The sequence below is a fragment of the Periplaneta americana genome, chromosome 12 (assembly GCF_040183065.1).
Source record: "Periplaneta americana isolate PAMFEO1 chromosome 12, P.americana_PAMFEO1_priV1, whole genome shotgun sequence".
Taxonomy (NCBI): Eukaryota; Metazoa; Arthropoda; class Insecta; order Blattodea; family Blattidae; genus Periplaneta; species Periplaneta americana.
In genome coordinates this window covers 1-60,805 of record NC_091128.1, presented here as the reverse complement: position 1 = coordinate 60,805, position 60,805 = coordinate 1, and the positions used below count along the sequence as shown (strand labels likewise).

At 37.1% G+C, this 60,805-nt stretch overlaps 2 protein-coding genes across 2 annotated transcripts; both read right to left on the bottom strand.

Annotated features, from left to right (window-relative positions):
* Positions 1 to 25,964: 25,964 nt before the first annotated feature.
* Positions 25,965 to 42,199, bottom strand: LOC138709999 (LIRP-like). Its single transcript, XM_069840677.1, has 3 exons — positions 42,064 to 42,199; positions 33,071 to 33,260; positions 25,965 to 26,377 (listed from the first exon to the last, which is right to left on the bottom strand). Exons 2-3 carry the CDS (start codon positions 33,258 to 33,260, stop codon positions 26,208 to 26,210), a joined length of 360 nt encoding a protein of 119 aa, XP_069696778.1. The 5' UTR covers positions 42,064 to 42,199; the 3' UTR covers positions 25,965 to 26,207.
* Positions 42,200 to 55,761: 13,562 nt separating this feature from the next.
* LOC138709998 (LIRP-like) lies at positions 55,762 to 58,795 on the bottom strand. Its single transcript, XM_069840676.1, has 2 exons — positions 58,592 to 58,795; positions 55,762 to 55,996 (listed from the first exon to the last, which is right to left on the bottom strand). The coding sequence occupies exons 1-2, from the start codon at positions 58,788 to 58,790 to the stop codon at positions 55,806 to 55,808; spliced, it is 390 nt and encodes a 129-aa protein (XP_069696777.1). The 5' UTR covers positions 58,791 to 58,795; the 3' UTR covers positions 55,762 to 55,805.
* Positions 58,796 to 60,805: the final 2,010 nt, after the last annotated feature.

Below are 60,805 nucleotides of genomic sequence, written 5' to 3'. Positions count from 1 at the left end.
GTCGTGAAAGGGGGTAGCAAACGACGTTGATCCAGAGGTATAGCCAAGTTAATATTAAAAATGTTAGTAAAAATAAAATGATGTCCCTTTAGATCACTGGGAAGTGATGGCACGAACCTGAGACCCCAGATGCCTGCCTCACTCGTGTTCCATATGTAGCGAGTGGGACTCGGCGAGGTTTCGAATCCCGCTTCGTATAATTATGTAGTTGGGATTTTTCCAAGGTTCTCCCCACATTTAGGCGAATGTCAAGTAATGCCATGGCGAATTATCAGACTCCTCGCAGTATATACCCTCTGCCTATCACGAATTTGTTGGAACCTAAATATTCGCGCATCGGAAGGAAGCAAGTATCTGGGCTCCGTAACCACTGAACACGGTTTCGCTTTCTAGGTTGTAAATTAACAACACTGGTGTCTGCCGCATTCCTTGTACACAATCGAAGAGCGACCAGTTACGTAACAACAGCTTCACGCGGAAAGTCAATTGGGTGACGTCATGAACTCATGCTGGTCTTGTCATATTGTCAGTCTCGCCGAAGTTTTATCTTTATGCAGAATTTAGAGCGGACTTGCATCAGTCCCGGTTAAGGCTGGTTCACAATAAACCGGGAACGAGAACCAGAATGAAAACGAGAAGCAGAGGACGTGAATACGAAAATTTTTTATTCACAATAAACCGAGAAAGTAGACGACTATGCATATCGATATGTATGTCAATAACTATATGTAAAGTCGATATTACGCATTCTGATGTTATTTGTGTATAATTGACCAATGGCGTTCTCTCATGAGTACAAGGCAGCCAACATAAACACAAGTTAACCAACTTCGAAATTTCAACTGAAACATTTCATTAGGTACGGTACTATAAATATGCCCATGCATCTTTATTATCACAACCTATTTTAAGTCTACCATAACGTTAAATAATTATAGAAGAAACATTTGTAATAGAACAAAAATGAACACAACAGTAGTTATTGAACTGAAGCATGAATATGTAGTGTGTAATACAACAAATACAGTAATAAAATATGATTCGCTTCCGATCGGTGTTCAAAGATGCAGCTATTGAAAGTCACGTATTCTCCTTCATTTTCTCATCTTTATACGAGGCGCGCCGCTTATCGTAAACGTGAGGATTTCAATATTAGAATCTCATCAAATAAAACTTGCTCCATGATGCACAGCACAGAACAAAATAATGCATAGGTTATGTCACGGTCTTCTTGCTACAAAATATACGACGACAAAATAGCTTTTAGATGGCAATAGAATGAATCTAGTGGGCTGTGATCGGATACGTGAACGCCAAAGTTGAAACTTGGGCAACTCTCCGTTCCCGATTCCGGGCTCCGGCAAGCTTTTCGTTAATTGTGAATGCTCACATTTAAATGTATACATTTTAACAATTTTACCGTTTTCGTTTTCGTTCCGATTCTCGTTTCCGGTTTATTGTGAACCAGCCTTTATAGACAATGATCAGCAGTGTTTATTTAACGACGCTTTCTACTCTAGGGGTTTCTCTGCGTCTAAATTCACCGTGGGAGATAAATGACCATCAGCCATCCATCATGGACAGAATTCTTTACGTGACGCAAGTCTCTCCTTCTCGAAGCAGTGACGCATAGGATTTCACTTCCCTCTGTCGGGTTTTAATCTGATCTACAGCTAGACTGCACGAGTGACTGGCTGGGAGGTCACAAAATATGCATTATTCTTAATGTACGCGGACCAGAACAATAATCTAACATTTTTATGTAGGCTGCGACATTAAAATTTAAAAACAACCGATCTTGGTAGTTGTATTGGCTCAGAATAAAAGACATGTACATGACGAAGCCATTTGAGGACACTAATTATGACTAATTGAAGATGAAGTGCACAAAACGAAGAAAAAATTAATGGGGTGAATTGTGACTGACGCGAAGACGTTGATATTCTCTCTTTTTTCCGCCTTTGTTTTCGTTTGCCTTGAAAATTCCTTTCTTCAACAATTTACGTTTTTCGCCAATCTTATGTACGAGCTATTCCATCTCAAATCGATCGAAATATAGAGAAAATTGACCTTACAATTTCTAAATACAATAGAATTTTTTTTGTACGTAGAGAACTGTGATACAATGCTTTGTGCAAAGTTTGAGGCATCTGAACTTCATAGTGTTTAAATTAAAAATATTTAAATTTATCGTATTTTCATAAAATTAGCAAATTTAAACTGTTGTAGCTCCGAAACTCTTTCACCCAATGATAAAAATCATGGTTTATTTTGATGCTGAGAAATTAAAGTTTATATTCACATATAAACCGATTTTCTTACTTTTTATGGAAAAGGAGAAATTTAGATTTTTCCCCATTAAGACGACTTTGGCTAGGAAAAAATATTTTTAAAATATATAGTTAGTTGAAAGTACAAATAAACACATATTTTTTACTGATGGTATGTTGATAAGAAAATATTGAAAATATCAAATAAAGAAAATACGCGCGAGAACTAACCAGCTGACTGTGAGACGGGAGCTTAGCCGAGACAAGCAAGGCCAGGAGACAAACACATGATGTGTCGTCTAGCAGTCATGGCTGTGCTAGCTTTATCACAGGTTTTCATAAACACAGGAGTAAAATGACGCCCAACGCTCGCTTATCTTCAGCTCTCGGCCAGTGCGTGCGGTACTGCGCCGTTCAAGTCTAGGCGTGTGAAAATAATTTATTTAATACCCTCGAAACTTATTGCCGAGCCACTAAGCAAACAATGCCGAATTCCTCTTAATAATGCAAGGTTTTTTTCTCTATATTTTTTTTTTTTTACATTTTTACAAATGGCCAAAAAGCCTAAAAGCAAGTAAAATCAGATTATCTGTCACTCTGTGTACAATAAAAATAAGGATTACTTCTTAACATAACCTACCAAATGTCAGCTTCAAAATAAGCTCTCGTTCAATGTTCTGCAGTAAATGGTTCCAGAGTTCTGAGCGCTGAAAGAGGCTTGTTTTTATAAAATATGCTAAATTTGTCGCTCAATAATACGAAAACCGTTTGACTTTCGATAGTATATTTTTGAAAATGCACTCCCCTCAGCACCTTGTACAAGTAGGGAAAAAATTAGAGCATAAAAAATGCGAGGTTTTTTACTGATCGATTTCATATGGAATAGCCCGTACATTCTTTGTATCGAGCAAAAACTACCACGGAATCAGGATTTCCGAATGCAAATCTGGTAAATCTGAATGAGACGCAACCACAAACAGTCTGAACTGTTGAGAATACAGATTCCCGGACTGAGGTGCTGCGCGCTTAACATGGAAAATAAAAATTAATTAGATAATAAAAATGCAAAATTTTACCTGAAAGGGCACAACTCGACTTGTTATGGAAATTATAATTTTGTTCTTCGAAATCAACGAGAGTACCTAGATCAAACAACAAAGTTAGCAACAATAACTCTTTTATTGGGCAGTAGATGGCGTTGATCTGAAGCTAATATAGAATGAAAACGACTGTGTTGGTACAGCTGTGTAGAACAGAGGCTGAAGATAGATACCTAAAAGTAATGAATAGGACAAAAGGAAACGAGAGAAAAGCTAGCAATGGTCATGAATAATAATTGTAGGTATATGGGAATGTAGGTCCACATAATTTGTATACTGCAGCAGCCAGACCATAGGACCACTACCGTAAAATCATTATGTCTTTTTCTACAGACCTGAATTCGAGGTATTTTAGAAGTAATGTTGCTAATGAAAGTAGTGGGCAAGGTCACTGTCTTTCTGAGGCGGAAATTTTTGATTCTGTTTATATTTTCATATATTTTTATTCTTTTAATATTTAGAAAGAGTGTTTTAAAATTTTAAGCCATTATTATTATATGTCAACTCTTGTTATGTTATTATTTAAAGGTGTTTGAGAATAAGGTGCTTAGGAAAATATTTGGGGCTAAGAGGGATGAAGTTACAGGAGAATGGAGAAAGTTACACAACACAGAACTGCACGTATTGTATTCTTCACCTGACATAATTAGGAACATTAAATCCAGACGTTTGAGATGGGCAGGGCATGTAGCACATATGGGCGAATCCAGAAATGCATATAGAGTGTTAGTTGGGAGGCTGGAGGGAAAAAGACCTTTGGGGAGGCCGAGACGTACATGGGAAGTTAATATTAAAATGGATTTGAGGGAGGTGGGATATGATGACAGAGACTGGATTAATCTTGCTCAGGATAGGGACCAATGGCGGGCTTATGTGAGGGCGGCAATGAACCTCCGGGTTCCTTAAAAGCCAGTAAGTAAGTAAGTAAGTATATGTTACTATTTTGTTCTTTCAATGTTTGTTAAATTTCACTGCTTGTGTACTTTGTGACCTGATAGAGTGTAAGAGAAGGTCCTATGGCCTTAACTCTGCCAGTATAAATAAGTAAATAAATAAACAAATGAGTAAACAAATAAATAAATAAATAAATAAATAAATAAATAAATAAATAAATAAATAAATAAATAAATAAATAAATAAATAAATAAATAAAATGTTCTAATGGATTAAATTGCCCATTTCTCTATACATAATAACTGTGTAAATGCATTTAAATTTATAAATTTATTTCTTACAAATCAATACAAGAAGGAAGAGAACAATGATCATCGTAGGTACGCGGAGCCCATGTTGACAGTTTTCCAGTTCTCAGTATTGAACGTTTCAAAGTACAATTTCGGGAGACGATATCTATATGGCAATTAAAATGTCTGAGTAGGCCTAGTACATACAGAGGTGTGATAATTATTAGAATAATCTTAATTTTAAAGGTTTTTTAATAGTTCCTTCATAAATATTCATTGAATTGATGAATATTGGTATATAATATTACTATACTGATGTAGGATATATTTACTACTAACAATGCCGGAAAGCATTGTTGTACATTGGTATTTTTCTTATTTTACAATTGTTATGGGAATTCAGAAATTATTATATTATGTTGGCGGAATTGGAAACATCAAAAATTAATTAAGAAATGCTTTAAACAAATTGTTCTTTGCGTTTACATTGTTGTGAAGGTTCAAATGAACGTATACATCTGTTTCGTGCATATAATTTTTTATGTTTCCAATTCCGCCAACATAATATAATAATTTCTGAATTCCCATAACAATTATAAAATAAGAAAAATACCAATGTACAACAATGCTTTCCGGCATTGTTAGTAGTAAATATATCCTTCAACAGTATAGTAATATATACCAATATTCATCAATTCAATTAATATTTGTGAAGGAACTATTAAAAAACCTTTAAAATTAATATTATTCTAATAATTTTCACACCTCATGCAACATCGAATCGCCTCTGCAAAACTAATTCTCTTTTGTTACATGTTTCAAGTTTGAATATTTCTATAGGAGCCTAATGCGCATTTGTGCGTCAAGTCTTGATGCGATGCCTTGCGCCAAGTTGGCCACATGACTGTCATCGTAGTAGCTATTAAAGTGGGCGGCCTGTGGGTGTAATGGACACGTGCTGAGACGCTACTCCATGAAACGTGATATAGACGACACTTGGAGAATTGATTATATTATAGGTGCCACGTAAATATCGATCCGATCCACTGAACTGTAATACCGTAATTTATGTTTGTAGTAAGTTATTTAACGACGCTATATCAACTGCTAGATTATATAAGCCTCTTGATTATCCCTCGGAACTGTTATTCTCTGAATTTAAAGTATTTGATATCATAAAATTTACAATAATGTCTTATTGGATTTCGTACACAAAGACCGAAATGTATTTAATTTGTATTCACATAAATACAAAACTTGACAGAACCTGAACATACCACTGTAGCTTATAATCATAGTAGTAACTTCGGTCCAAGGTTTTATAACAAAATATAAACCATTTGTTATCTCGTAAAACCTTTCTGCGTGTCAGAGAAGCGTCCCTCCCTCCCTACGCTCCTACTTGTAGCAAGCGAGCTCACTTACCCCACCATAAGGTTTAGCCTATATTGTGCTCCAACCACGAGAAAGTTTCCGCCGGATGAGACGAAGGGGGGTAATGCTGTGAATGAATGTTGATGTCATAAGATGTCATAAGGTCACACACGTGGGTACTCTTATCTCTATTGGCTAGCTCTCACAGCACAAACCATAACATTGATACAGACATATTGATACTACCCTAGTTACAAAATTAGATCACAGTTAATTTCCTGGTCTTTTAATCTCTTCATACAGGAAATAAAATATGCAGGAGAGCGCATGGTTTTTAAACTGGCGTTATAACGATAATATTATTTATCTACTTCGTTCCAATAGATGAGGCAATAGTAAGCACATTCCTTTCACGGTTGATCTCCTGGTTGGAGAACAGTATATGCTACGGCGTACACAAGCATTTGGTTTCACGAGATAACGAATGACCTGTAACATGCAATTTGCTAATGTTCTTTACTTGAAAAAATCAATTAAAATTATTGTTTAGAGAGAAAATGGAGAAAATATAAAATTTTGTGTTTTTCCTTTTCTCTTTTATTTTTGATTCCGGTGATTAATAAAATATGTTATGTTAAAATTTTGTGTAATGCTACCTGAGCACGATGTGTACTCTGCTAGAGATGTTTTTGTTATAAAAGAATGTGTATCTTTTTTCTAGCAATAAATTTATTATTAGAGGAGAAGGTGTAAATATGGGCTACCCCGCTTTTGACTATATATCATACTTAGCGAAAAAGCTCCAAAAGTACATCTCGTGTCCATCAGTCTCTGTGCACAAAGAGACAAACCAGTTGCCTTTGTGGTGTGGATGTGGTGTGTTCTTTGTATTTTTCAACAATTTCAAAGTTTTTGCAGGTATGTAGTTTCAATTTTATTGAATGAAATATATATCGGTGTTAAAAAATGGCGCTTGATGTGTTGCACTGATTAAGAATAGCTCCATCACATGGCATAAGAGTAATATTTATTTAGAACAACAATTGCCATACATAATCTTAGAAACCTTCATGAGTCGATGCTGCTAATATGGGCTACCGCTGTGTGTCAAATATGGGATAGGTAGCCCATATTATCAGCACATTAACACGTCCCGTATTTTCACTATTGTGATTTGCGTTATTTGTTACAGAATATTGCCGCTGATGTGACACCAGGTTTCCTACTTATGTTTCTTAGTTTTTTTTTTTTCAAATTCATTTTAAAATTTTTGTGGTAGCCCATATTTAGACCCTATTACTTATAGAGGATCAGTTCGTCTTTCCTTCAAAAAGTAATTATTTGCAAATATCTATTGCAACTATTGACCTTTAAGACTGGAAAAATTGTATACGAATAATTACTCTGTATGTCAATAAAGGTTTCCAAGCAATATATCACATCATTTTCGATTATTATGATGAAAACAAAATGGTAGCCCATATTTTCACCTTCTCCTCTGTTATTATTATTTATTATTATTATTATTATTATTATTATTATTATTATTATTATTAATTAATTAATTGATTTATTTTGATGGAATTTGTGTTGGCGAGTTGGTATTTGGCAATATAGGTCTTAAGATTTACCATGTGATTATCTGACATTTGCCTTACAATTAGTGAACATCTTTGAAAACCCCAACTAAGTAATTACCCCAATGGGAATGGAACCCAGGTCCGAGCGCAGTTCCGGAACAGACAAGCACATCTGAGCCTGTCCGGTGGCGTGTAACAATTTTGATGTTAATAAAAAAGTAGTAATTATGTAGACGATGAGATCAAAGAATGCAAAATAAAAAAAAACTTCAATAAAACTATGACTTCATTTTAACACAAGTGAGTTCCAACAACATGGAATGTTTCCTTGAAGTTGCATGCTAGCCTGGAAAAGTAATATCTGTGTTTCGTTTGTTTTACAGCGTGCAAAAGAATAATTCGTGATTATGATGGTATGTTTGTTTTATTAGCAGTCACTGCGCCAATGCACTGGCTGCACGCAAGTACTGTACACTACTCGGAGCGCACGTCCATGTCTGATCCGGCTACGCTTTATAGGGTTACGTAGAAGAATACGAACTCCCGTTTGGACCCGACCTGCTCTGAGCAGCTTTGTACATCGAATTGCGGTCATATGAAGTGCGATTGCTGCATGTAATACCTGGCTATTTGAGCCAGTGCAGTACGGGCATTTACAAATGTGAATTAAACTTAACTTCTTTCGTTGTTAAAATAGTCTGCAATTTTCTTGAATTGAGTAAACTAAAGTGAATTTCAGCTCCATTGTTTTATTTAACGACGCTCGCAACTGCAGAGGTTATATCAGCGTCGCCGGATGTGCCGGAATTTTGTCCCGCAAGAGTTCTTTTACATGCCAGTAAGTACACTTAAATGCCATCGACCTGGCCCGGAATCGAACCCGCAACCTTGGCCATAGGAGGCCAGCGCTATATCAACTCGCCAACCAGGTCGACAGCTCCATTGTCACGTCGATTGTTGCAGAGCAGCTCCATTGTCTATCACGTCGATTGTTGCAGAGCAGCTCCATTGTCTATCACGTCGATTGTTGCAGAGCAGCTCCATTGTCTATCACGTCGATTGTTGCAGAGCAGCTCCATTGTCTATCACGTCGATTGTTGCAGAGCAGCTCCATTGTCTACCACGTCGATTGTTGCAGAGCAGCTCCATTGTCTACCACGTCGATTGTTGCAGAGCAGCTCCATTGTCTACCACGTCGATTGTTGCAGAGCAGCTCCATTGTCTACCACGTCGATTGTTGCAGAGCAGCTCCATTGTCTGTCACGTCGGTTGCTGCAGAGCAGCTCCATTGTCTTTCAGTTAGTTGATTCCAAACATTCCATTGCTTTAGATCTCGGATTTTTAGGCTTGTTTAAAGTAGACATGCATTATTTAATGCACCTAGTTTTAGACAATATCAGAGTGTTTCGTGTCGCATACATTGAGGGATTTTTACATAAAATTGTTGCAACCTATCCTATTCAAACCTAAAAATCCAAGGTTTACAGTTATCAGGTCGATTTATGTTAACTGCACGTCGTTTACCTTTAACACTGAATGATTCCACTGCCTATTATGCTAGATTCTGTCTCCACTGCCTGTGACGCAACCACTGGCGTGGTCTAAGTGTAGCGAGCGACGCTGTGCACTGTTGGCTGAAAACCTACTGGAAGTGATTACTTCGTTGGATATTTTTCCCAGCTGCAAGGTAAATTATTGAGCCTCATGGAGAAACGCCGGACTCTTCTCACAAAATACGAATTGCATCTCGCTATTACCAATTCGATCGACGATAGCTAACTGCATAACTGATAAAGCGTTGTTAAATAACCGATTAAAACCCATTACATCATTTCCTTCTCAGTGTCTCCATTTCCATTGTCGTTTTATTTCGCAGCCTATCACGTCAGTTAAATCTGAGGAAAAACATCGAACCTTTGTGGTTTGTAAACTATTCTGATTGAAATGTGGCGCCTAAACATTTAGTGAAACACACTGGTGAAGATTATTATTGTTTTCGTAGGAAATTTTCCTTTGGAAACCAAAAGGATCACGGATATTGTTGATAACTTCATTTCCACACTGACAGAGACTAGCACCTTCTACCTGCCTAGCAATATAGTGTGGGCAGACGGTAACTAGGTTTTATTAAATGGCTGTAGAATTTTTAATATCGATAGAATCATAATGAAAATAGTCTGTAAATATAGGGTTTTCATTTCAAAACTTCTCAGTCTAAATAACAAATTATTTACATTGAATTCAATTCAAACAAAAAACACGTCAATTTAGATATTGAGGGGGAAGTATGAAACCAAGCTTAATTGCATTTTAGATTTCACTCCCACTCCTCAGCCTCTTTGAAATTTCACATGGCACACCTATATTTTTACACTTAAATATGAAAGAACTGGCTAACTAAATGGAGAATACAAGCGAGTGAAAACAAATCAGTTCATGTTACTTTCGGAACCAGAACTGAAAACTGTCCTCCTGTAACTCTGTACAGTACAACAAAGAACTTCCTGAAGCAGACGATGTTAAATATTTAGGTATGCATTTAGATCGCCGCTTAACATGGCGTAAACATATTGAAACTAAACGTAAAGAATTAAATTTTAAAACATAAAAAATCTGTTGGTTATTGGGACCTAAATCAAAACTGTCATTAGAAAATAAACTTCTTGTTTATAAAGTCATACTAAAACCAATCTGGACATACGGCATCCAACTGTGGGGAACTGCTACTAGCAACTCAAACATTGAAATACTGCAGAGGTATCAGTCCAAAACTTTATGTTCCATTGTCTCTGCACCATGGTATGTCCGTAATGATGTCATTCATCGTGACCTCAACATTTCAACTGTGAAGGAAGAAATCTCTAAATAGTAAAAAATACCTGCACCGATTAAATCAACATCCGAATCATCATGCATTAAATTTGCTGGATAACAGTCAAACAATAAGAAGACTTAAAAGGACCAATGCTCTTGACCTTCCATTCATTTTTACTACAGCTATTTGAAACATTGTTATTTTTCTTTTGGAGTGTTGTCATGCGATAACATCTCCACTCATGTCATATTCTTTTATAATATTTACTTATTGTCTCTTGTAGACAGATTGTAAATGTGGCATGTGTTAAATAATAAAAAAAATATGAAAGAGCATTCAATTGTTTATACACCTCATTCAATTGTTTTCGCGTCTTTTGTTTTCCATCGTCGCCTGGCAACCTGTATTTTTGTTATTATCAGTTGATTGTAGGATGAAAAGACAGCTTATTTCGTGTAATTTCCTAAATTTAATCAACAAGGATAATTTAATACACAAACACAACTATTACAAGAAATGCTCAATAAGTTTTTATAGCTTTATTCTCTTCAGCGCTAATCAACAATAATAACAATACAGGTTGCGAGGCGACAAAAAGAATTGGCAGAATCGGTTAAGCATGCAGCAAGAACTGCGGTCCGTCCACGTCTCGGTCTGAGGAGAAGTGGCGATTGTGCGGGAAATGTTAGTCGTAGCCCCAGCGGACTCCAGAAGACTGTGGATTCCACTCCAGGCCGCTTGAGGAAATTGGTCGACGCCACAGTGCCTATGTTCAATTTAATAATGTACGCGTTTTAAATGTAGATGTTCAATATCCAGTTACTTCCCGTCACTCTTTATATTAAATTCCTTATTTCTTGAATTACACTGTTCTACAAAAAAAAAAAAAAAATTAAATTCATTTTTCTGGGTATAGCATATATGGAAATTTACCTCCTGAATTCAAATCTGTAATTAGTTTCTCTGTGTCACGCATAGTTTTCAAGTTATATGCAATTTCATTTTTTAAATATTTTTCGTTTCCACATTATGTATCTATGTAGGTAAAACATGTAAATGTTAATATTTTAGTCACTTACAAAATTATTTACAAACATTTTATGCACTATAAAACAAAAAATATATACAAACCTTAATATAATAATTATATTATATGGAAAACTTATTTAAGATTAGAAAATATGAACAAAATACACTTTTTCTTAAGAATTTAAAAGTCTTATTTTTTTCTCTTGTGTTCAATTTTGCAGTCTCTAATAATGTTCCAGCAGTAGTCAGCAAGCATCGCAGGCATCCATTTCCCTTCATACCGCTTTTCCATGGACATTATATCTTTATGAAACCTTTCACCATGTTCGTCGGAGACATCACTGCAGCTCTCAGGAAAATAATGTATATTTGAATCTAAGAAATGCACTTTTAAAGACATGTGACATCCTAGATTCCTATATGCATTTATCATTTGTTGAACCATTTGTTCGAAGTCGTTAGCTCTTTTTCTTCCCAGAAAATTTTTTCATTACATTCTTGAAACAAGACCATGCTCTCCTTTCTTTTGGTGCAAGGCATTGTTCAAAATCTGAGTTCTTATGAAGTTCTCTAATTTTGGGACCCACAAACACGCCCTCTTTTATTTTTGCTGCAGAAAGACGAGGAAACATTTTTTGAAAGGTACATAAACCCTCTTCCAGATGTGTTAATGGCTTTAACAAATTGTTTAATAAGGCCTAGCTTGATGTGAAGAGGGGGCAGCAGAACATCTTCACTGGCTACCAATTTCTCATTCAATATATTTTTTCTCCAACTTTCCACTTACGTTCAGGCCAAATCTTTCTTTTATAATGGGAATTTCTATCGCGACTATCCTACTCACACAGAAAACATCCATATTTGGTGTAGCCTTGTTGCATACTTAATATCATGGCAACTATTTTCAAATCACCACATATTTTCCACTTGTGCTCATTATATTTGATTGATCTTAGCATATTTTTTAAAAATATCATATGACTCCTTAGTCATACTTGCATAGGCAACTGGGACAGAAGGCATTATGTTCTCATTGTGAAGGAGAACTCCCTTTAGACTGTATTTGGAGGCATCTATAAAAAAGTCTCCACTCCTGTGGCTCGTATTTGAAGTTCAAAGTATTCATTAGGTCACAAACATCATTTCAGAATGTCATCATGAGTTGAATTGTGCATATGCAGAAACAATATTTCGTGTAAACAAACAATACTCACTTCCTCTAACAAGAATTCCAGGTTAAACTCAAGTTAGTTAAATGAGACGTATATTCTCGTATAACTAAAAAACTGTGCCTGATAGCGAATTTCTGTTTTCAGATTTGAATTTGCCATATGAAAATCCTTTGGAAACACATATTTTCATATAAGAAAAATGACCCTTGTAGAACAGTGTTATTTCCCCTGGCTTCTTCTTTGCATCCGTGTGGGTAGGCCTATACATTTATTTGTAAACTTTTATTTTATGCTGTCCAAATAGTTTCTGCAATTCAAACAAAGAACAGAATTCGGTAATTACTTGTGTCAGCTTCAAGTAGACTGCCATGCGGGGTTGTCACCCTTGAACTGAGCGTTATCTCGCAGTCTGTGTATAATTATGAGATTTACCCTGCCCTTGACAACCCACTCAATGCCGTCATGTGAGCCCAGACGAAATTGCCTTCATCGCAAAGTGTCAGTTTTCATGCGTAATGTAGACAGACTTGAAACAGTTCCAATACGGACAAGGAGCTGAATAAACATATCTGCGCTCATGTGCTAATGGGCGGGGAGGAGAGGAGAGGAGAGGCAGACGAGGGGCAGAACTCGTGCAGTCTATTGATACAGCGTGGAAACTAATTCTGCTTCTGCAATAGGCTGTTTATGCAATACATGGAATAGAGGGGGTACTATGGCCAACACTGCTACCTGTTACGATACATTGCGCTAACTCTCAAGCTAGGCGCATTCCCATACCCACACCGGCTGACTGCACTAAGGTTCGCTGCGTACCCAGGCAACCCCCCTCGTCCCTAAGGGCCGTATTCATAAACTAGACTTTGGATGAAGACTTCTCAAAGTCGACTTTCGTAGTAAAGTTAAAAGTCCTATTCATAGACAATCCTTCTGAGACTTTGACTTTGACTTTAGTAAGTCGAGATTTGACGATCTTGTTCTAATGTTGGCAATCACAATCACTGCCTTCTAAACGAATTAAATTAATGAATAGGTGAAGTAGAGTAGGCATTGCCACAATCAAAGCCATCTTTTGAGTCACAAATCAATTAAACACTTGAACATCGGTACACGTTGAGCGATTGTTAACCGTTCTTGCAGCTTTACATAAGAATAATAAATTATTCGAGGGTTTAGTGTGAAACTAACGTAAGTACAAAAATTCACATTTTTAGGTCTTTTCACCAATCGATAATAATTTGTTCTTCTACTCGGCCACAAAAAATCGTAACTCAGTTCGAACAGTCTTGTATATAGGCCTAACACAATTCGTAACTACAAAACATGATGGTAGACTTCATATGAAATGGTATTGCCTGTTAAGAATTTTGTTGTGAATAAAACATCGATTGTAGTTACATTAGTTTCGCATTAAGCTCTCAAATTATTTCACTGTAAAATAATTTTATTCTGAAGATATAGAAGATAAGAAGGTGCCACCAATGACAGACTATGAAAGAGAAATATTATCCTGCTGACAGTTGGCATAGTTATTCCCTGCTTGTCTGCAGAAACTACTTAAAAATTATTTGAAATCAATACGCAGAAAGCATTATTATGACGACAGCAGGATTATAAATTAACTGCATACCCAACTGTATAACCTATTCTTTATAGAATTAAATAGTCAAAATCAATATTAAGCTGTCAGTCCTTACCGGTACCTGTAGCGTAAAATCGCGATGAAATAAGTTGTATTATTTATTGGTGGAACAGACAACCCTTTCTGATTATTCATAAAAAAATGTTATGTTTTATTTAACGACGCTCGCAACTGCAGAGGTTATATCAGCGTCGCCGGATGTGCCGGAATTTTGTCCCGCAGGAGTTCTTTTACATGCCAGTAAATCTATTGACATGAGTCTGTCGCATTTAAGCACACTTAAATGCCATCGACCTGGCCCGGGATCGAACCCGCAACCTTGGGCATAGAAGGCCAGCGCTATACCAACTTGCCAACCAGGTCGACATTATTCATCAATGAAAGTTGAAACATGACGAGGTATTTATTGCTGTCTGTACCTTGATTTGAATTTATAATCTGTAATAATACGCTGAGGAACTCGAGCAGCTTTAATATCTCCTGGATGTCCTCAATATTCTCGGAAAATTCAACAATTTTCCAAATATCAGTCATTTTCCTTACGTTCACGAACGAAAGTCAAAGTCAAAGTCTCGATTTCCGGCGACTTCGAAGTAAAGTCACGATTGAAGTTTACTTTCGTCAAAGTGTCGACTGTGAATAGGAAAATGGTGACTTTGTACTTTCCAAAGTCAACTTTGAATACGACCCTAGGCCAGCCCCCTCCGTGCGTCGCCAGCCGGCTATCGGGGAATGCTATGGAATGACGACGAAATGGAGAAATGATGACGGAATGATGTAGGTGTCTATTATGGAGAAAAACGGGAGAAACCCGAGAAAAATGTCAATTGCGACCTTGTCCGCCACAAGTGTCATTATGGATTTTTCAGTGACAAATGGGAACTCGAACCCGAGCCGCCTGCGTGACTGGCCATTCAGCTACCGCAGCAGGTGCCTGCGTAATGCTTATAGTTAGAATTGTCGAAAAGAGGAAGCAGTAGGTATCATTAAGTTATACAAACTTTCTTAGGATCATTATATTGTAGTAAAATAAATAAGAGCAAGCGTTCTATTGAATAGAAGCTTAGGAGTTGCACATGATAAGTCGTCATTCCTTTTGTAAAAATATCACATTATTCTTATTGCTGCATTTGGGCTATTCCATATGAAATCGATCAGTAAAAAACCTCGCATTTTTTACACTCTAATTTTTCCCCTATTTATACAAGGTGCTAAGGAGAGTGCATTTTCAAAAATATACTATCGAAAGTCAAACGGTTTTCGTACTATTGAGCGACAAATTTAGCGTATTTTAGAAAAACAAGCCTCTTTCAGCGCTCAGAACTCTGGAACCATTTACTGCAGAACATTGAACGAGAGCTTATTTTGAAGCTGACATTTAGTAGGTTATGATAAGAAGTAATCCTTATTTCTATTATATACAGAGAGACAGATAATCTGATTTTACTTACTTTTAGGCTTTTTGCCAATTTGTAAAAATGTAAAAAAATATTGAGAAAAAACCTTGCATTATTAAGAGGGATTCGGCATTGTTTGCTTAGTGGCTCGGCAATAAGTTTCGAGGGTATTAAATAAATTATTTTCACACGCCTAGACTTGAACGGCGCAGTACCGCACGCACTGGCCGAGAGCTGAAGATAATCGAGCGTTGGGCGTCATTTTACTCCTGTGTTTATGAAAACCTGTGATAAAGCTAGCCCAGCCATGACTGCTAGACAACACATCACGTGTTTGTGTCTCCTGGCCTTGCTTATCTCGGCTAGCTCCCGTCTCACAGTCAGCTGGTTAGTTCACGCGCGTACTATTTATTTTCTTTATTTGATATTTTCAATACTTTCTTATCAACGTGCCATCAGTAAAAAATATGTGTTTGTTTGTACTTTCAATGCGGAATCTAACTATATATTTTTAAAATATTTTTTTCCTTAGCAAAGGCGTCTTAATGAGGAAAAATCTAAATTTCTCCATTTCCATAAAAAGTAAGAAAATCTGTTTATATGTCAATATAAACTTTAATTTCTCAGCATCAAAATAAACCATGATTTTGATCATTGGGTGAAAGGGTTTCGGAGCAACAACAGTTTAAAGTTGCTAATTTTATGAAAATACGATAAATTTAAATATTTTTAATTTAAACACTATGACGTTCTGATGCCTCAAACTTTGCACAAAGCATTGTATCACAGTTCTCTACGTAAAAAAAAGTTCTATTGTATTTAGAAATTGTAAGGTCAATTTTCTCTATATTTCGGTCGATTTGAGATGGAATAGCTCATTTCCATACCTGCTCTGATCTCTGTGACGTAACAACTATGAAGAGCCTTCAACAGCCAATACGATTCCAAGTGCCGCAGCAACCCCAAACTTAATCTTGCTGATGCGTAAACCACCAAATTAAACACACAAAAAATATTGTTTACTACTCGTAACTTACATGGCATATTGTGTATAATTAAACTATCTCCCTTTGAACTGAACATTTTTGTAACATAGGCTATATATCATCCCTGTCGTTTTATATCACTATTTCTCATGTAATACTCCATAGAAATGTAAAGCTGGGTCCACACTGTATAACAAAGTTATATAACTTGTTGTAGAAACGGGAAGAAAATGTTATACAATATGAGTTTTTTTGTGTTATATAGCAAGTTATATGTTATCCATCGGGTGTCAGTAAAGATCAAAAGATGTTATAAAACATCGTTATATAACATGTTCGCGCATCATGTACAGAGGTGTGAAAATTATTAGAATAATATTAATTTTAAAGATTTTTTAATAGTTCCTTCACAAATATTAATTGAATTGATGAATATTGGTATATAATATTACTATACTGATGTAGGATATATTTACTACTAACAATGCCGGAAAGCATTGTTGTACATTGGTATTTTTCTTATTTTACAATTGTTATGGGAATTCAGAAATTATTATATTATGTTGGCAGAATTGGAAACATCAAAAATTAATTAAGAAATGCTTTAAACAAATTGTTCTTTGCGTTTACATTGTTGTGAAAGTTCAAATGAACGTATACATCTGTTTTGTGCATATAATTTTTTATGTTTCCAATTCCGCCAACATAATATAATAATTTCTGAATTCCCATAACAATTGTAAAATAAGAAAACTATCAATGTACAACAATGCTTTCCGGCATTGTTAGTAGTAAATATATCCTACATCAGTATAGTAACATATACCAATAATCATCAATTCAATTAATATTTGTGAAGGAACTATTAAAAAACCTTTAAAATTAAGATTATTCTAATAATTTTCACATCTCTGTAACTTGTTATAAAACACACCCGCTGCATAAAACGGTACGAACTGAGTCTTGCTGGGATCATCACGTCATGTTTTTTTGCATTATTGTGTACTATCTTGTACGGATTCTCTGTGCGCTTGGCGTGATTATTCAACTGTGTTTTGAAGTTAACTTGGCATAATGAAGTGGAACAAGACTGCAACTTGTGAGTTAATTGGGCTGTTCAGAGAAAAACGGGCATTATGGGATCCGACTGATATGGACTGCAGGGTTGTTTCCGATCTCTGATAACGAATTTGAATGACATCATGTGCGTCAAGAATCACACCGACAGCTGGATTGCGGAGAAAGGTGACAGACCAGTAGAAAGTGATTTCATAATCAGAGTGCACGGTGTATCACAGTAGCAATGCCCAAGAAAATCGAGCCTTTTTTTAGGAGGGGTACATGACTCTTTCCGAAGCCAAGTACGGTTAGCCTACGTGAAAATCATAGGAGCCTGCAAAAACCGTGGTTTCGTTATTTCCAAGAAAGACATCTTGTGTGTACCCAATAAGACTGGCAAAGCTCGGATGGGATTAATTCCAGAGTGGAAAAGCAAGCAAATCCACCCCCGTCACAAGTCGCCGCACCCCACTTATTAAGTACACAGAAGATGCCTTTCTTGGACATAAAGAAACCTCGTTTATTGCAGGCTTCTTTTATTTTGACTTAACTGTACTTGGCATTGGAAAGGGTTGTTATGTATCCCTCCCAAAAAGGCTCGATTTTCTTGGGAATTTCTGCTGTGAGTCGCCGTGCACTCTGACTATGAGATCACTCACTACTGGTCTGTCACCTCGCGCCACAGTTCAGCTGTCGTGTGACTCCTGACGCACATGATTTCATTCAAATTCGTTATCAGAGGTCGGAAACAACCCTGTACAAAGACAGAAATAAAAAACGAAGTTTTTTAAACTTCCATTACATCGAAGTTCCCCCTGCCAAGGAATGACCATCATCTCACTTAAGATCTGCTTAAAGGTTATTCCACTGTATTGTTTTCTAGCTTGTAAAGATGGTCGCACCCAACATTTTCGTTTATAAGGCCTACTATTTCCTGCCAGAATCACACAAGCAGCAAGAAATACATTCTCTGCACTCGACGCCATTTTCAAACGTGAAATTTAATTGATCGAGTTACATAATTTGTTACAAAAATATTATTTTGATACCAAGACAAGTATAACATATAGCAAGTTAAAGAAACATGTTGCGTATAAAATTTCTTATATAACGTGTTTTGTTATATAGTGTGGGCCCAGCTTAAGAAAGAAAATCTGATTGGAATAGATTCGAATAAAATTTAATTTTCTTCAGTTTTTGGACAAGGGCTGCAGATAATATATATTGTTCTTAGAAGTGAAAATTGTAATGTTTAATTCGCTTATTTGTCTGATGAACTGCCCCGGGGATGAAAATGCACTGCCTTCTCTACTGTGAATGGGAATTCATAGTTAATAGTGGTTACGATATAGTATTAATTTAATACTTACTATTCAAGTAAAAATATAACAAATAACTTTAAATTATTATATTATAATCAATCGTAATATTGATAATGATGGTCTCTGGGGCCTTCACGACGGATTAGTTACGCCACTGGTGTCCGCCACTGCCCTCTTAGTGCGTTAAGTGTAGTTGCGTTAATACGCGAGTTGTAAGTACTATGATTGACTAATGGCTGGACGCAGCTGCACTGTCCACGCATTAAGAGATCATTTCAATCGCTAATCTGAAATTGGTAGTGACGTTTCCTTCGCTCTAGAGGAAACAAATCTACAGAGGAGCACAGTGTACAGTATAGGCCTAACTGTGCGGAATATGTTTTAAAATAAACGTTTGTCCATCCAAAGACCTGTTGACTACAATCCTTTAATTTTTTTTGGTGTCTGTCTGGAAAACCACCTCTGGACTATTGTTCTATTCTTCCAACTAGGCGCCAAGGTTCGCTGTGTTTCGGGTTCCCAGCAGGCAACCCCACTCGTACTCGAACCAGACTCCTCTGCCTTTGGCCAATCGGCGATAGGAGAATGATATGGAGATGCTGAGGGATTGATGAAGATGCATAAAATGGAGAAGCGGGAGAACTAAGAGAAAACCCCTAACTGCGATCTTGCCTGTCATTATGGCCTGATCGGGACTCGAACTCGGGCCGTCTGTGTGACAGGTTGGAGATCGAACTACTCGGTCACAGCTCATAGTAGATGCATGTCTGTTGTGAATCACATCAATATTAGCAGCTTCGATATGACATAAAATAGTTGCCTCCTTCCTGCGTGCATTTTCAACCGATGATGTGCCAGGAATGATCCGGTGGCGTGTCGCTGGAGAAGAAAATAATACAGATTGTCGTAGCAAAGAAAGTGAGTCTACAAGAGTCAAGTGAAGCGAACAAACATTCAGTGAACACAGCGCAGGTGTGGATATCAGTATCTTCTATAGGGATATCCTGAACTAGCACCGATAGATAGCGCACGTGTACTTTGAGGGATGCGCTTTGCGTGTGCATTTGTTTTCCAATATATAAACATTGAGGATTTAAAAATAACTCAAAATTCCAATTTTTTTTCTGTGTTCCTACATGTAAAAACCAGGGAAAGCTTTTTGCTTTCAATCAGGTCCCAAAACATTCTGAATATATGTTTTCAACCTTAAAAAACGTATAAATAATAAAATTGCCCCTATTAAACAAAAAGAACTACTTCAAATAAAGAATTGCTGGCTACAGTTTCATTGTGGAAGAGGGCAAAGAAAAAAAAAATTATAAAAACATATGCATATGTTAGCTTAGATTGTATGCAATAATTGTAGGAGTCCCCGAAGTTTACGACTGCATTTTGCAATGGAACGATACTTGGCCTACAGTAAACTCTAGATGAGCTGGGAATCCGTAGTGAAAAAAAAAAAAAAAAACATGTATAGGCCTATAAATAATGTAGTCTATGTAACTTATTGAAAACATGTTTTAACTTCAAATTTTCAAAGTCATCATACATAAGCATTCAAAACTGCATGTTTCTAACCTATAAAATGCACGAATATTCGTGATACTACTGCGATTATATTATATCCTATTAAAAATTTCATTCGTTCTTTCTGCAATTAGAGAAAAGAGTACGAGGAATTCAAGCCCCATAGTCCCTTCCCTATATAAAAAGACATTGGTGGCTGCACATCCTGTTTATCGCGTACGGTACCTACATACAATACTTATGGTTAAAGAGCAATATTCACCTTCGACAAAGATCCTTCTTTTTTTTTTTTTATTCGTGCACCTCGTTCTCAAAGTTCTCGCTTAGGTTCATGAACAATGAATTTACTTGTATCTACGAGTATATTCTGCATACTGCAGATTTCCCCATCTATCTCTTAAAGGGAATAACCTAGTATTATACACGTTTTCGCTATAATTTATTGTAAATTAAATTAGATTATGAGTTAAGAAAATACTGAAGTATATTAAATTATACTAGGTTACTTACTACTTACTTACTGGCTTTTAAGGATCCCGGAGGTTCATTGCCGCCCTCACATCAGTTTTTCTACGATAGTGCGTAAAGTTGCATTTTACCTGCTGTATATCAGTGCGTAAAATGAGCCTTTAAAACACTAGTGCGTACATAGTAATATACGTTACAAGAGCGGTATGTTGAAGTTTTCATGTTCGAGGAAAAGTTTGAAAAAGCGAAACGTAGTTGAGGTTTTTTAATTTCCGAGAATTGAAAGAAAACATACCGCTCGTGTATCGTACATTATTTTGTGCGAAGATCGTTTATTACATACCTGAAAGAGGAATTTCTAATTAGTTGCAATGAAATCTCCATCTTGGTTTCTGTTCAATGACGGCAAATTTGCAAAACAAAAATATCTATCTTCAACATTGTTGTTTTAAAATGTTTTCTGTGTTTACTATACTCCAGCAGGCAGTGATATACGTCTGTCTTTTTTTTCCCCCAGTCTATGATGAGTCTGGAATCTTGTTGATTTTTTCACGGCTTCCTTAATGTTACTTGCATCACGAATGCAATAACTTTAGTGGAGTTGTAGAGTTTACTTAATTTTTGCAAATATTTAAAAACAATAATTAAGAGTGCAATTTAGGTGAAATTGCAGTGGTAAGTTTCCAATTTATAATTATTACTATATTGAACGTCTCTAAAAATAATATGTTAAAAGCCTAAAGCAGTAAAATCAATATGTCACTTAAGCGGTAAGAAGAGGGAAATTGTTATGTGTGTTCAGTTGGGAATACTGAATGTGGAATTTTAGACTTTCCGCGGATTGGTTTTGTGTGGAAACCAAGCAAATTCGCACGATCTCGCACAAAAAGTAAGTAATCACTTTACGCACTGCCAAAGAAAATGTAATATTCAATGTACCAACTTCATTCAGTAAGAAATTAATGCATTACCTGATCTCTCATGACGTAAATATTACACATAACACAAATAGATAACAAATTTAACATTCATGTTTATATTTATGTCATCTATTTTTGTAATTTTCCTAAAATTTTGTTTCTTGAACTTGGGACGATTCACATACTTGCGCCTCACGATTGCACAAGAATTTAATAAAGTCTATTTACAATTTTTAAAGCAATCTGTGTGTCCTGGCTTCGACTTCTTGTTAAAATTTCATGCTATTAAATTTCATCAATATTTTTATAAATAAATCGACTCGTGCTGTTTTGGCAACGCAGGAACTGTCTGCTTTACAGGACACAGATACGTGGTCGTTTACCCGGGAAGTTAGGAGAATATTGCAATAACCATTTTAATTCGGCAACTTGGAAGTCTGTCTCGCGCAGGATGTGTACACTATCACGAGGCGGAAGCCAACGCCGAAAATTCTGGCCAGTGCCACTTTAAATGCTCTTTTATCAATGAAATGTCACAGTTGAGTTCATTTTGTTTTATTTTACGACAGGATACAATTTTATTAGGCAACACTAGATATGAGTCTCGATTGTACAGGGACATCATTTTATTTTCACTAGCATTTCTGACATTAACCTGGCTATACCTTTGGGTCAACGATTAAGAACCGGAAACACCGTTTGCTACCCCCTTCCACGACTGGACTTCGATGATACTGGCGTAATATGCAAACAAATCACTTTACTAGGTATAGGAGGGAAGAAAAGTAGTTCATCCATTTACGTAAACTAGGAAATATCGCGATTTTGAGTTCGATAATTTTCATTAGGTTTTTGTTTAATCAAAATACAGTACAGTATTAACAATGAGTGTTTTTACTCACGAACTGAGCTGTGCATGCGGACGTATTCATTATGCAGTGTATATTATACTGTCTACAACACATTAGCGTAGAATATAGAGAATGAAGTTAAATTGAAAAATAATCATAATATGGATATTTAAACACATTTTTTAAAATGGCGGCCGTTCATTTCGATACAGGCTTCAGTTCTAATATGCATATTATCGCACTATAGACTATTGTACCTAATTCCAATTACCAGTTTCGTCCTTCGTACTAGTAACTCATGTTGAAATAATTCTGTACCTACTCTATAAAAGAGTACCTTACATACTGTAAATTCAATCTTCACTTCCGCCCGATCCGAAAAGATAAAATTACTCAGACATGCTATCTACTGTCCGTCCAAGTGGTTATGTCGTAGGATCGTAGAAAGGGGGGAAATCACGTGACAGTTAATTACTTAACGAGGCCCTTCATTTAAGTTAATTTAAACAGTTGCATAATATTACGTACACGTCCAATTCCTAACAGAAATTAATGTTTTCAGAAAAGAGCTAAGACAGCCCAGCCACTAGCTGGCGAATAAAAGCTGGTGGGGGAAACCGGGATACGACCTAGGCAAATGGATGACAGTACCTGTGCGAAAATGATTCAATATTGAACGCTCTTTCGTGTCTGGAAAACGCGAACATATTTTTGGAACGTAACTACTGTTTACTATGACCGTAAGGCTACTATGACTGTATATGCGGTCTTGGATCTGTGTGGAGGACGGTTGAACTTCATTAGTAGAAGGGGTGGGAGTGAAGTACATTCAAAACTCAGGTACAATAAAAATTGAAGTAAAAATAAAATGATGTCCCTGTATAAGCAGGTCTCTGCAGTCAATAATCCTACAACTTCACCCACTTGTACTTTATCCAAAATTACTTCCGGCTACAAGTTTATAGACCTATGTCAATATTGATCCTTTTGACACCAGAGGGGCGATATTCTGTGATAATTACAGCGAAGAAATAGTAAACAATATAACAGATAGTTAGTGTTTACTTTAATTTGGCACTCCGCTCTTGTCAGTGTCTGCAGTGAGTAGGTATCAGGTAACTGACGGGTCTAGAGGCTAGCGTGCTCCGAGGGTGAGGGTTCGAGTCACGTTTGCGTCTATTAGAGTAAAAACAAGATATCTGAACCTTTAGACATAGTCACAATATGCACATCGCATACTAAAAATATTTACCTCAACTGTTTAAAATAAACTTTTTTACTTGGTTATTAAGGACGCTGTATCAACTACTAGGTTATTCAGTATTGATGGAATTGGTGATAGCGAGATGAGGCCGAGGATTCGCCATAGATTAACTGACATTCGCCTTGCAGTTGGTGAAAGCTCTGAAAAACCTAACCAGATATTCAGCCCAAGCGGGAATCGAACCCACATCCGAGCGCAACAGTTTACAGATTCGTTTTTTATATACAGACAAAGCACTACTCGCGCTCATTCTAAATACATTTGACACACCTACAGCTCCTCTGAAATGTGGCAACACGATGTTAAGACTTAGTGTATTCAGCAGAGTGCCATGAAGGCTCAACTGTGCACACAAGATCCCAAAAGGACTGCGAACTACATATCTTGTAATTCATTGCGCACACAAGATCCTTATGTTCTGCATGAAATAATCTAATATAATAATACATTATACAAAATACATATTATTCCAACAAATCCAAAAAATTACTTATATCGTCATCTGGAAAAACAGAAATAAAAAAAATTAATGCAGAAAGATGCGCAATTTTAAACAAGTAAAAATACAATTTGGCACGTTATATTATTATTGGTGTACGACGTACAGTATGTGACCATTTCATTATGCAGACTGGGTGTCGGCAAAACTATTAAGAAAATCATGAATACATGATAATATTCGGTACTTTGGTCCTCTGTTAAGAACTCGGGTGGTCCCTGGCTGAGTTACAGGTGCGGCGCCAGATGCGCAGGAAAAGATGGCGAGAAACATCACGTTCATACTGCTTTAAATCTCTCTTTTGTTGCTGAGAGTAGAGTGGGAAGTCAGTAGAGGGTAGGGTAATAAATTCCATAAAATGTCAGTACTGGGAGAAAAAGTGAAAGGCAATTGCCATGTGTCATTTCCGAACTCTGAGATTTTCAGCTATAGTGTGATAAGCAGTTCGTGTGAATTTCATTTTTTCTTCTGTCTTTTTTGAAGGACCACAAGGGCAGACGTCGAGGACCACAGGTGGTCCGCGGACCATAGTTTGAGAAACGCTGGCTTAGATTGTAGTTTTGTTCATTCTGTCAGCCTTGTCACTGCCTTATGGCATTTCTCCACGAATATAAATCTGGTAATGATTTAACAAAACAATCTCTTTATTTCATGAAATAATTGAAAATTTGGTTAAAAAATAATACGAATTTGATTCTCAAAACCAGCATTTAGAAGCTGACTTCATAATTTTGACTTCATGTGAACAAATTTTATTCTAACCTGTATGAAATGCCACTGAGGACATAAGGATTTTGAGAAACCCGATGTCAAACATTTTCAGACATGAATATTGAGTCATATTCTATTTTTAAAAAAATATTCTTTTGCATACAGAAATATGCTTTTATAAACATTTCCCATTTCAAATATTGAATTCTTATCTCATGCATTTCTTGTGTTTCCCAAAACTTTCTATTTCGTGACTTAAGGGGAGGCAGAGGTGAATATTTCAAAATCCACAAAATTATCCGATTTGTTTGAAATTGATCATGGATACTAAGTATGTTATTAGTAATGGACATACCAAGTTTCAACTTTCTAAGTACAATAGTTCTGTAAATATTAATAATTTTATGAAACTTTATATCGTTTGATATAAAATGCTCCATGCACCATATTGTAAGAAATTTTCAATATTTCTTTTTATTTATATGTTCAGAGAAGGTATATAAATAATGATAAGTATTACTTTATTATGGGAATAATATAGTAATACAGTTATCTTGGTTTATATTTGATACTTTTAAGGGCACAAAATCAAAAACTAACATCGGAATATGAAAATAAAGATAATAAAAATGGAAAAAACCAAATTTTCATTTTTTCTTCAGTTTTGTTCGAAAATTTCACCTCTGCCTCCCCTTAAGGGGTTTCTCAAAGAACCGTTTCAATCATGGTACGGTTGGCATCTCGTGTCATAAAATAAATGAGGTCCTAGCTACTTGATGAAATTGAAATGAATAAATTATTTAATCCGTCGGTGAACAATGTGTAATTTATTTCTTATTCATATTACTGACAAAATTCAGGAGTGTTATAGTTAAAAATAACAAATTAAGTATGGAAGCGTCTTTAGTTGCAATGCTGTTAATTATTGACATCAAAGAGATAAGCTGTTTCTGTTGGCTGAAGATTTTGTATTCCTCTGGTCGGGCGAAGTACGGGTCACAGACACCTAGTGAGTGTAAGACTTGTTCGTGTAGGATTTACCGCCCGCAATAGGTTCTGAGTTCGTGAATGGTACAGCCCTTGTTGATGCAGCACTCATATGCAATTCCTATAGGAGATTGTCTCTTGAGAATCCGGTGGGCGCTGGCCCGGGAACGGAACGGGAAGTCTGCCTGCTCCTCCACCGGCCACAGATCGTCCTCTGCATCTGTGGAGAGAGAGAAACGCGTAATCAGATACAACTAATCAGTGAAAATGTGTAGGGCTGAATGTAGCGAAGGGATTAGACCTACAGAGTGGGTTTCGCTCGCCCTTAATCACTTGAGGTGCTAGAGGTGCATTGTGAATCCCTGTCCTATGTAACATCAAACATTGTCCCAATCTGCAAGTTGTAGCGACGTTGAAATTATTCGTCTCCAGAATCTTTACAGTGGTCTTAAGAATTTATTTTTATATTTTCATGATACAAAACAAAAAATCTTGGCAGTCTCATAGAATGTACAAAAAAAAACATTAAATTTGTTCCTGAAGCAGGAAACTAAGCGGTGAAACGCCTGCAAATTTGACTGCAGCCCACTCATTGATGGACACGTGATTTTGCATGTCCTACCTATATCTTTATTCGCAGACGCTGTGCTTTACTCTATAATATAATATAATATAATATAATATAATATAATATAATATAATATAATATAATATAATATAATGTAATGTAATGTAATGTAATGTAATGTAACCTAACCTAACCTAACATAACATAACATAACATAACATAACATAACATAACATAACATAACATAACATAACATAACCGTAATGTAAGGTACGTTGGTGATATAGGCAATTGGTGATAGTTTGTATTTCGACTCCCGCCAAGTTTCCTTCTAACAAACCAGTCTTATTACTTCACCGATAGATGGAGGAAGCTTACTCCTTCCCTTACACAGATCGACATCCCTGCTGAGCTAAGTGTCTTACTGATAAGACATAATATGACATAATATAATGGGTAATTCCATGCAAAACAGTATGACGAAAAACATTCATATCTCCAAGCTTGTTAAAAATTGTACATTCAACTCTTTATGTCGTATATATTAATCATGTACAAAATTATGTTTGCGACAGCCACCGTTTAACTGTAATCAATCATTTAATTAATTAATCAATCAAACTCCTGTATCTCCTCATGAGGAGCATAGGGCATTCACAAAGTGCCTCCATCGGACCCTATTTGTAGCCAACTTCTTCACTTCGCTCCATGTTTTCCCTTCCCTAGCAATTTCCTCCAAAACTGTTCTCTTCCATGTATTTTGCGGCCTTCCTCTTGTTCTACTACCCCGGGGGTTTTTAAATGTAATGGACAGTTAAAATATTTTTACTTGAGCACATAGCTCTATTTTAAATTTGTTTTCTGACCATAAGAATAATTGCAAAGTTTTTTTAAAGATATCGTTAGATAGCTTACAAAATAGGTTATTAAGATACTATAATTCAGTGCCGCTCTGAAAATTGTGTTTAAAGAAATTGAAAAATATATTTAAAAAATCGCCATTACATAAAATCGAATACTTCAATTCACATAAAAAAAAGTAAATGACAATTTACTGTGCATTTTCATTAGGCTGTCAAATTTTCATAATGGGATCTTCAAAAATAAGGAAGTTATAAATTAAAACAACTCGCCGTGTAAAGGGCGATCTATGCCGCTGCGCCATGCACCATCACTGCTGCTGGTCACTGCGAGAAGCGTTTCCGCATTGATGACCGGTGAGCGTCACACGTCTGATTTCAACTACTGGGTGTTCATTTCAAAGTGTGTCATGACGTCACTATTGATGAGTCAGCGACTTGAAGCGAGTTTCAGTTTTTATGTCAGAGAAGTTGCCTATTAATCAAGGCGTTCAATCTGAACTTGAGAACGTGTACGGTATAACTTGAACGTCGTAGCAACAGATGGCGGTCTGTACGATCTGTGTGCTACCATAACCTCTTTCGAACTTTATTTTGCGAAGCCAAGTCGTACACAGAGTATTTGTTATCGGTTGCGTACGGCAACATTCCACAACACAAATCAAATGCTCCGGGTCCATGTTGACCGTCGAAGTAAATGTCAACAAATACGTAAGTAATCGTCTTAACCCTCTCTCCATATCCCGACAGTAACAAAAAACTCACTTCAGTACCTGTTTCGAAACAGTTCACATTCCTGCCACTACCGGTGTTACCGTACGTATCGGTAAGTACTCTTCTGAATGAACGCCGTACTTGCTAGGCAACTTCTCTGGCACATAGGTAATACGCCTCTGCGGAAGTGTAGGAAGATTGAATTCTCTAGGCTCATCGGCTAGCCACATGACGGCATACAGCGAGCCATGACACACTTTGAACTGAACACCCAGTGGTTTCGGTACTTCTGATGAAGCAGAATAGGGTTTTATTGCTAACTTTCCATTAACTGGAACCACACAGTGAACACTTCTTGTTCCGGGAAGTCTTGAGGCCGGCGAATCTTTGAGGATTTAGATTTTATAACTACTTCTTCATGTTTTTCAATGCATGTGAATGACACAATAATTCCCTGTATATTGCATTTTGACCAATCATACAGTCCTTTAGGAGTTGAAATTAGAGTTCCTGGCTTTTGCAGCGAGTCGCTTGATTGTACCCCTTACACTGCCACTGGGTCCTTTACCGTGACTAGTTCCAAAGAAATACCACTCCACAGGTATTTGAAAATCGTGTTCATGATTGAGTAGATTAACGGAGTTTTTTCGTTCTTGTATTCGCTAGCTGCTCCATCACTGAAATCATATATTTAAGATATTTCGGTATGTGTTTGTTTCAGATGTTCTATCATTTTCCTGTAAAAACATGAACTGTTGCACTATCGTGAACTAAGCATTCCGAAATTACTGAAAAACAAAGGTTCTCTAAATTACGGCCAACTGAATTTCTGTAATATACTGTGAATGGGTGTATTGTTGCTTGAGAAGTACTCCAGTAATGACCTTGTGTAGCATCCTGAATAATGAAACTGTAATTATCTGAAAAATCACCAATGATAATGAACTCATCGGGCTTTATTTCATTTTTCAGCTAACTTACTTTAAATAATTTGCTTGGGACTTTGCAATGAAGTTGTGTAGAGTATCTTGAATTTTTAAAGCCAACCAATGAAGTTATTGATGAAATTTACATAGTCACTTTTCACTAAAATCATATTGGCCTGTCGCCCTGGTTGGCTCAGTTGGTATAGCGCTGGCCTTCTATGCCCGAGATTGCGGGTTCGATCCCGGACCAGGTCGATGGTATTTAAGTATGCTTAAATACGACAGGCTCATGTCTGTAGATTTACTGGCAGGTAAAAGAACTCCTGCGGGACAAAAATTCCGGCATACCGGCGACGCTGATATAACCTCGGCAGTTGCGAGCGTCGTTAAATAAAACATAACATATTGGCCCTGTCAGTTGTCGTCCATACTTTGTACTAAATTTCTACTAAATTTCTCTGTAACAATGACGTCAATATTTCTGATAGATTTATGATAGATACATTTATAAATGATTGATTAAATGGCAAACTTAGTAATGTTAATTATATAAGCACGTGTGGCTTACAGCTGTTTCGGTGTATACTGTACACCATCATCAGAGCCTACTTCGGTCAGCATACATCCCCGATAGTCTCCTACCGTTGATATATATTCAGCCCGTATCTCTTTTTACTCCATTCAATTCCTCTGAATAGCACTTCTAGAAGACAGGCGTAGCTCAGTCAGTTAAGGAACTTTTCTGCCGATGCAGAGTTGCGCTCGGTCGCGTGTTCGATCCCCGCTTGGGCTGATTACCTGGTTGTGTTTTTTCGGAGATTTTTCAACCGTAAGGCAAATGTCAAGAAATCTATGGCGAATCCTCGGCCTCATCTCGCTATCACCAATTCCATCGACTCTAAATAACCTAGTAGTTCATACAGTGTCGTTAAATAACCAAGTAAAAAAGAGGAGGCAGTTAAATGAGGTATCCTTGCTTCACTCCCCTCCCTAATTGAAAAACTTCTTCTTCCTCCACTGTTCGGATTTTTTGCAGCTGTTGATGTAGATTTTGCCCAATAATCTTATAGTTTTGTTGTGTTCGACTCCCACGAATCAAATAAATTAAGGCTCGATCGATAATGCGTAACGCCCCGATTGTTTTAAGCCCATGTGCGTTTTCGTAGTTCTGTTAGTAAAAGGTGAACAGATTTGGAAATTACTCGTATTTTGACACATTATTATTCATTCAATCTACTACTTTGGTGTATCTGGTAACAGTTGACAACATTGAAAAGACGGACATATTAGCGTCTTAGGAAATAATCTTACGTGAACCGCAGTATATGGCAATAGGGATATCTTATGTGAAGTTTTACCGCTAGATGGCAGGAGCGTTCCATGCGGCGCAACATGTTGTAGATCTATGTTATGTCTAAAGCTCGGAACTTGGGGACTTGTGTGTCGTGTGCATGAGTAAGGTTACAGATACAACGTACACAATGTTCACGCTGCAAGTGCTCAGGGACAGTCGTGTGTACTAAGAAAGTGGTCACATCGAATGACAGGAAGACGGACAAGGAAGCTGTGTCGTGTTGAAGCCAATAACATTCAGAGAATTACAGGTAAATGGTCTGTTTGAAAAATTAGAAAATACGTGTTATTCGATTGGGTATTATAGGCCTAGAAGTTTGAAAATACATTTTTTAAATTTTAGGTACAGAATTTCGTGGAGGACTTCGGAGAAGATACATTATTTTCTTCGAATGGAAAGTTTATATTTTGTAAGTTGTGCCACACATAAACTAGAGGCTGGAAACGGTGAAAGACATTGCAGTTCCTTAAATCGGTGGAAAATTTGTCTACAGCCATGGAATAAGTCGTATAGGGATCTGCCCTAGTAGTGACACACAAATTGAAAACTATTTTCGAGAAAAATTTGGGATATACTTATCTTTCTCAGATACGAGATCAGCTAGCAACTGCTGAAAATCGAATAGAAAACAGTAACAGTGAAAACATTCAGTATTTTAAGTTTCTTCCCGTCACTTCATGTGACGTGGAAATAAGTTTTTCTCGTTTCAAATCATATTTAACTAACAGGCGAAGAAGTTATAGGTTCGAAAATCTTCGAATTTACGTAGTCATACACTGTAATAAAATGTATAGAGCAGAACAGTAAATTTGATATATTTCTCGTTTTTATTTTCATTATACATATGCTTTAGAATTACGTGTTTCAACCTACCATAATACAATCAATATGTTGTTACAGCCAGAAACCACTTTTATAGCAGACCTGACTGAACCCCCGTGCTGGAAGCGGGAGTTGTTGACATGGAAGTCCAATCACTTAGCCACGTGCAAAGGCACAAGTCCCCAAGTTCCGAGCTTTGGTTATGTCATATGTTACAGTTGATTACGTTTTCCCGCTTGTTGATTTTCTATGCGTGTCAAAATTATATTTACAATTATTTTGTATAACCTAGTATCATTTAATATAATTAAATATTTTCTTACCTCAAATTTAATTTAATTTACGATAAATAATAACGTAAATCTGTATTAATATTGAGTGATTCCCCGAGATGGGTGGGGAAATCTGCAGTATGCAGAATATAGATACGAGTAAATTGAATGTTCATGAACCTAAACGAGAACTCTGAGAACGAGGTGCACGAATAAAAAAATAGGAACTACCGGGATGTCGAAGATGAATATTGCCCTCTTTAATCATTAGTATTTAAGAACCGTACGCTAAAAACAGGATATGCAGCCACCAATGTGTGTGTGTTTTTTTTTTATAGGGAAGGGACTATCGAGATTGAGTTCCTGGTATTTCTTTCTGTAGTTGCAGAAAGATCAAATGCAATTTTGAATAGGATGATATAATATGATCGCAATAGTATCACGATTAGTAGTGCGTTTTGTAGGTTAAGGACATGCAGTTTTGAATACTGTGTAGGATGATTTTGAAAATTTGAAGTTAAAACATGGTTTAAATAATTATGGTACAGTACATTAAAAACATTATTCACGAAATGGATTTCACTACGGATCGTCCTGGATAATGAACATCCCAGCTTATCGAGAGTTTACTGCAGGCGTAAACTTCGGAGACTCCTACAACTACTGCATATAATCTAAGCTAACATAGCTCGCTGTCGAGGTTGCGTAGGTTTTTTTTAATTTTTCTTTTTCCTCTTCCAAAATGAAACAGTAGTCAACAATTCCTTAATCGGAAAAATCGGAAAAATCGAAAGAGAATTGGGAGGAAAAATTTTAAAAGGTACGCAGAACGCGTCCTTGCAAGGGGTTGGGGGCTGTACAAAACTAAATATGTGAGCTCCAAGCCTGTTGGCCACTAGTCTCACTCCGGGTTACGCTGCTGCACTGAAGGAACTCTAGAAAATTTTGAAGGGGAAGCCGAAATTGGACGTAACCTCTTACGTACCACATACGCGAGGGGGACTGAGATTTGATCAAGTGATCACGGAACGGGAACAGGAAGAGCTGGCTGGTGTTTGCCGTTAGGATGGCAAGATGCTGTCATCTATAATTCCTTACTTGAAGTAGTTACTTTTATTTAATAGCTAGCACTTTCGAGGTGCAATTTAATTACTTACATTTTTTAAGGTTTAAAGCATATATTCAGAATATTTCGGGACCTGATTGAAGACAAAAAGCTTTCCCTGGTGTTTACATATAGGAACATAACAAAAATTTGCTATTTTAGTTGTTTTTAAGAATATTTAATATACTAATACACTACGTATATCCTCAATGTTTATATACCGAAAAACAAATGTACACGTGCGCTATCTGTTGGTGCCAGTTCAGGATATCCCTATAGTTCGGTGCGATACCTGGCCAAGACTTCTTCTGCGTGGCGGCGCGCGGGTTGCCGTTGTAGATGCCGTTGCACACGATGTGCATCACGTCGGCCAGGTTCCTGCCGCAGTAGCGTCGGGCCGAGTCCCTTTTCTCTAGCATGTCGGACTGCGATTCGCAGAGGACGCACAGACACGCTGCCATCAGCACGGCCACTTTCAACATCTGCAATATGGACACCACATTTGAAATGGAGTTATTTCTAATTGTCAAACACAATATATATAATATAGTACAACTCTCTTCATTCTTAAAAAAATTTCCTGCGTATACTCGTAATGTGTGCATCCCAATGTTCAATATTAAATATGCTTAGTACATATAAAATATATATATATATATATATATATATATATACATATATAATAGACAACGGTTTGGAAGTAAATCCCGAAAAGACAAAGTATATGATTATGTCTCCTGACGAGAATATTGCACGAAATGGAAATATACAAATTGGAAATTTATCTTTTGAAGAGGTGGAGAAGTTCAAATATCTTGGAGCAACAGTAACAAATATAAATGATACTCGGGAGGAAATTAAACACAGAATAAATATGGGAAATGCCTGTTATTATTCGGTTGAAAAGCTTTTATCATCCAGTCTGCTGTCAAAAAATCTGAAAGTTAGAATTTATAAAACAGTTATATTACCGGTTGTTCTTTATGGTTGTGAAACTTGGACTCTCACTTTGAGAGAGGAACATAGGTTAAGGGTGTTTGAGAATAAGGTGCTTAGGAAAATATTTGGGGCTAAGAGGGATGAAGTTACAGGAGAATGGAGAAAGTTACACAACACAGAACTGCACGCATTGCATTCTTCACCTGATATAATTAGGAACATTAAATCCAGACGTTTGAGATGGGCAGGGCATGTAGCACGTATGGGCGAATCCAGAAATGCATATAGAGTGTTAGTTGGGAGGCCGGAGGGAAAAAGACCTTTAGGGAGGCCGAGACGTCGAAGGCAAGATAATATTAAAATGGATTTGAGGGAGGTGGGATATGATGATAGAGAATGGATTAATCTTGCTCAGGATAGGGACCAATGGCGGGCTTATGTGAGGGCGGCAATGAACCTCCGGTTCCTTAAAAGCCAGTAAGTAAGTGTAATAGACAACATCATAAGGAAGACAAAACAAAAACTCAACAAACACACAAGAAATACATCACACTAACATACGAAAACAAAAACACACACAAGATCGCATCCTCATTCAGAAAACAGAAATACAACATAGAATAAAGAACAGAAAACACACTACAAAGACATCTCAACACACAAACAACACAGGCGTATAGAAACTCACATGCAATAGTTGCGACAGTTTCTACATTGGATAGACAGGCAGATCATTCCAAACTCGATACAAAGAACACATTAAAGCAATAACCAGAGGACACAATACATCTACATATGCCGAACACATAACTAATGCTAACCACACATACAATAACATAAATACAGACATGGAAATCCTACACATACAACCCAAAAACCAAAAACTCAACACACTAGAACAATATGAAATATACAGACACACTAAAACACACCCTAATCAAATTCTCAACACACAGATCAATTTCAGAACACACACACTATTTGACACAACTCTTCATCACACGAATGCACCCACACAACAAGCAGCGAAGTTGAGATAGCGCCGAGATCTAGTAGGCTCTGAGGATGGTGTCAAGTAGCACCGAAACAGTTGTAAGCCAGACATGCTTACATAATTAACACGAGTAAGATCGCCATTTAATCAATTATTTATACTTAAAGTATTTAGAAACGATTATGTAACATACAGACGCGACCATGTAGGAACAGGGGGAGGGGTTTTTATATGTGTATAAAAGAGTGTTTGCAGAGCGCTGAAAATTTTAAAGATTCGGAGTTCGAAATGTTGGGTGTAGACATAGCGGATGATTATTCGCGAAACATATTACACATCATCGGTTTATACAGGGCGTCGAAAGAAGGCTTGAACGTACTGTGTAAAATAAGAGATATGTTGGAAAATAGCACATTCGCGGCCAATATGTTATCATCGCGGGGACCTAAATTTGCCCCAGGTAAGCTGGCAGGGTGCAATAGAGGCCCAGTCATTAGTAAACTCACTCATCTGGAAACATAACTTAATACAAGTAACAAATAGGCCGACAAGGGGAGATTCCTTACCAGACATATTTCTGTTAAAACTCTCAGAGATAGTCGCAGCTATTGAAGTGATTCCAGGTATTAGTGACCACGACGCGGTAATTCTTGAAATATTATGGAATGCTAAGTACAAGCAAAGAGGAACAAAGAACAAAAATATCTTACAATATAACAAAGCGGACAGAGAAGGCTTCCACAATTATCTTAGAGAAAAGTACTCATCATGGGTAGTGAAGGGCAGTAGTGTAGAAGAATGCCGGGCGGAGTTCAAGCAGATTATATTAACAGGAATACAGAAATTTATCCCGGTTAAACGCTTATCAAACAATCCCGATCCGGAATATTATAATAAACACATACGGAAACTTAAAAGAAAACTAAGGAAATCCTATAGACAGCGCAAGGAAAGCCTTGCAAAACAAACAAAATTCACACAACTATCGAAAGAACTGCTTAATGCGAAGAAGATAGCGCAGGAAAATTACCTAAACAAACTTTCCAAAGGTGAACAAAACGGGTGGGGGGAATTTTATAAATATGTGAAGAGACGACGCAAGGAAAGCTATTCGAGCCTCCCCCTAAAAAATGACCGCAATCAATTTATCGTACAGGACAGCGAAAAAGCAGAAAAACTAAATTCCTATTATGCCACTGTTTTTGGAATGAGGGCAATAATACCTAACTTAGCTTCTGTAGAAAATACGGGTCAGTTTTCTATCAAGCCTAGGGACATAAGGAGAAGGATTTCTGAATTGAAAACTCATAAATCAGTAGGATCTGATGGTATCACTGGAGACATGTTAAAATTGGGAGGGGAAGCCATGATTCCCTATCTAGTGCGTATATTTGAAATATCAGTAAATAATGGTACTGTCCCGCGAGATTGGAAAGATACAATAGTGGTGCCAATTTATAAGTCAGGGTCTCGCTCAGATACAAAAAATTACAGACCGGTCAGCCTCACCTCTGTGGTTTGCAAACAGATGAAACACTTGATTTCAGCTTTTCTAAGGCAGCATTGGAATGATTCAGATTGGTTACATAAATGTCAGCATGGGTTTCGGGGGGGCTACTCATGTAAGAGTCAATTAGTAAGTCGTCAAAAGTTGATTGTTATAGCATTTTCAAATATGATCAAATGAAATAAGTCTGCAAAATATCAAAGTCTAATTTTTAGACAGTTGAAAGAAATTTTTGAACTAACTCCCTTTGCTAAATTTAATCCTTTTTTTTTTTTTTTCTACTTCTTCAAGTAATAAAATTGGTAATATCCAAGGCCCATATATACATAAATAGTCCGTTATGTATAATAGTTCTTTTTTAAAAATCCCTGCATACAATTTGTATATAAAACTAAAGGTTTACACGGGAAGGCTTTGGACTTCCCGACGAAAATCTTCGCGAAACTTTCTGGAGTGGACAAACATGAGACCAAAGTAACTGGTGCGAAGTGCAGCAGTTCGCAATTGCCCGCAACCCCGTTTATCCTGGCGAGGGAAATAGACGTCAAGAGGCTGGCGTGCCGTGGTTTGAGGTGATGTGATGTTTGTCTGTCCTATTGCGGAAGGCTGTGGTCGATGAACTGTCGTCTGTTTGACCGGACCACGAATCCAGCAATAGAAGCGATGCTCCCTTTAGATCCTATTCGAGTACTTCACGCATTTAGGATAGTATAGGCCTACTGTATTTTATTTCATGGAGTGCAGTTTCATAGAAAGGACTTTGCCGACAGACCTTCTACTGCCCCCTACTAATTGGTTGTCATAAATAAGTCTGCGACGGAAATCTTGTCTTCTCCTGTCAGTAACCAATCACAACCCTCTTCAGAAGAATTGACAGGTTCCCGTCAAATCCACGTGGAGGCAGATTTGCCGCATCTTTTCTGAATTCCAAGAATCCCGTCAGTCTCATTTCGAGGGTCACCAGGATTGTGGCAACTGTGCAATGTTGGACGAGGGGACAGGATGGAATTGTCAGAGGTGTTTGTGTAGGAAGTCATAAATCTGTAAGTGGGTGTTCAAAGAAGCCACCGAACTGCACTCCTTGAAATAAAATGGAGTTTACGAGGGCTATGGTCATCTTACTACTGGTGCTGCAGTCATATTCTGTACTTAGAGGTTGGTTTCGGTACATTGTAGTGTTTGCCAAATTTACCGGCCGTTTCCTGAAATCAGATGTACAGCTTCTTTGCAACTCGTCCTGACATTGAAAGAAGCATCTGAATGGTGTAGAAGTTGGAAGTACATGAATCGCATTGCACACCAGCTTCAGTCGTCTTTTCCGCAGTTATTGATACTGTCCTGCTTGGCGTGAGTTCATATTTATATCGACTTTGGTCCCTATTGAACATCATGTCGGTATCGATTTCATTAGTTGTAATGTAGTCCCTTAATTTTAACAGTGTTCTGGTTCTCACGAAGGTATCACAGTAACTTTCCGCCTAGTAACACAGTTTATGATCTTGCGTGGTGTTATTTTATAACGGCGTTTGAATTGCCCCAGAAAATGTTTGCTTCTTTAAATACCAGCAGTGAATTATGTGTCACATGACGCGGGCATTCCGGAATGTGATGTACAAATGCTGGCGATCTGTGCTCTATCGTACCGCCTCTCCCAAGAGAAATTACTATTTGCCGCATTTTTCCAGTGATATCTTGTATTTTCGGCCAGTTGCTGTAAAGCTTTTTATTTGCAATCTTGACAGTGTCATGGACACTTTGCATTATTTTTTTCAGAAAATGTTAACGAATGCTTTTCCGATTCACTTCGTGGGGTGACGGTTCATGTTATGTGCTCTACGTAACACTATCTTCAGATAAAGTGTCCGACGTTCCATCACCAGTACACCGCAATGTCTGTTATTGCAACATGACACGTTGTTCCAATAGGCCAGACGTCTCAATAGGGCCTTCTCGGAGCACTTCCTCCTCTTTCTCTTTTTTTAATGTAAGAGTGGAACAAGATGCGGGAGCAGTTCGTGTGTCTCCGGATGACGTCATTGACCGCGACGTTTGAATAGACATCTGCAACCGCTACGTTGTTGGCTCCATCTCCGAGGAAAGAACGCCTTATTATCGCAAATGTATGAAGAAATAAAAGCTTTCATAGGGAAAGCGAAATTGTGGGAGTCGCAAGTTTCTGTGGGTAACTGTTACCACTTTATTAATCTAAAATTGTTACCTAATTTGAATCAAGACCAGTGTAACAAATATAATGAAGTACTGAAGGACTTGAGAAAAGAATTTGAGACCAGATTTAAGTTTTGAATAGTTCTAATTTAAAATAATTGTTTAAGAATTTCTAAGATGTTTAGGTTATTTTTAATTATTAAAAACATACTAAACATATTATTTAACTTCTGTTGTAATTAATATATTAATATTGGCGTATCATAAAAATACGTACTTTAACAAGTAACAAGTTTAATTTTAATTTTATTATTATTATTTAATTGAATTTTATTTAATTAAATATAGTATAAACTAAAAAAAAAGAGCGATACCAAAAGCCATTTACTAGAAACGAAGTATTGTTGTTCAGTCAACTGTCCTAAAACAGGTCTGAACCTCACAAGTGATACTAACAAGGCACCACTTATGAAGAAACTAGACCAGGAGATAATGGAGTAGGATGGCCAGTTCCTTGTGCTTAAATAATTACGTAACATGTATTGTTCTTCATGCTTCAGATGTCTTCTTTTTACTCATAATATATTAGAAAATAAGTGTATTATTATTATCATTATTATTATTATTATTATTATTATTATTATTACTGCAAACTACTTACGAAATTCCTTCCGAAAACAACCGTCTACTGTGACAGTACAACTCAAAAGTGCAGCTTTGTGGCATTTCTCCCGCGACAGTTACAACTTAGCTCGCTCATGCTTGTAACATGAATCAGTGATCGGTTATCTTCGGAAATTGCGCTTATCTCTTCAGCTGACTACGCTATCTACATTTGCTCTCTGTAACAATTTTTATGCGTTGGCCTTGAGACGCCTGCAATAGGCTATACAACTCCTGTGCAATTCGTACGTTGGGGCCGTGTAATTCTACATCACCTCGTTCACCAGTTTCTGTACCACAGCATGACGGTTATAAGCCATTTTGCAAAACACACAATACTCTACACGTATTATACATAAGTATTCGTTAGCGTAGGATCAGGCCTATGCCCTGAATCATACTACTTAAATACTGGTCACTGATGTACACATCGGACTCCTGCCAGGCATTAACCATACCACTTAATGACACGAGAGCCCTCGGGACAGTGTGTCTGACAATTAATGGTTGTAAACATTACAGGCCCGCGCTCCATTTTCGTAAGTACCAACACCATGGCCTCCCAGGTCCCCCGACTTAAATTCACTTGATTTTTTTTTCTTTGGGTATTTGAAATGCTTTGTAATTCCAGCTCTGTTGATAGTGTTAACTGACTCCGGAAATGCATTGTAAAGGCATTAGAGAGCCAGGGATACTCATGATGTGCACATGTTGTAACACTCTCTTCCTCCAGTGCATATCAGATGTTACGTTACCCCAGAGCAGCTGTAGTGATCAGACATAATACTCGTAAATCCCAGCAGATTTCGCAAACGGCTGGTTTCTGGATCTGTTTATTAGGACGGTTGTAAAAATAAGGTACACAGGTGAGATTCGTAAATTAAATATTAAGACTCATGATATTGGATGATTGAAGGTATTTTATTATAAAACATTAAACGTATAAAAATTAGTGGTAGGCGAGAAATGTTAGTCTATAAGTAATGAAATATTGCCAAAAAACAGATGAGACTTTGAATGACCAAGAGTAGATGTGTGTATATGTGTGTACACATATTAAAATATGTTAAGGCCGAAAACAGCTTAAATATAGGATTAGGTCCCAGCTTGTTCAAAATATTGAAATAATTTGATTAGGCCTACGCAAAACTTAACAAAATTGCTAATATAATTTGACAGAAAAATATTCATTCTAAAAAAAATGTCCATGGGATTCTGCATACACAGTTGAAGTCGAGAACCAGAACATTAATAAAAGTTTCTTCTTCTTCTGTCTGACAAGTGTTAGGCCACAAGGCCTGTTACGGTCTCACATAAAATTTTCACGCCATCTCTTAGCAGGACGACCCACAGATCTTTGGCCATGTGGTACATAATCATAAATTGCCTTTGGGAGTCTACTATTACTCATTCTTTCCAAATGATGTTTCCAATTAGACTGATATTGAACAATGTAATCTAAAACTGGTTGAGTTTTTAGTTCCTTTAAAATTTCACAATTTCTTTTCAGATCCCATTTAGTATAGCCCGCTGTTCTTCGCATGAATCGCATTTCACAAGCCGTTATTCTGCTTTTATCTGCTTTCCTCAGTGTCCATGCTTCGCTGCCATAGCTGAGCATCGGTCGTGCCAATGTGTTGTAGAGACATATGCGGGTGTGTTTCTGAACCAAGGATGGTTTCATCACACTATTTATAATGCCCATAGCTCTTGTCTATTTATTAATTTTCTGTGATATGTCCAATTCTTCAAAAATGGAAAGATTGTAACCTAAATATGGGAAACTATCACATTTTTCTAATATTTTATTATCGAGACAAATTTTACTTTGTATTGTACTTTGTATTTTAATAAAAGTGTCGTGAATTTAATTATATGGTAAATCTTGTTAACCCTCGACAGATATGACATGAAATAATTCATGTTATGCGACAAAAATTAAAACTAAAAAAAAATTAGTAGAAGGCATAAGAATTTGTGAACGGGAATTGAAAAAAAAAACTTACAAATAATAGAAATAGTAGATTCCCGAAATTGGTATTCTTATATTTAGCCATTAGCAGAAGAAGATCTGGACAACCAAGACGCAGATGGCTTCATTAATACAAATTTCATACTTCATGGAACAGATCATAGTAATATTATTTGATCTTCCATTCGTGATGGTGATGATGATGATGATGATGATGATGGTGATAGTGGTGGTGGTGGTCGACCATATAGTAAGATTGCTAATCTTGTACCAAAAGAAATATCGGTACCTATAGGCCTGTAGCTAATTCAACTACATATGCTTTGATGAAAACATTTTTATTTTTTAGTAGGTTATTTTACGACGCTTTATCAACAAATGAAAACAAGAAAGAAGTAAAGGAATGTATTTTTTTTATTTTATTGGGTTATTTTACGACGCAGCATCAACATCTAGGTTTATATTATTTTAATGTACCGAAGTACAGATGATATTTCCATGAAGATATTCTGCGTCATCATACGATGAAAGAGTAATGGAACATCTAGGTTATTTAGCGTCTGAATTAAATGAAGGTGATAATGCCGGTGAAATGAGTCTGTGGTCCAGCACCGAAAGTTACCCAGCATTTGCTCGTATTGGGTTGAGGGAAAACCCCGGAAAAAACCTCAACCAGGTAACTTGCCCCGACCGAGATTCGAACCCGGGAAACCTGGTTTCGCGCCTAGACGCGCTGACCGTTGCTTCACAGGTGTGGACTGAAGGAATGTAGAGTGGAAGAAAATATGAGAAGTGTTAGAAATTCAGTTGATTAAGAATGGCGGCATTTCACATAACTATTCTATCGGCGTGCATTTCTTTACGACCAAAAGTTATCAATTATTTTAGGGTTTGAATAAATACTTTTTCGCAGATTTATCGTAAATTACTGGCTTAGACAGCTTTCTTATCACCAAAGGCACGGTAACAACAACAACAATAATAATAATAATAATAATAATAATAATAATAATAATAATAATAATAATAATAATATGAGCCTACCTTCTTGCGAGTGACGCTCTCAGAAACAAACTGCAGACAGGCGAGGAGGGTAGCTTGTTATATAGGGTAGTTTGTGGAAAGTGCAGAAAAATCAGGGGTTTCACACCTGGCTGCATGTAGTAGGCATTAATTTGTAAACACCTAACCGTCGCGACGGCTGGCGTCCCTTCTCCCACACGTCGGCCTCTGCCTGCTGGGAATCAGTTTGCCCGCGATTGTTGAATAAATAAAGCGGATGAAAATCAAAACGCAGACAAATGAAGGAGCTCTGTATTTGCAGTTTTTTTTAGCTATTAATATCTGAAGATGGATAACCGTACAAATATGTAAGTGTGAACAACAAAGCACCATTTAGAGCCCTAGTCTTGACCATATAACCTACATTAGATTTTGTTAAAATTCTGTTTTGTTTGTTTGTTTTGTTTCTTGGCTGGAAAGTTAGATTAAGATAAACGAAGTAAACGTCTTCTTTCACAAGAGGGGTGAACAGTTCTACTTAATATGTGAAAGCGTACTACTAAGTTACAACTTTCCACTACCATTACCACCATCTGCATCACCAACACCAACTATTTGAGATTAGAATATGGGTTTACTTACTTACTGCCTTTTAAGGAACCCGGAGGTTCATTGCCGTCCTCACATAAGCCCGCCATGGGTCCCTATCCTGTGCAAGATTAATCCATTCTCTATCATCATATCCCACCTCCCTCAAATCCATTTTAATATTATCTTCCCACCTACGTCTAGGCCTCCCTAAAGGTCTTTTTCCCTCCGGTCTCCCAGCTAACACTCTATATGCATTTCTGGATTCGCCCAAACGTGCTACATGCCCTGCCCATCTCAAACGTCTGGATTTAATATTCCTAATTATGTCAGGTGAAGAATACAATGCGTGCAGTTCTGTGTTGTGTAACTTTCTCCATTCTCCTGTAACTTCATCCCTCTTAGCCCCAAATATTTTCCTAAGCACCTTATTCTCAAACACCCTTAACCTATGTTCCTCTCTCAAAGTGAGAGTCCAAGTTTCACAACCATACAGAACAACCGGTAATATAACTGTTTATAAATTCTAACTTTCAGATTTTTTGACAGCAGACTAGATGACAAAAGCTTCTCAACCGAATAATAACAGGCATTTCCCATCTTTATTCTGTGTTTAATTTCCTCCCGAGTATCATTTATATTTGTTACTGTTGCTCCAAGATATTTGAACTTATCCACCTCTTCAAAAGATAAATTTCCAATTTTTATATTTCCATTTCGTACAATATCCCCGTCACGAGACATAATCATATACTTTGTCTTTTCGGGATTTACTTTCAAACTTATCTCTTTACTTGCTTCCAGTAAAATTCCCGTGTTTTCCCTAATCGTTTGTGGATTTTCTCCTAACATATTCACGTCATCCGCATAGACAAGCAGCTGATGTAACCCGTTCAATTCCTAATGGCATACTCTAGAGCAAAGTTAAAAAGTAAAGGTGATAGTGCATCTCCTTGCTTTAGCCCACAGTGAATTGGAAACGCATCTGACAGAAACTGACCTATACGAACTCTGCTGTACGTTTCACTGAAACACATTTTAATTAATCGAACTAGTTTCTTGGGAATACCAAATTCAATAAGAATATCATATAAAACTTCTCTCTTAACCGAATCAAGACTATGGGTTTACCTATGTAATTTCTATTTATTAGTCTCGAGATTGTAATAATAATAATAATAATAATAATAATAATAATAATAATAATAATAATAATAATGAAATATTTTGTGTGGAGTGTGGCATTGTATAGTGCAGGAACATGAACATTACAACGAATTGAAGAGAAACGACTAGAAGCATTTAACTGCCTAGTTCCTTTTAAAATTCTAACCAAAACGTGATAACAAAAACACAAAAATTACTAATTTCAACATAACTAGAAATAAATAATAATTTAATTAAAAAATTCATTAAAATAATTAAATATTAATAAATCAAAACCTAAGGAAATTAAATTTTAACAAACTTAAAAGTGATAGTTATTATAAAACCAACACTAATCAAAAACAATAAAATTATAAAAATGTACCAGTGTGGATATGGAGAAGAATGGAAGGGGTGAAATGAACAGACAGAATAAGAAATGAAGCTGTGATGGAAAGAGTGAGTGAAGAAAGAATGATGCTGAAACTGATCAAGAAGAGAAAAAGGAATTGGCTGGGTCACTGGCTGAGAAGAAACTGCCTACTGAAGGATGCACTGGAAGGAATGGTGAACGGGAGAAAAGTTCGGGGCAGAAGAAGATATCAGATAATAGACGACATTAAGATAAATAGATCATATGAGGAGACTAAGAGGAAGGTAGAGAATAGGAAAGATTGGAGAAAGCTGGGTTTGCAGTGAAAGATCTGCCCTTGGACAGAACGGGTTGGGGACAACTTGTCACAAGAAATTGGTAACAGAGACAATTTGTCATAGAATTAAAACTCGTAACAGTTTACAACTAGCGACATGTTAATATGGACAATTCGGTACTATTGGCCCCAAGAAAATATACATACATTTGTATTTTCTATGTAAATATTACAGTCATTGTGTACATATTCATTTGGAACTATGGCGGATGAAATCCGTTTTACAAAATCTGAAAGAGGCCATGACAAACTTAGAAGTAAGCAAGTAAGCTCGTTGATCCAGAACATGAAGGTAAGGTGGGGATTTCTCGAGAAGCAGTGTTTGCCATTACTGGACCGGATTACAAGTGAAGCTAATATGAAACTACCGAAGAAAGCATCAGCTGCTAAAAGAACTCCGCGCCGGGCAAGGCAGGAGCACCAAGAACATTGACGAGCTAAACTTTATAGCAGAAGTCGAATTATGACGAATTGTCTATCTGTGACGAATTGTACCCATGACAAATTGAATTTTTGACGAATTGTCTCTGTTACCAATTTTCTGTGACGAATTGTCAGGAACCGGGACAGAACTATATTTGGTCCTTCTGATTTTGGTCAGTTGTTATTTTCGTCCATCATATCTTGGTCCTCAGGTACTTGGTTCGAGTTTTCCAGGTAGTGAAATATTGCCTTTTGCTGCTTAATAAAATTATACCACTACAGTAAAGCACCTACAGAACTTTTCCCAATAAGTAATTAAATACTGCGTGTTCAGTTCAAAGTGTGTCATTGCTCGCTGTATGACGTCATGTGGCTAGCCGATGAGCCTAGACAATTCAATCTTCCTGCACTTCCGCGTATTACCTACGTGCCAGAGAAGTTGCCTAGCAAGTACGGCGTTCATTCTGATGATTACTTACTGATACGTACGGTAACGCCGGTAGTGGCAGGAATGTGAACTGTTTGGAAACACGTACTGGGGTGAGTTTTTTTTTTCTTACTGTCGGGATATGGGAAGAGGGTTAAGACGATTACTTACGTACAGTATTTGTTGACATTAACTTCGACGGAGCATTTGATTTGTGTTGTGGAATGTTGTCGTACGCAACCGATGATAACAAATACCCTGCGTACGACTTGGCCGCGCAAAACACAGTTCGAAAGAGGTTATGGTAGCACACAGACCGTACAGACCGCCATCTGTTGCTACGACGTTCAAGTTATACCGTACACGTTCTCAAGTTCAGATTCAAGAACGCCTTGAATAATAGGCAACTTCTCTGATATAAAAGCTGAAATTCGCTTCAAATCGCTGACTCACGACAGTGACGTCATGACACACTTTGAAATGAACACCCAATAGTGTCTTAAAGCATCACACTTTAAAAGATTTAAATTTTTTTATTTAGTTCATTCTAATAGTCCCTTAATATTTTATAGTACCATTTTTGTTGTGAATTATAACTCAATAATTACCCTTTGTTATATTAATTTGTTTCATCAGTAAAAGAAGTATTGTGCTTTAAAAATTGTAATTTACTGACATAAGAAAAATGTTCACATTACCATTTTCTTTAATGTTCACTATAATTTTCTCTATGCGTTCTTAATTGGTTATGTAGCACTTTGATAAAGGAAGTTTGTAACGAAAGTGATTGCCTCTCCTTTCGAAAATCAAATCTTCATTATTCTATTCCATACCGTACTTTTTAATTCCATTCAAAAATCGCCATAGTAGTTTGAATGGACTTACTGCACGTTCCATATTGGTAGAGGAACTGCACGTCTTCCGCTTTACAGAATGTGTTCATCAACATTGAAATATCCCTCTGGCAGACGTCGATTGGGGACCCGAGTTCAAATCTTTTAAATATTTTAGTTGTACTTGTGGTGTACAAAGACAACTTTGTTCTCGATTTCCTTCTTACTCCACCAACACTCTGAACAAGTCCATTTTCATTATCAAGTCCGTCTGAAAAAATAGGGTATCTCCTGTTTTTGACGCAGAATCGGCCATCCGCCTTGCTAGGTGTTCCTTACGGTTCGTCCAAAGATAGGTAGAAGGCAGTAGTGGTGAGTTCGAGATGACTGATAGATTTGTATAAGAGATACCGAAGCACCCCAGCTTTTGCTTGCTCGACAAGGATATGACTGCTCATTACATAGATTTATGCAGATCACCATCAGAAGGATGGTGCACGAATTTAAGACTGGCGTAGTGTGACGGATGGTGGATCTGGTTAGGTTGGCAACACAGACGGAATGCAACACAAATAGCCTCTTTGAGCTAAGTCTAGGAATGCTTCATGTCCTACCTGTTAAGCACTTCCATACGCGTGCCTCTGTGATCGACGATTTACGATTTTCCGTCATAATAATTGCTCAACGAGGAAGAAATACGGAGTGATTTCAATTAAAATAATTTCTAAGAGTATTAATATTTGAAGAGTCCACTGCAAGAATGATAGATGTCACTTTTTTGTCGAAAATTAACCAAGACTGTCAATGCATAGCTTAAGACATATAACCGAAAATGTATTTAAAAATAGGCTTAAGGACTTTACTAATAGACGGTAATTATACACAGTATTTAAAGGGTGTAAATGATATTTTGTTATTGAAGTGTTGTATCAGTGAAGAATTATGTTGTGTCAGTGAAGTGTGTTGTGTCAGTGAAGTGTGTTGTGTAAGTGAAACGTGTTCCTGTCAGTGAAGCTTTATAGTTTATAGTTGCAGTGCAAAGTATTTGAACAGTGAAATGTTTTTGAAGTGTTAGTGAAATCAGGATAGAATCAGTGAAATGTGTCGTAGTTCCAGTGCAGTGAGTGAGTTGACAGTGAAATGAGTGTAGTGTTGAAAGGTACTTGTGCAGATATGAACATATCATACTCGTGGGTTTTAGTTCGAACATAGGTTTAAGAGACAAATTAAACTTATTTTAAATGTTGTTTTAAGTGATCATGCTTCATTTAATTTAGGATATTCCCTGTTGTTGTTATTATTATTATTATTATTATTATAAATTATTGTTAGTATTAATTATTAGTATTATTATTAATTGTATTTTTAATTAATAAGTTTCTTATTGTCATTATTGAGTGTAATTAGTTACCACTGCCACCGGGTATATACCCATTGCAGTGTGAATAAATACATACATACATATATAATGCACATAGAGAGTTATATGGCATTAACACTGATAGTCATTGTCCAGTAATGATCGGAAAATCACAGTTCAGCTTTGAGCGCTAAGCATTTCAAACTTTCAATTGCTTCTCCTGCAAAATGTATTCCAAATGACATCCATCATTCTTGCAATGGACTCTTCATTTGCAATGTCAAAATCACTTAATGAATTTCGAAGATACAGCGCATGCATTGTGTCCAGATACTCCCCCACTCTTCCTACAGAGCTGCGCACGTGATCGGATGAGTCTACTTACAAATTATAGGGGAATGGGTTTGTCTTTTCCTTGAACTCGGTAGACACACGCCCGACCTTCCCTTCTATTCTTACCCCCTCCACAGAAACGTTGTTCCCGTAATGCACATCGCGAGTGTCTTGACAAAATGCATGAGCTGTACAGTAATAGATGATTTTGCGATTCACACTCCTTCCTTAACAAAAACAAAACAAAGTTAGCTCACCTTCTAAATTATGTGTTCAAATTGGTAGCCCTCAGCTGCTTTACAATGTGTCACTCGATCATAGAAACCATTTAAGGAATGATTTAACCAGGCTTTAGGAATATCTTGCACCACTTCCATTTTTATTTAGCAACACTGAATTTGTACAGAAGTATCAAGTGTGGGTACTTTTTGAAAAGCTCTTAATGAGCTTTATTCAAAAATAAAAAAACTATATTGGGTTTTCCATTTAAAATAAGAGAGTCGGAGTTACTTCCGGTTAAACCGGAAGTAGAAAAAACTCGGTAATACCATTATTGAGTTCTTAGCATATGGTTATCCTCACATACCAAGTTTCATATCACTGAACCGTATGCTTCAAAAGTTATTTAGGTGGTGCGGGACTTTTAACTAACCCTGTATAGGCTATATAAGAGTTTTACGATATACTACTACAACACAAGGTGTTAGTATCGATTGTTAATCTTGTAATAGATGCATGTCGCTGCTCACGCTGTTCGCCATTGTGTATTCCTGGCTGCCAGTAACCAGGTTCAGCCCCGTCAACTCCAATTTGGCGTGAAAGGATTTAAGATTGGTGGAAAAGGTTACTTCAGCAGCGAGCGCAGTATTCCAGCTACAGTACTAGGAGATGAGTACCGGTAACTAAATCTGGGGACAACGTCGTCTTCCCTAGCTTCTTGCATCATAAAAATATCCAGCGGATCGTGCTGATGTCTTTTCCGTTCCCTAGGTTCATATCCGCCGAAACCAGATTTGAGCGGGTTGGGTTTGGCACAGGTTTCTATGAACTCGAGCGATGAGTTAAGCCTGGTTCAGACGGTGCTAGTTTCTGTGATGGAATCCAAGCTGGCTGCCCTGATGGCTGCCCTGCGTGCTGACTGGCTGGCTCCCATGTTGGCTACGGTGATGGTAGTTGTTCACACGGAGCTGGCTCTTTTCACAGTTCAAATTGGAAAATCATCTGCTGCTTCATCTGTTGCCAACACTCATGGTCAAAAAGAAACTAAACCATGAGTGGAAAACAACTGAAGTCCTACATTAACAATAGTAAATGTAGTAATAAGGTAATTAATAGAGTCGGGCAAACAGCCTCTTACTCCCGCTCGTCTCGTAGGCGAGACTACCTGGCCGATAACGCCAGTTCCGAGAATCGTATTCTCGAGATTGGCACTCTCGGGAACGAGGAATACCGGGTCCCGGCCTGTTATCGCACGGCCGACTTATCGTTATGAAATGTGTACACTGACTGCCGGCTTAATTGCCGCTCATCACTGCAATTCGTGACTCTTTCTGAAATATTAATGTTTATGAAGTAATTTAAGAAGGCACAGCAGTGTGGTATGCAATAATACAGCACATTATGATTGTCGACATTCTTACAGAAGTCACACTATTTTAATGAACTATTTATTGCCTTTTTGGAGAAGCAAAATAATGCAGCACTTTCAGTCGTTACCTAATCCTAAGCTAGTCTAAAACAATAACACGTTATGGTTGGAGCTACGATATACTTTCTCGCTATCAACATTTCGTTGACATTCCATATTTAATCATTCGATAGTGTTTTGTATACGCTATTGTAATGGATATCACACGACTGTATTATTATTATATTGCGCGTTCACATCTGGATGTTTCGTTGTTATGGAACGGCATATTCATCAGGATGGGTAATTATTGCGCTGTGTAAGGACGAAATAAAATAATACTTATTTATATTATTATAAAGGACCAAAGACTCTGACAAAAGATATTTTTGTTTCCCAACTGATAAAATGCTGAATGTGAAATGGAAACACTTTTGCAAGGGGAAGGACAGAATTACGAAACAGAGTAGATCCTTTCACAAATTGATCATAATTACTTACATATGCGTTTTAAGGAAACCGGAGGTTCATTGCCGCTCTCACATAAGCCCGTCCTCGGTCTCTATCCTGAGCAAGATTAATTCAGTCTCTACCATCATATCCATTTTTATATTATCTTCCCATCTACGTCTCTGCCTCTCCAAACGTCCTTTCCCTCCGGCCATCCAACTAACACTCTATATGCATTTCTGGATTCGCCCATACATGCTAGATGTTCTGCCCATTTCAAACCTCTGAATTTAATATTCCTAATTATGTCAGGTGATAGTACAATGCGTGCAGTTCTGCGTTGTGCAACTTCCTCCATTCTCCATCCCCCTTAGCCCCAAATATCTTCCTAAGAATCTTATTCTCGAACACCCTTAACCTCTGTTCCTCAAAGTGAGAGTCCAAATTTCACAACCATACAGAACAACCGGTAATATAACTGTTTTATAAATTCTAACTTTCAAGTTTTTTGAGAGTAGGCTGGATGACAAAAGCTTCTCAACCGAATAATAACAGGCATTTCCCCCCATATTTATTCTGCGTTTCCTCCTGAGTGTCATTTATATTTGCTTTATCATAACAACAGAGAATAAAAGAGGGTTATTATTATTATTATTATTATTATTATTATTATTATTAAATTAGTTACTTTACGACGCTTTATCAACTGCTATAGCTATCTAGCGTCTGAATGAGATGATAATGCCAGCGAAATGAATCCAGGGTCCAGCGCCGAAAGTTACCCAGCATTTGCTCTCAATGGGTTGAGGCGAGAAACCTCAGCCAGGTAAAGGCTGGTTCACAATAAACCGGGAACGGAAACGACAACGAGAAATAATCTATACTAATAATAAATCTGTAAGCGAAATTTTTCTGGTAATTTTCGCTTTTCCAAAAATAATTGGTGTTAACATATATAATTAATCATCCTGAAACCGAAAATCGCTTTTTTGAAATTTTTGTTTGTATGTCTGTCTGTCTGCCTATCTGGATGTTTGTTACCTTTTCACGCGATAATGGCTGAACGGATTTCGATGAAAATTGGAACATAAATTAAGTTCGTTGTAACTTAGATTTTAGGCTATATGGCATTAAAAATACTTTATTTAAAAGGGGGGTTGTAAGGGGGCCTGAATTAAATAAACCGAAATATCTCGCTTATTATTGATTTTTGTGAAAAAGTTACATAACAAAAATTTCTTTAAAAATGATTTCCGATAAGTTTTATTCCAAGCAAAATTTTGATAGGACTGATATTTAAGTCTGTCTGTCTGGATGTTTGTTACCTTTTCACCCGATAATGGCTGAACGGATTTCGGTGAAAATTGGAATATAAATTAAGTTCGTTATAACTTAGATTTTTGGCTATGTAGCATTCAAAATACTTTATTTAAAAGGGCGGTTGTAAGGGGGCCTGAATTAAATAAACCGAAATATCTCGCTTATTATTGATTTTTGTGAAAAATGTTACATAACAGAAGATTCTTCAAAAATGATTTTCGATAAGTTTTATTCCAGGCAAAATTTTGATAGGACTGATATTTAAGGATATAAAAGAGTTTTAAAATAACAATACAATACATTTCCACCGCCGCCTCAGATTATAGTGTCGTTGTTCCGTAACTGCTATGTGCAAAATATTAAATTTTTTAGTAGGAAGAAAAACAAATTTATTCGTTCTATGGTAGTAATGCATAGGAGATCGTGAATTCTTACATTTTTACACAATCAACTCTATTAATTTGGAGTGATATATTAAAGGATGCATTCAAGACTAATTTAGAATAATGTTAAACGAGTTATATTTGCACCAAACGAGTGGTCTCTGGACCAAAATGATAGCATTTTAATTATTAAAATGCAATTTAAATTAAGTAACATATTAAACGATTTATTCTTCTATCAAACACGAATGTTCCCTGGACTCAATGTTCTATTTTAATTATGTAATTACTTTATATTTATTTCTAATAAGTGCAGCGAAGCGCACGGGTACAGCTAGTGTTAAAATAAATGTATTTAAATGTGAACATTCACAATTAACGAGAAGATTGCCGGAGCCCGGAAACGGGAACGTGAAAGTTAATTGTGAATGCTCACATTTAAATGTATTTATTTTAACAATATTTCCGTTATCGTTGTCGTTTCCGTTCTCGGTTTATTGTGAACCAGTCTTAACTTGTCCCAACCAAGATTCGAACCGGAAGCCGATCGTTTCACAGTCAGGTGTGCTAACCTTTACTCTACAGCGATTATTATTATTATTATTATTATTATTATTATTATTATTATTATTAGTAGTATTATTATCATCATTATATCATTATTATTATTAGTATTACTGTTATCATCATCATTATCGTAATCATTAGGATGATTAAGATTATGATTATCAGGATTATTATGATGGTTATTATTTATTACTGTCTTGTAAGTTATCATTAGGTACAAGTATTAGAAATCTGATTAATTCTTAATTTGTTATTCTCGTTCCTATAACATAGGATAATTATTGTAAATCATATAGGCCTATATAATTTTATATTGTAACATGGCTAGAATACAATAATGATTGTTCTGTAACAATAATTTATAACGTGCACACCAATAGAAAGTGTAGTTTTCTATAGTATAGGCTGGTTCACAGTAAACCGGGAACGGAAACGAGAACGGAAATAATGTTAAAATAAATGTACAGTATTTAAATGTGAGCATTCAGAATAGTTAATTGTGAATGCTTACCTTTAAATACATTTATTTTAAAAATATTTCCGTTCTAGTTCTCGTTGCCGTTTCCGTTCTCGGTTTATTGTGAACCAGCTTTTAATATTTTCATGTTTCATATCATTGTGTTACAAACAATTTTTTTATTTAGTTGCTATAAAAGATAGCCTAATTACTATAAAGTGTAAACCATCTTGGACTATATAGCCTCATTTTCAACTACCTTTATTAAAATACCAATTAATACTATCCGTACAATAACGAGTTTTCATGCGTTGAAGGGTTCCGTACAAATTTTACGGAACAAACGTTTGAGTCATGAGTCCTGCGCTAACAGGTTAACTCGCCGTTATTCGAGAACCAGTTAAGATTTTGAGTGGCCATCACTTTTAAAAGTAATTTCCATCCTTTCCTAACATTTCTCTCGCTTTGACCCCCCATCTAACGTGAAAAACAAAAAAGTTTGCCGCTTACCAGAGGTGAAGTCTGAACAGATCACTCTCCATCGAAGTTAATTTTTTTTTTTTTTTTTTTTCACTTTCCAAAAAAGATTTTCAGATCGATTTGTTTTTCTATGCTTTCTTTATACATTGAGCTATCAATCCAAAAAATTACAGCGCGATTGATTAAGTATTATAGGAGCTACGACGTGATATATATTTAAAGAACCGGGAAATGCATAAGCCAATGCTTCCTATAGGAGCACGGCCCGAGCGATATTGCTTTCTTATCAGTACTACAGTCCCGCCTAGACCTCCGAGACTGTCGGGAATGACCTAGTATCGGTAATCTCGGGACCAAGAGAATCTCGTGTTCTCTATCAATGAGTCATTCGGCTACGTTAGGTACTCGCGCACTGCTCGGGACTGCGGTGATTACGCAACCGAGAACGGGCGATAATATGAGGCAGTCTGCCCGACTCTAGTAATTAAGCCATAAGTGCAAAACAGCTAAAGTCCGATATTTAATTGTTGTTTCTTAGAAACTAAAGACTATAGAAAAAACAGGTTTAGTTGGAAAACAACGAACATGGCGACATGGTTTCAGTGGTGATATTATATGATCATCTTTGATTCCAGCCTGCAAACCATCACGAAAAATAGCAAGGAACCTACCCTCGAAATCCAGCAAGCTTGCCATCCAAGGAGCCACCAGAGCGCATTACTTCCAGCAAGTGACCACGCAGGCTACCCATCCGCGCAGCCACCTTGGAATCCACTCCGTCTGAACTGGGCTTTAGTCAATGTTTGGCAAATTTAGCACATCATGCAACTTCTCTCTCGAGGGGAATCGTGGGAGGTGGGTAATGATTGGAAACATCTGGTTCTGCATAAGTTGGGTTCACGGGTGTTGATCATGTCGGGCGCTCCCATGCGGGTGCGGCATAAGTTATGACAGAGGGAATGAGGGCTTTGTACACGGTGGGTCCTACCCCCAGGAGTTAAGGCCTGCAGGATCCAACTATCAGTCTTGTGGTCTTATGAGGAAGAATAGAATATCATCTCGAAGGTTGAGATGGAGTCCATGATGATCCTTAAGTATTTAATTTGTTGCATCAACAGCATTTGTTGGCCGGAAAGTGTAGGTGATGGTGCTATGTCATCTAGCCTCGTTGTCAATGAAAAGAGATGGACGTGACATTTATCCACATCGAACCACGACGGAGATGGTCCAAGTTCAACTGTAACCTACGGTACGCTAACTTGGTGTTGCCCATTGCTACGAGGGCAGTGTCGTCTGCATAGATATACCGATGACTTTTTCTGTTGTAGATGTAGCGAAAGGGGAATTTATATTGACTATTACACTTTTACTACGTCATACTACTTTTGACCAATAAAACGGTACGAAAGGACGTATTTCAACCAATCATGGCTGCTTATCGCACAATTTTATCGCGTCCCTAGCATTTGTTTCTTTGTTTGCCAACATTTCAAACTCTGCTGGTCTGGACGTCAAAAAAAAAAAAAAAAATTACAAACCACTCCAGTCGATGCACAGTAGTTTCAAATATGACTCGCATTGGCATTCAAGAACACGAGTTAATAAAGATCACTGGTCATACCTATGCATCTTCCCTGAAATCCTATTTACAAATAAATGAAGAGCACCATTGGGAAATCCTGAATAAGTTGAATACACCATGTAGGCCTACATCAACGAGTTCCATTTCTTTTACGGACACGTCCAATATAACATCAATTGAACCACCAAGCAGTAAAACATTCAAATTTGAAAATTGTACATTCAATAATTATTCCTTTTAAAATTATTCACGTTTATTTTTTATGTCATCGTCGTTAAAACTTTTCTAACACTTGTATATATTATTTAGGTTATGTTTGTTATAGCTTCTGCTATATGATATTATGGATAGTCACGTATCAGAGATTGTTTAATATTAAGATTTATTGAAAATCATCTGTCAAGTGACGTTGTTTACTGGGATTCGGATAATTGAAGTGGAATGCAACTGTTCTAATAAAAATGAAACAGGATCAATAAAGCCTTCTTGACTAGTAACACTGCCATCGTGATCTAGATCGAGAAGGCATTGCTAGTAATGGTCTACAGAGTTCAATGAAGTTTCCATAGTTGGCACAACTGATAACAAGAAAACAGCCAATGATAACACACTACTGCCATCTAGCGTAATGTTGAGGTGGCACAATAATACATTTGAAGACAGTTGCATTTTCGTAAGTCAATTAATATTTTATTGTATTGGAGTACTTCGTTACTTCTAATCTTTATATACTTTCTTCTAATCGTGTAATAGTCAATTAATTCCCATCGAGTTTTGATTTTCTCTAGATAAATCAAAACCTCTAGCGAGATTACTGTTGATAAATAAATTAAACAATAGAGTCCCAATGGCAAATATCTCAGTGGCTCCTGCTAGAATTTGACAGGGTGTGCAAAAACTATAAAGCTAGAACGTACTATTGTCTTGAATATACCGCATCTGAGATATGTCGGAATGAGGCTGCCATTGCGTCTAGAACTCCGATGTTCAGTAACAATCAGAGTCCTGAATTTGACCCTATGGCAGGTGTTATGGGGAATAAGTAGAAGCGAGATGAACTGTGCTAAGATTTATTTCGGGAACTATACAGGTGGCAGCCTAGGGCGCGCAGTAGGAGCTGAGCTCGTTGTAGTCGCAGCCCTTGCGCACGCAGCACTCGTCCGCCACGCCCCAGCTCTGCCGCTTGAAGACCCTGCGGGGGAAGGCAACGGCGCTGGCCCGCGACCTGAACGGGTACCGCTCCACGTTCTCCGGGAGCTGCAGCTCCATCCACACATCGTCGTCTGAATCTGCAAAAGAATTACGTATCAGTGGCTGGGTGGAGAGGCATAGCTTTTCTCTGCATCGCTTTCCTTCCCTAGGATGTCTCCCCATTCCTCCGCATGCAGAAGTAGGCCTACATAATGTGTGTGATGAAACAGAATGGAACTGTGCTCTACTTCAACACTGACACTTCCTGTCATCAAATCGTGGTCATTTCACAGTCGCGGTAAAAAACCTTGCAATGCTCTGTAATTATGAACATTACATTACTTATTGAAGTATCAGAGTCAATCATTTAAGTTTCACTTACAGAAATCTTTTTATCGTCTGTCAATGCTAAAATTGATCAAGAAGAGAAAAAGGAATTGCTGGAACAGAAACTGAAGGAATGGTGAATGGGAGAAACGTTCGGGACAGAAGAAGATATCAGATGATAGACGACATTGAGATACTTGGATCGTATGCGGAGACAAAGAGGAAGTTTGAAAATAGGAGAGATTGGTGAATGCTGGGTTTGCAGTGAAAGATCTGCCCTTTGACAGGAAACTATAAATGAATGTCTGCCTGTGTGTCTAATTTAATTTTTTAAGAACAATCTGTAAAGCAATTGTAGCCATCGACGTAGCTTAGTGAGCTAAAGTGTTTGCCTGGTGATCCGAAGTTGCACTTGAGCGTGGGTTAGAATTTCTCTGGTAGAGTTTTTACGAGGTTTTCTCCAACTATAGGGCTAATGTCAACTAATCTATGGTGAATCCTCGGCCTCATCTCGCTATCACCAATCTGTATAACCCAGTAGTTGATAAATAGCCGACTAACAAAAGGAAATTGTGATCTATTTAGAGTTTGGATTATCATTTATATAACCGCACATAGTTTTAATTATTTATACTTAAGTTATATGTTTTACATTTTGTTAGGTATACTTTGTCAAGTTACGCATGCTATTCTGGTAGTAAGTTTTGTAAATTAAAATTATAGATTTAAAATGTGCGGTGTACAGCCCATGAAGGGACACGGCCGACCAGTCGGTTACTGGTCTCACGCTCACACGACTCGGCAGAGGTGAACGATCATGCAATCAGAGCGGAGGTATCGTGTGATGAGCACGATGATCCCTCCAGCCGTTATAGCTGGTTTTCAAAACCGGATTTCGCTACCTTTCGTAGCTTCCCAAGTTCATCGGAGCTGGTGGACACCGGTCCCATATCCTGGACGGAATTTCATGAAGACTCAATCCAGCACACATTCTATAGCCCAGGTATACTAGGCTTGATGCCTTAGCTCAGGACCTTGGTGAAATAATAGGAGGTAGGAAAATTAAAAGTAGGTAACTATCAAACCGAAGCCAGTCGGGAGGATCTCAGCACTACAAGCCGACCAGCCAACAAACCAAATGAACAATCTTTCAACTTAAAAACACATCAACCAGGCTAAAAAGGAGTCAACCGTCTTTGTCGTTTTTTTTCTCGTTACTCTTTTTCTGTTTTTCCGCTTTTCTTAAACTAGTACGTACACAACTGAAACGTACAGCAGAGTTCGTATAGGTCAGTTTCTGTCAGATGCGTTTCCAATTCACTGCGGAGATGCACTATCACCTTTACTTTTTAACTTCGCTCTAGAGTATGCCATTAGGAAAGTCCAGGATAACAGAGAGGGTTTGGAATTGAACGGGTTACATCAGCTGCTTGTCTATGCGGATGACGTGAATATGTTAGGAGAAAATCCACAAACGATTAGGGAAAACACGGGAATTTTACTTGAAGCAAGTAAAGCGATAGGGTTGGAAGTAAATCCCGAAAATACAAAGTATAGGCCTATGATTATGTCTCGTGACGAGAATATTGTACGAAATGGAAATATAAGAATTGTAAATTTATCTTTTGAAGAGGTTAAGAAGTTCAAATATCTGGGCGCAACAGTAACAAATATACATGATACTCGGGAGGAAATTAAACACAGAATAAATATGGGAAATGCCTGTTATTATTCGGTTGAGAAGCTTTTATCATCCAGTCTGCTGTCAAAAAATCTGAAAGTTAGAATTTATAAAACAGTTATATTACCGGTTGTTCTGTATGGTTGTGAAACTTGGACTCTCACTTTGAGAGAGGAACAGAGGTTAAGGGTGTTTGAGAATAAAGTGCTTAGGAAAATATTTGGGGTAAGAGGGATGAAGTTACAGGAGAATGGAGAAAGTTACACAACACAGAACTGCACGAATTGTATTCTTCACGTGACATAATTAGGAACATTAAATCCAGACGTTTGAGATGGGCAGGGCATGTAGCACGTATGGGCGAATCCAGAAATGCATATAGAGTGTTAGTTGGGAGACCGGAGGGAAAAATACCTTTGGGGAGGCCGAGACGTAGATGGGAAGATAATATTAAAATGGACTTGAGGGAGGTCGGATATGATGATAGAGAATGGATTAATCTTGCTCAGGATAGGGACCGATGGCAGGCTTATGTGAGGGCGGCAATGAACCTCCGGGTTCCTTAAAAGCCAGTGAGTAAGTAAGTACGTACACAACACCCATGCCCAAGGCGGGTCTCGAACCCACAACCTTTCGGACCAAGCGATTGCGACATGCCTCCAGGTCGGCATCGTTGGTACTGTACCTGGCCACGCCTTCTTCTGCGCCCTGGACAGAGGCCGTATGTTGGTGTAGTAGGTGCCGTTGCAGATGATGTGGAGCGTGCTGACCAGCGTGGGGCCGCAATAGCGTCGGGACCCGCGCTTGTCCTGGGGCTGGAACAGGTCGGACTGCGACTCGCACAGCACGCACAGACAGGCCGCCACCATCACCACTCGCCACATCTGCAAGCAAGCAAACACAGACAAGTCACCCTATGATATCTATCGTTATAAGCAGGGAAAGGATTTATATGTAAATACATATTTACTTATAAAGCTAATATAATTTATATTTTGCATTATCTTTATGTTTCACAATGTGTAGGGTTGAAAAATCCTACTTTTATTTTCCATATTTTTCCATATTTTAGAGTTTAGTACATATTTTCGTTAATTTCCATATATTTTCCATATTTCATATAAAACAGTCCATATTATATTAGGTTTAACAATAAAACAAAACAAAATTCCATTAACTTTTAAAAATACATTTCAACAATATAGATTTAAACACATGTTCAGTAATCCCTTTAACATCAGAGTTATTTGAAAATTAGCAGTCCTATCAACAATGGGAAAGTAAGTTACAAAACTGTATTAATTTAATTTAAAATTTTTAACAGACTTCAGTTGTGCAGCTCAACAGTTAAATGCCAGTCAGAGTACACATAGGTTCAGTTTTGTAAATCATACTATAAAGACGGTAAATATGCCAAAAGTACGTCATTCAGTCAATTTAAAATCAAAACTAACAAGTTACATTTCAGAATTTAAAGAAGATGGTTTATCAACTGACAATAAAATATTATTTTGTAATTTGTGTCAGTGTGCAGTATCATCTACACAAAAGTTCCTGGTGCAACAACACATTACAACTAGTAAACATCAGGCCAACAAACAACTAAATTCCAAGCAGAGACAATTGTTTTTAACACAACCAACAACATCGAATGTAAGATCTGAGTTTAACATCGACCTGTGCCGTTCTCTCATCTCTGCTGATATTCCTCTCTACAAACTAAAGAATAAGGTCTTCAGGGAATTCCTTGAAAAATATACTCAACATACAATCCCGGATGAGTCAACACTTAGGAAGACGTATGCTCCATCCATCTACGATGAGACAATACAGAAGATAAGAGATGAAATTAAAGATAGTTCAATTTGGGTTTCCATTGATGAGACTCCCGACAAAGAAGGTAGACTTGTTGGTAATGTAGTTATCGGTTTGTTAAGTGAACAATATTCTGAACGAATTCTTTTACATTGTGATGTTCTAGAAAAGTGCAATAACAAAACTATAGTTAAACTGTTCAACGAAGCTATGGGTATCCTGTGGCCAAAGGGTATTATGTACGATAATGTGTTATTCTTTATTAGCGATGCTGCCCCTTATATGGTCAAAGCTGGACAAGCATTATCTGTTGTATATCCTAAATTGACTCATTTTACTTGTGTGGCGCATGCATTTCATCGTGTGGCAGAAGTGGTCAGAGACAATTTCCCTAAAGTAGATTTGTTGATTTCATCAGTGAAAAAAGTATTTCTCAAAGCTCCCAGTAGAGTTAACGTGTTGAAAGAAATGTACCCTGAAATTCCATTGCCATCAAAGCCAATTTTAACTAGATGGGGTACATGGCTAGAAGCAGTTGAATATTATGCCGAACATATAGACTCTATTAACAATGTTCTCCTTGCATTGGACTCTGAAGATGCAGTCTCAATTGATACTGCGAAAACAGTTACCTGTGACATAAGTGTGAAGAATGACTTAGCTCACATTCAGCATACATTTTCATGCATCATAAAAACGCTCAAAAGTCTCCAAAATAGGCACCTTTCACTATCTGAAAGTTTTGAAATTATAAATAGTACTGTGGAACAACTGAATCGTGGTAGAGGTAAAGTTGCAGATGCAGTAAGAGCTAAGGTGGACACTGTACTTTCAAAAAACCCTGGATATGAAGAACTACAAAAGGTTGTTGCTGTGATGAGTGGTGAATCAACAGTGAAGATTAACTTGGACTTATCCCCAGCAGACATTGTGAAATTGAATTATGTACCAGTTACTTCTTGTGACGTCGAACGCTCTTTTAGTCAGTATAAATCTATCCTCAGAGACAATAGAAGAAGATTCACTTTTCAGCACTTGAAAGAAATGTTTGTAACCTATTGTTATGGTAACAGACAATAAAAAT

Coding starts and splice junctions, on each gene's coding strand:
- LOC138709999 (XM_069840677.1), bottom strand. CDS start 33,260: ATGTTGAAAGTGGCCGTGCTGATGGCAGCGTGTCTGTGCGTCCTCTGC. Junction 26,378..33,070: donor GCAGAAGAAGTCTTGGCCAG/GTATCGCACCGA, acceptor CTCTCTCCACAG/ATGCAGAGGACGATCTGTGG.
- LOC138709998 (XM_069840676.1), bottom strand. CDS start 58,790: ATGTGGCGAGTGGTGATGGTGGCGGCCTGTCTGTGCGTGCTGTGCGAG. Junction 55,997..58,591: donor GCAGAAGAAGGCGTGGCCAG/GTACAGTACCAA, acceptor ATTCTTTTGCAG/ATTCAGACGACGATGTGTGG.